Here is a 70,816-nt window from a genome sequence, read left to right as displayed (position 1 = left end):
ATAGCAGCTTTAATCTGTACTGTATCTAGAAACAAGTGTCTTAGCTAGTAAAGACTTCAGTCTGCTTAATGTAGCTGTGGCACTATTAGCTTTTACAGAGGCTAACTTCAAAACATCTTTGAATCATATGGTGACATATATCAGAGTTAGTAGTATTAATGCATCATGTGATATAACCATTAGAGAGGATTTTTATCAAATGTAAAGCAGACGTTCATTGAAATTAACCTTGAAACTGGATCATATTTTATGGAGAAAATGTGTTTCCTCCAATGTCCTCCAGCTGCTCTGCCTTGACTCTCTGTGATTTACAGAGTTTCCTGAAGGCAAGCAGCACTGCCAGGGAATGCTGCAGTTTACACGGGCTACGGTACTGGGCTCAGCAGCCTCTACGGACATCAAGACGGTGGCGTAGGCACCGTAGACGAAGCTAACCCAGGAATTCCACTGGTCGCACGTACGTAGCAGAACGGATCCAATACGGTTTTGCTCCGTGCTCCGTTGTCCGTCAACCCCCACCAGCTGCGTTTTGAGGGAGTTGCAAGACCGAGGTGTCCCTGCAATAATTAAGTAAAGGGGTAAGAAAAGGCAAAATGACGAGCAAGAGGCAAGAGACAAGTTCGCTAAATAAAAGGCTGCCGCTGAGCTGGACTGTTACTAAATATGAAACCCTTGTGCTAACTCCACATTTAACATTATATTACATCAGACAAATTGTTAAAGAAACCTGGGGTTTGTTATTTACGACAGATGTGTTGCAACGAGAAACAGTAGGGGGCGCTAAGTTGCACAAAATACAAATGACCACATAATGTTGCTTTAATAATGTGTTTAGTCATAACTCAGCTGAGTTTGAACTGACAAGGCGCTGCTGCTACTAGCTACAGCACACATGTAAACCCAGAGGTGCTCTGAGGTCGTGTTCAAAGACTGTCAGAGGAGGAGGTATTCAGACTGTGACTTGTGCATGAAACCGCTATCGGAAGAGGAATCATTCGCTCAGTTAACCTACAATAACAATCAGTTATTATAAACAGATTGTGTGTTTACAGATGTTCCATTTGTTAAATTGACGACTAATATCCGAATGGATGTCAGAGTACAAATTTGCATGTAAACAAACTAAAAGAGCGGGAGAGCCAGACAGAGCAGACAGCACGTCTGTCAGCAGCCTGATGAAAATAATAAGTCATCTACCTCTTCAGGTTCATAAACAACTTCCCATTATTAAAGACGGCTGTGACTCACTGAGGACTGCGGTCTACAGCTCGGCTCAGCCAAGTGTTTCATGCATGCGTTCTGCTGAAAAGATTTGTGTGGCATAGTTTCCAGCATCGTGGGCCAAACATCTGTCAATTCATCTTACACTTCCTAATGAACTTTTAGGCCACGTCTCTTTCATCATCCGGTGGTTGTGCCTCGCCCTGGACACTGCTGGCTCAATACTGGGCATGGATCCTACTTTTAAGCCATAACTATGCTTCATGTGATCATCGTGTTACATAATGTCGCAGACCGTCGTTCAGGGAGACGTGTGGCTTAGGTTTCTTCTTTGATGCACTCTGCTACTCTATGCAAATATGGGTGGTGGTATACTACCACTGGGGAGCGAGGGGCATTAAAACATTTCCAGATTTTACACATAGTGGCTTCAAAGGGGAATTCCAGTATTTTTAAACCTGGGCCCTATAATTACATGGTTCGGAGTGCAAATGACTCATACTTAACAAAAGTTTTGGTATCCGTCCAGTAGATTGCCAGGCTGGCAGCGGCGACGCAGCTGTAATGGTTGCAACATAATCCTTTGAGACAACTCTGACCAGCGAAGTTACGTTCACTAGAAGTGCTTGTTTTTGCCACTGAGGTTGTTATTCTAAGTATCTGAGATCATTATGGAAAGGATTCCCCTAAGATTTGTCAAATAATGAGATCCTTTTTGCAACCAGAGTCGCAAGTCTTGTTCAAGGACAAGTCTCGCTCGAGAGGGGAGTCGTCCTAGGAAGATGACACTGGAGACTTGAGTCAGAGTTGGAGAGAGGAGTTTGCAAAGTCATGACTGAATATTTAACTGTTTTTGACAGTCTAGATGAGGTAAAAAAAGAACAACTCAACTCCAGCATCACAAGACTGATTTCAAGCTTTCGGTGCACGGCAGACAAAGCAAGAGGAAACAACGAAATGAGACGGAAACAGACGGAGAAAAGGCGTGTAGTGACAAAGGCAGCGACATGGATGGAAGTGAACCGGGCAGCGCTGCCAACGACAATGGAGCAGATTCTGAGAGACATTCCCCACCCATGACCTTATTTCAGACCTCAGTTCAGTCTTTACTGTCCAACCAGAAATGTTCAGTGGACTTTCTTTTTGCAGAGGATGAGAAGAGGTGTTTGCTTTTTTACACTAGCATCGTAGCTAAGTTAATGTTCATTATTGTCAGTATTTTGTTTTTTAGTTTATTCGAAGGTTTAATATGCAACACAATGTATAGACTTGTATAAACATTTAAATCCGAACGTATGACCCACTACAGGTGTGTGGTTGTGACTGTATCTGCAGAGATCCTGCAACCCTTTGCCTGGATTTTCTTATTTTCTCAGTTGGTCAACTGTTTTACTGTTACTTGAGTAAAAAAGTTGGATCAGTACTTCTACTTGTACCATCTTTTTTTGCAGTATCTAAAGCATCTGTTCTTCTATTTGATTGAAGAATGTGTGTATTATACCCACCTCTGACCACACATCTTTGTAATTGTAAGAGCTGCTGTGCCTCTAGCTTAAGTCACGTAAGGTAAACCCTTGATCGAGTCTCTGTCAGAGGTGCTGAGCTTTCAAACTACTTGTGAACTCGCCTTTGTCAGAGGCAGCACGACAACTGAGTGACACTTTTTGTCTGAGTCTGCCGCAGAGAGGAAGTGATGCAGCGTCGGGTCTGGAGATTCAAAAACAACTCTGAGCAGGAAATCAAAGAGGACAGGCGTTTGCTCAAACAAGCTGTCCTGCCTCGCTGACAGACAAGGTGCTTCAGTGAACGAGCCGTGGAAAAGTCTCTGGGTTTGATGTCACTTCTCTGGTGTCACTCACACACACACACACACACATTTAGATATGCTTCAAAATGGCGTCAGTGTTGATATCTTCGTGTGCAGGAGCCAAAGCTTCTGGGCGAATGTGAACAAGCTCCCCAGCTGCCTGCCTACGTCAGTGGCTGTGTGTGGTGGATTTGCATTTTATGACTCAAACATAAATTATAGATAGAGATTACAAAATGTCACATCATTCAAGTTCGGATGAGTAAAACGCAGCTCAAAACACGTGTTACCACAGATCGACCCAGCAGCATCCAGTGTTGGAACATAAGTTTATGAATATTTTCGCTCTCTAGAGGTCTGTTTTTGTTTCTCAGCCGGGACAAGACAGCTGGCCGCCGATGCTGTGCCCTACATCAGATCCCCTTATTACAGAGAATCCCAGCAGTAATGGAAATAACCTGTCGTCCTGGGCCAGGTAGCTCGACAGGCCCATAAATCAAACCAGTGTTTGGGGAGGCGGGGGTGCAGCGGGGAGAGAAAAAGTAGGGTAAAGAGAAGCAGGGAGGAGTTTCCTGTGCTTGTTGACAGGCTCAAACGAGGCTTGAGCAAACAGGCTCTTCAAGGTGTGATGAGTTCAGACAGACAAGTGGGTAGACAGGTAGGTCGGTAGACAGGTTAGAAGCGGCTAGGTGAAAATGAAAAAATACCCCAGCAACAGCACCATGTCAGTAATGGATGACTTTTTTATTCCTTCCTCCTTCTGTATTTATTCGTTTTATTTTATTAGATGCCGCCCGTCTAATAAAATAATGGTTTACCTCATCAAGGTGGCTCTGGTGGTGGGATGGGAAGAGGAGGGCTGCTCGCATAAAATAGAAATTATTGCAAAGCGACCACAAACACCGTCGTAAATGTCCCGACTTATCGTCAAAAATATCAGTTTTCTGTCACCACAAACACGACTGCATGCTATCAATTGCTAATTAGCACTAAATACAGTGAACAGCTGAGTGGCCTGATGGTTCTGAATGAAAAGTCAGAGGATCAACAAACTTTTTACAAGTCATCTGAATGCCAAAATGCCGCAGTAAGTCATCCGATGGTTGTTGAGATATTTCAGTCTGGACAGACAAACTGACATTGTGGCTGAAAAGTTAAACGTGTCTCTGTGAAAGCAAAACAAAAAAAGTATCCCAGTCTAATCTGTATAACATGCAGTGCACCACACTAGATCACTAACCTCAGAGCTTTTTGCAAATTGTTTGGTTGCTCATAATTAGCATACACACATGTTCTCCTCAGTGGTTTGCTTTGAATCAATTTGTCAAAGAGCGTCTTGTGGCGTCACAATAATCAAAAGCCAATCTGGGATTTGTTTTACTTTGTCGGGATTTTGGTGATTTGTCTCTGTGAAGGGGTTAAATTCCTTGTGGTGTTGTTGCTGAACAATCCTGCCACTGTTTCTCCTCCTGAGTTATGGCTGATTAGGAGTTTAATTATGATCTTGTGAACTGGAGGAGGGTGGAATCTCTTTGATCGCTATGGTTTATGTTGATTAACCATTATGATCTTTCATCGCTGTGTAGCAGAGTCAGGGAACAAAATGTTAAGTTAAAACCTGCGATGGAAAGATCTGCAACATCTTCCGCCTGGTTTGTTGTGTTTTATGATCAACTGAGGCAACGGCAACACACATCTCATGTTTCTTAGTAAGTAACATTACATCAGCGTGTCACTGCCATGCCAGAAAAAAGAAGAACTGATCAGCAAAATAACTGTTTTTGTACATTTCAAGGCAATACTGCCAATACTGGACCCTTCTGTAGTTGGCACAAGAAGCCTCAGTGTGTGATTTTGGACAGCACGCCGGTGATCTCGTCCTCCGTCTCCTGCATTTGCACACATTTTCCATTCGCTCTTCTTGTTTTTTTGAGTTAGCTGCTAACTGCTGCTGGCATTTTGAAATCTCCCACTTTTGTGACACAAAACATAATGTCAAAATGTCACAACCGATATCCCATGACAGATTCAACACTGTTACTGCCTCCACTGCAGGCCCAGAGACGCAAGACAAGACACTTGAGAGGTCACTGAAAGTATCTCAAAAGTGTTTTACTTGAAGCCATTAACAACAAAACATGAACTATAGCAACTAATATCAAAGCACTAGATATGTATAAATAATTGTTCTTGTTAATAATTAGTCTTGGCTGTGGTTTGGCGGCGGTTGTGTTTGCACGGATGAATCTAATCCAACTGTGAGGATGATCTGGCAGCGATGTGGTGTGTGAGAGAGTAAAGCCATTTAGAGAGGCGTATTCATCACTCCCATTAGTAAAAACCGCCGAGCAAAACACAGGTGAGCGCCGAGCACAATGGTGCGATTGTTTTTCTTCTCTAGGGGAGGATAATATCAAGCGATTTTAATATTCACATATATCTGTTACCAGTTTAGATTGCAGGCTTTTCCTCCTTTCCAGGAGGGCTTTATCAGCGCAGAGCCCTGGGGGGAACAGGTGGATTTTAGGTGCGTCCTCTCGCTGCGTCTGCACAAACCCACACACACCAGGAGACAACAGCACAGAATGGATGGCATAGTTCAAATGTTTTTAATTAGCTGGTAATAGTGCCTTTGTGTCCTAGATCTGCGTCATTAGCATAACTCATGAGTCGGAAAAGGGCGATTATGTTCCATCATGCCACCCATGGATGTTTTCTTTGGGCATGCGATGCTATGTGCACTTGGCAGGGGTGCCAGTCTCCGCATTTCAACACAAAGTGTTTTGTTTTAGTGCTAATTATACGGCAGGCGAAGGCAGATGGGCCCTGTTTCCTCCTCCCCTCTGCGGGTGACAGTTATTGACAATCGGCCCTGTCTAGCCATAATACGCCTGAGGCACTCGATAAAACCACTTCCAACGTAAACATCGCAGCGAGAGGAGTTTCAAATGGGGCCGATTTTTTACCTTGACAACTGTAACTATGTTCAACAAATTAGTCCCAGAATCCCCTGGTGTTTACACTCCTTGAAATGAAAGAGATTGCCTTTCCTCTGACTGACAGTAGGGATCCTTCAGACTTTTTGTGTTTTTATTTTCACTGCCGCGGTTGTGAATGGGCACAGCCGATGACACCCACTCCAACATGGCAGTCGGATTTTTGTTTAGATCTGAAGTGTGTGATTTGCCAGAGGGTTACGTTGTATTTGCAAATGGTTCTTGGCGTTTGTCGTGGCCTGTATCGCCTTCCAGATTTACTACAGAGCAAATCTGAACGTTAGAACTGGTGTCACTTGCTGCCAGTAACAGTTTATTTTTAAACTATTTTCTCATGAGCGTTTTATCTTCTGTCACTCATCCTACAATATTCCCAGCCTGTCTTATGTGTGTGTGTTAATGTTTGTGAAGTCTGGATCAAAGATCAGCGGCGCAGGTCTACCTCCGTCCGAAGATTTAGTCTTTCCCCGCCGAGTGAGTCTCCATCGTGTGTGACACTGGTTGGAAGGGTCAGCGCCTGCGAGTGACCCTCCGCCATCTCCTCGCTCCTCTTGATTGTCCCACGTCCGCATCAAACACTGAGTCACAGCGGCTTCAAAGGAAGGAGGCCCGTCACAGCCCGCACATCAAAGACACACTGTCAACATCCATGTCGGTCAAAACTGTACAAGTGAGGGGATCTTTGTAAAAGGAGCCTCAGATGTCACGTCCTGCCAAATGAACCAGATGTGACGGTGACGATGTTGAGCCGGTCCTAGTCCCAGTGGGACTTAAAACAGCACCTGTCCTGCTACGAATGAACAATTTTATTTTTGTTTTGAAGATTGTTTGGAGGGCATTTTATGGTATTATTAGAGACTCGACAGTTAACAGATGACAGAAAAAAGAGGGGAAAGAGATGCAGGGAATGGCATGCAGTGAATATATCCAGACAGATTTGTACAGCAGGACATTGAGGTCCCCTCCTCATCAGTGTCCTTTATACCCTTAGCCCAGCAGGGACCCCACAAACCAGCAATTTTCATGTTGGTTTGATATATTTGTTCAGTGAAGTAACATTTTGACGCCTCAAGTATGGCATCACTGTTTTTTGGAGCCAGAAGGGACGTCTTTCCGACTAAGAACTCAACGACACGTCAATCACATGGTAGCCACTCCCTAAAGGATACCCTGCTTTATTGTATCTTTATCTTAGTCTAAATAGGACCATAATTTACTAAATGAACATCATGCTGTGTTGAAGAAGACTTGAAACTAGCGATTGAGACCATAAGCTCATCAGGAAACTGTTCACTGGGGTCATACATCTACTGAGAAGAAGGCTCGAGAAGAACTATCCATTCATTCGTCCATTCAGGTGTGTAAATTAAGAGGAATTTGGGCTTGCAGGTCTACATTTGAATAGAGCACACACACACACACACACTGATTTTGTCATGTCATCACGTGTCCAAATGTTTCCTGCTGCAAGAGGACACTGATCACCACAATTTACAGTAAACAAGGCCTTACTGCAACAATGACAGCTCACATACTGTAATGCTTCAGGTGATAGAAAGTAAAGGAAGAACCGGGAGAAACTGGAAGTGATAATGCTGACTGTGCACTGAAACAGTGGCGGACTCGGGATGTTTGAGGGTCAGGGGCAAAAAAATAAAGGGCACCAGGTGGTCATGAGACGTTAGAGGGCCCTCTATAATGTTTTATCTACCATAAGGGTGTCAAAGAGGACCCTTTCGAAGCAATTCTCAAATATGGGGGCAGGGATTGTCTTAATAATGTTTTTTGTTGTCCTTTATGAAACTTTTTTTTTTCCCGTTTAGTTAATTTTTTCCCCCTCATATCGTTGTTTCTCACCACAGTGCCTGTCGCACCTCACCTCCATAAATCACCATTATTAACACCGTAAAGCAGCTAACACAAAGTATCTTCTATTGTAAGATAACACCAACATGATATGATGTGTTCATATTACTTAAGAAACTTGGCAGACATTCATGCAATAAATCATTCTGCTTTTTAAATCTATCTGAGGACTTTCAGCTTTCTCTTAAAACCCTTTATCTTCTCTCTAATCTGTCCCATAAACCCAAAAACGCAAATCTTAAATTGCTAAAAAGAAAAAAATAAAGGGAGGCGAAGACACTCGGAGGAGGGAAGAACCAGCGTCTCGCCACAATTAAAGCATTGACAGCTTCCAATAGATTCATCTTCCAGTGACAGCAGCTTTAAACCCTCTGAATCCCTCGAGGCTGAGACACACACATGTACACCCAAACACACTGGAGGTGTCAGACTGTCAGAGCAGCACTGTGAGCTGTTTTTTTGGCCTCAGATCTCACGCTTTAGTGAAACGCCGGGTTTTCTGTCCTGCGCTCTCTGGAGTTTGGAAGTTGCTCACATGAGCTGAAGTGCAGGTGGTCCAATATTCTGCCAAAGTGATCTGAATCTGAATCTGTGTAAATTACAGCGTCTGAAAAACCTCACTTTCATGACATGTTGAGACGAGGCTCTCGGTCGCAGATCTTTCTCTCTCCCTCTCCCTCTCTTTGTCTGTATGCAAATCTTTTCTTTGTTTCCCTCCTTTTTTCTTTCTCTTTTTGCTGTGACCCACTCTTTCTGTCCTTTCTCTTGGCCCCACGCTATTGTTATATTTTTCTTTAATTAGTCTTCTCCTTTTGTCAGTACTCCAAAGTCATACAAACCGATCCAATACAAAAAGTTGAGATTAGTTTTTTGCCACCTTCAGCTAAAATAAAATGTGATGTTATATATTTTTTGTATGTGTATAGAAAGTGGGCAGTTTTAAACCAAAGCAGGTCGGGACTGTACGTGTATAAAACATGTTTTTAATGCAAAGACAAGCCTGTACAGAATGTTTTGTCATTTCTTTATCGCTATTGTATTTGGAAATATCATAATTTCCCAAAATTTGGATGAAAACCCATATTATATCTTTTATTTATTTTCCATTCCCTCTATCTTGCTTACTCTGTTCATTGAAACGTGACGTCCGGTTACACTTTTTGAAATAAGGCTGACAAACATTGTCAGAAGGTTGTGGTTTGGTTAGGTGTAGGCACAAGATCATACTTTGGGTTGAAAATAGCTGTGTAAGTGACATACATCACTGCAAACAGGACTCAAACTCCGGTCTCTGGTGAGAAAGTCCACTGTTTGACCCGTCCAACAACTCCAGCCAACCTCCAATACAGATTTTTGAAGTGATGCTAGAAGAGTGACTACAGCCAAGTCTGTCCATCAATTATACAAACAACCTTCATTCAATCAGGTAATCTTATTGAGATCAAGATCTCTTTTGCTAAAGAGGCCTGAGTACAGCAGATAGAAGGAAAAACACTCATTCAATTCAGGTTTTTTTCCTTTTATTTGACCCTGTCTGCTTTCTTCAACAGAGCAAAATTAAGTTGAAAACAATGAATATAATAATGTCTCTTTTGTTTTGGTGTAAAATCTTCCTTTGGATCTGTGGAAGTTTTAATTGTATGGCAGAAACCTGGACATGCACTTCTGTATGGTGATATTAAGTGCCGTAGAAAAGAAAGTGCGAACAGAAATAGTCATTCCTCGTCAGAAAGTTTCTCTTTTCCAACCTTTTTCTGTTCCCAAGTCAAATTTTGGACCTTCTTATTGCTCTAACCTCCTTTTGTAATGTCTGTTGTTTATTCGTGGATTCATTTTTACTCCCAGAGGTAATTACAGACACATATTGTCTTAATTTCTTTACACGTGTTCTGAATTGGTTCTTTGTGGGAACATTGAGCAGCCAGTTTTTTCAGGTTTGTGGGACTGTCGCTCGTTCTCACCCTGCTCTCTGGATGTACAAACAAACTGAGCGCTGTGCGCAGATGGGGACAAAAGGCAGGCTTATGGGCGAGGCGAGGAGGAGTCAGGTGGATCAAGGAGCGATGTGGGAAAGGTGGAATCTCCCCGAGATCCTCCTGGGACCACCACCAGGAAGAGAAATGTCAGATTTACTGGATTCAGCGTTCGCCTGGGAAACAAGGAGGCTTTGACGCACTCACGCTCAGCACACATTTTCACACACGTTTAATGGGAAAAATGGAATAACCAATAGTCGGCAGATGCTTTTACACGTTGTACCATTCATGAGAAAAGAAGCTGATGGATTTCACACACATGCAAACTTGTACAGTCACACAGTTGCTCGAAGAATCTGGCTGGAATAGCTGACACGCTGTCGGCATGTGATAATACAAAAACACACATTCACACAAATTTCCGAATAATGTCAGATTACAGGATTCGCCCGTTGATGGGAAACGGTAACAGACTCACACGTGTGCACACAAACATGCCTTAAATGTAAAATGTAATAACACTTTCTCATGTGAACATTTGAATTTTTCATCATGTTTTCTTGGGCTCACATGAAGCATGTTTTACATACAATGCAAATCTTTTTCAATGCCTTTGCCAAAAACGTGACAGAGATGGAAATGTAATTTTTGCATTGAAAATGGAAAATACTTTTGCCAGTGTTCCCATATGGAAACAGAAAGATGTATGTAGGATTTCTGCATTAAAATGTATAAAAAAGAACAGACCTTTGTTGTATATTTAGGAAATTAGCAACTTTGTTCAAGGTAACAATTAATTTGGTTGCCTGTCGCTATATCTTTTCAATGTATCCTCATGTCTTAAAAACTGAAAAGGTCGATTGGCAGTCACTCCTAAAACAACATAGATGACCTCTGGAGTGTACCAGTGACAAGCGGACCAGACCTTTCGACGTAAACTAAGCTTGGTTAGGTTTAGGAAAACATCATAGACTTCCTCCTTTGCTGCCGTAATAATTGCCACGGCCACTAGGGGTCGCCACCTAGCAAGACATGTAAATATGGGCCTTAATAAGCTGCTCACACAGACAACTTTTTTTTGCTTTTTTCTGATGAGCACTGGCTGAACCTCCAGGAGACAGTCAGAGAGTGAGGACGTCTGCAAACAAGATAAAAAATTGACGCAAATAAAACTTTGAAACGTTACCTCGTCTATAAACTTCTTTTTACCCTCCAGCTCCAGTCAACAGTCAACATTACAGAACATAAACACCGGACAAAGGAGGTCACCTCCGCACATCACTGCTGCAGTCAGGTTGATAAACAGGAATGAAGATAAATCTATCTAAATCTAAATATTACACACTGCATTTAAGTATCTGGTTCCCTTCTTATTTTAAATGTAATTTATTTCTCACACATATCAGTAAAAACTGATGTATAAACTTTGATTTTTTTGATTTTTTTCTGACAAAATAAAAGACAATATCCAGAAAAAGAAGAAAAACCAGAGTCTAAAAAGCACATTTAAGGTTTGATGTGTTTCCAAACTCATTACATGAAGATTCATCATCAGTCTTCCCTGAAATACACAGTAGATTATGGTTTAAAGCACAATAATTATGTTTTATGGGTTTCCCACTTGAACAAAAAAAAACATACACACCTTTCAAGAGCGCCTGTATTTTCCAAAGTGAAAATACAGGCTGTCATGTTTTCCAAATGGCTTTGGGAGAAATATGAGTGTGAGGACGGCAGGTCTGTGGGACCCCGGCCTGAAGTAAGACGAGAGATTAGAGAGATTACAGTTAAAGAGCATCTCGTCCTGTGGAGCCCCTCCTAAACACCAGCTCCCATCAGATGGGCCTGGACTGATGGAGGAAACAGTAGAGATTATACCCGTTTAACAGTAATCCCCCTCCTCTGGAGCAACGCCAGCACCGAGCACAAGACCACCACTCGACAAGAGAGACGCAGACTGAGGTGGTGAGTCCTCGTTTTTAATGAGATTCAAACTTTCACATCATTTAATGACGGTTTCTGTTGTTACAGCGTTTAAATGGAGCACTTGGCAACTTTATTGGCAGCTCCAAAAATAAAGATTAGATCACTGAAAGCCAGAACATACCAGAGAAATCATTCACATTTGTTGTTCTGTTCAAATCAAGAGCATCATAACACCGCTTTAATTTCAATCCCAATACACTTCCTGCCTCTACCAAAACATCTGGTCGCATCTGTTTATGTGAAAGGCACCTGGGTTCATTTCCAGCCGTTTTCGTGGTGTTATTATCTATTTTCATGGGAAGTTGGACCATCTCCATCCATGATTGGGCTGACCAAAACGGATATTCAAGGGTCGAACTGTGATGTAATCCTAACCCTAACCAAGTGGCTTTGGTTTGTAAAACTAACCAGAGTTTAAGCACAGCATTGTGACGAGAGAAAAATGGGAAAAATCAACCTAAACAAACATTTATCCTGGTGCTTGTGTTGCCAGAGTCTTTGTTCAAAGTGAAAGTCACAAAGCTCAGTGAAAACTATGTCCTGGTTGTGATTTGTGCCTTTTTTATTAAATGTAATGAGTGTCTTCACCTGCAGCATGAATAAAACACTGATGTTCAGGTGAAGCTTTAGACCAATAGCAGCAGCTGAGAGTTCAGGTTCACCTGTAAGATCTTACTGAAGGAGACACAACAGTACTACAAAGTCACAGCCTGCAGCTGTATTGTGTCTCTTTTAGTTTGGGTGTATTGCTCCTTTTTTTTTTTTTTTTTTACATGTCTGTGCCCAGAGGCCCACTGTTTCACAATCAGTGCAGATTGTGCCCCATGTGCTCATTGGATGTGTGGATACAAGCTCCAAATTTAATCTGGGTCCATGTCAGTAAATCAAGTGTCAGTCAGCCAAAAGTATAACTATGATTGAAGTCTATAATATCCCTGTTGATTAAAAATTCAAGGTCATTTTTGAGACTACACATGTAGTTTATGATGTCTTCAATGCAAAATCACGCTGAGTTTGTTTTGGTGTTGGTGAAGGTTTATTTACTGCCCCTGGTTTTATGGTAAATGCATTATTTTGAGTGGGTTGGTGTCTGTCAGGATGATTTTGGAGACTTTTCAACACATCACCTAAATTTGTGTTTATGTGTGACTGATTCAGCGGTGACTCACCGACTTCTTTATATCACAGTGACACATAAAAGTGAGTCATGTTCAGTTGAGTAACATGTAGAACAGCCCGATCTGAATATGTTTGAACAGTTAAGTTGTGGGTACTTCTGCATATATATCATTGCCTTTTATTTGTGTTTTCTTGTTGTGATATTGAAATATTAAATCAACTGTTTAAAACATCAGAAACTAGCAGCGATGGAAGGTAACTAAGTATTTTAAGTCAACTCCTGTGCTGAATTTACTTTTACTTGTACTTTTAATACTTTATCACGAGATTACTTTGATACTTAAGTACATTTAATATCAGACACTTAAAGTACTATTCGTATGGGTGACTTTCACTTTTACCAAAGTAATATTTGAAGGTGATATCTTTACTTTCATTATAACAAGGAGGGCGCAGGGGAGGCTAAATAAATGACGTCAAATTGTAATTGTAATTTGCATTGAGACAATTTTGAGAAAATGAAAAAAAATAAGATGCATGATGCCATGTCACTTTTAATGCTTCCACTGGGCGATGTCACAGTGAAGTTGCAGCCCTTTATTAATTACAGACGACTTTCAAAATAAATTGTATAGTAGTTTGCAAGAAAAGGACGTGTACATATCGTCAGGGGCTTTAAAACATTGCTATCTACAAAAGGGGAGCCCTGCAGCCCTGCAGACTTGGTCACCGACCAGTTCTAGGCCTTGTATTAAAAGACCTGTCAGTGTGGAACTGTTGCATCTAATGTCTATTGCTTTAAAATGCACAAAGATAATAGTTATTAAAAAAAAAAAAAAAAACTGGAACAGGCTGAGACACGGAGAGATCAAGGACATAAACAGAGAGACAAACTGACTGAATAATGAAAAGACAGACAAACCGAATGATTGATTGACGGATAGAGAGCCTGCCAGACAGACTGACAGGCCTCGCTGACTCAGTGTCTGAGAATGAAAGTCAGAGGCTGGAATGAGCGAGCGAGGGAGGAGAGACATAGAGAAAGAGAGAGAGAGAGAGAGAGAGAGAGAGAGAGAGAGTAATGAAACATTTAGAGAACATAAAGTGGAAAATGACTCTGTTAACTCACCTCTGATAACTGGTTCGGTGCCAGACCACACACACGGATGAACAGATATGGATGACTGCACAGGTGCACACACATGAACACGTGTAACACACACACGCACGCACACTTGCATACCTGGCTGGGTGGGCTCAGTTGCTCCAGGCCACAGTCGCAGTAGTAACTCATCTCCGTGGCAACAACAACAACGCTCAGGTGCCAATCAAAAGTCTGACAGAGCAATCATAGGAAACAGGACATTTTTTACATTAGATATGTGAATATTAGCTGTGCATGTGTAAAAACATATGACAAACTTGTTACTTAAAATCTAAAAAAGAACATTTTTTACATTTTTAAAGCAAATTTCTGCAGCTTAATTAACTCCTCATTATCTCGGTGGATACAGATGTTTTTGTCAGTTTGAACCTGTAATTTCTGACTATTATCTTCTTCCCTAACTTGTAATTGTGAGCGTGTGAGTCACGACTTAATTGGCGAGGAGTTTGGAAAATGTTATAAAGAGATAGCACGTATTATTTCCCCCTTCTTTACAGTAATGCGACCGCATGATCAGTGTAAGGTCAAACCCCTGAGAGATTAGGGGAGGAAGCGCTTAGTAAGCGTTTGTGCAACTTTAATTTTCATAATCGGCCTATTTCTGACTAAAGAGACATAATGATACTAAATTGGCCTTTCAATCAATAGACTGTAACACTTTGACAACATGACAGGACGTTTGTTTGACATTCACTCACTTAACTTTAATGGCTTCAACTCAGCAAAACACTCAGTATTTAGGTGAAATGTTACATGTTGAGGTAGCAGGTACACTTTTTCATTAACACTGATGAGCTTGTTTGTTTTGTTTTTCTGTAATATTCACATTTTCTAGCAGTACTTGTTTGTACCTGCAGAGGACAGTGCAGCTCCACAATTAGAAAGTGTCAGACCTGCTCTGCTTCATGTCTCTGTGTCGTAAAAACAGACTTTACAGCTTCATTTGACACAATATACTGCAGGCTAATCTACCAAAGACATAAAAACCACTCAACTGAACAGAATACCATAAATTATCTGTTGTCTGGCTGACATACGATACAAAAGTGATGTCTGCAGTGCTTTATTTTACAGGGAGTAAAATAATAGAGGCGACCTGGAAAGAACTACGTGATTTGTTAATAATTTTACGGAAAACACAGCGTTCAAACTGGTCCAATTATAGTATAATATAGAGGTCTGTTAGCCAATACACAGCAGGTCAACTGACAATGCACAGACTTTGAATTTGTCACCAAAAAGAGAAACAATTCAACATTTATTAAACATTTTATTTACTCGGTTTACTCGTTTATATATTTAAACAGGTAACTGCTTAAAAATTCAGCAAATAACCCTCTTTTTTCTTATAAAACTATATATTTTGTTCAGTAAATCTATTTTTATACTGAACCTTATACAAAATTGAACTAAAATTAGGGATCCATAAAATTAAGTGTAACCATGATGTTTTGTTTCAGATATTATTTCAATATGTGAAACAATCAATCAAACGTATATTTTATTGCAGTTTTGTTTTTTGTTATTTTTACAAGACTAAAATGTAATCATACTGAAATACATCTTGTGTTTGTGCTGACTTGTGGAAAAGTTACAGCAGCATAAGAAGACATTCAGCTTCCTGTAATAGAGGAGTAAAGAAACCAGAAAATATTCACATTTAAGAAGCAGGAATTAGAGAATTTGGTGGCAAATTTTAGTAATAATTTAACAGCTGGCAACGAATCACTGCAACAAACTCTGAAAACTCCAATCAAAATGTCATTTATGACAGACGATGCTCTCGTACGGTCCGACGGTGCAGCAGCTAAACTTTTTGACTTGGCACATTTGTTCTTCTGCACAAGAAAGCTTTCGATTACACGACGGTCTCCAAACCCACCAGGAACTCAGAGTCTAAAAATATTGTGTATGGTGCGAGTGTTCGTGTAATTTCTCATGCTTAATTATTGATGTGGGCCGTACAGCTACAACATGGATTGTAGTACAAAGCAACACAGAGGCTTCTTCATGTATCTATAACCCTGTCCATAAAAAAACACTTCTGGAACAAGCTGCACAATGTGGTGGCACTTAAAAAGAAGTAGATCAAGATTGACAAGAGCACCAATATTCAGTAATCACGCGGTGCAGCAGACCTTTTGCTGAAATAAACCAACACTGGATGAAATATTTGAGTTGTAAATCTCCTGGAAGACCTCTCTTCCCCTGCGCTGCACCTCCTCCCCAAATACAATCAGCCAAACAGAAGATTTCCCAGACCGAGGGCAATATTTCTTCACAAGTTCACAACAGGATTATTCTGTCCAAACAGCAGCCGAGGAGCCAAGGAGGTTCAGTTAAACAAACATTTCTCAGAGCCGCTCTGGAAGCAGAGAAAAAAAAAAAAAAACTGTTTGTCTGGACAAGTAACATCAAACTGGTGCCAAGTTAAAAGACAAAAGGTAAAGACAGGTGGAAGTAAGGGTGTAATATTTAATTCAAGACATAGAGGGAATTGTTCACGACACTACAATTATAGTCTTTACCGCTGTGAGCACTTAGACGCTGCGTATAAAACCCCTGGGCAAGTGACATCCTGACCTGAACTGTGTTTTTGAGAAGGAGACATGTTGGCAGTTGTGTTTCAACCGAGTTGCATCATCTTTGATTCAGAGAATAATTAGAAAAAGTTGCGAAATTTGGTTAAGACATGTCAGCATCATGAGGAAGAAATAAGTTTGATATGAATCCGTGTGTTTCTTCAGAGAGAAAGATGAGGTTCCCTCTCTGGGTGTTTTGCGGGGTTCCTTTTGTAATAAGTTTTCAATCTTTTGTCACCTTTCTAATGAAGCCTGGAGGGGGTAACGTCTGCTGTCTGGTTCTGTTCATGTCTGGGCCTTTTTTCTCTTTATCAGAAGGTGCTGAAGACAGGGAGGAATTCCTTTACATCAGCTACAGTATCTACCGCTGCTGCACTGGCCCAATGTGTTGTAATAGATGAAGAAGTTATGTCATGTTTTTGAGGAGTGAAACAGACCTTAGTACGACTGGCCTGGACCAGACAGACTTCCAACATTTGCTTTAATTTAATGTCACATGGATTCTTTAATAGAGATCATATGTGTCTTGCAATGCACTTTGCAAAAAATAGAAATAGGAACATTGAGGTAAAATTTTCTATATAGGATTTACATTTTCTGTGAAATTAAAACAAATACATGCCGAATAATCTGTCGTCTCTCTTCTTCACACTCTGACAGGATTGTTTTTTTTGGACCCTCACCAGTTTGCATTCAGAAGTTAAAAGGCCCACAGAGGATGCCATATCCACTGCCCTCCACTCAGTCTTCACACACATTGAAAATAATAACATAATGTAACAAACAATACAAGTAACAGTGTTATCGTTGGTGCAATATTTTTATGACCTACTGAAATTGCAAAGTGTGTCGAGTGTCCTTATTGTTCATGGTTGGCTGGGTTTCATGTTATCCTGCTGGATTTACGGGAAGAAAAGAAGACGTCCTCGCCCTGTGAGTGTTTTGTTTAAGTGCACAAGGTCGGCAGGGGGGTCATCTAAATCTCAGCATTATGTAACATGAAATTACATCATTAGACGACTCAAAAAGGGAAAGTTTCTGCACCCTTTCCCCAGCTTTCAATACATGTAAACACTTTATAATTAAACGTATGTGTCTGTTGTGAAGAAATGTGTGTACATTTCTTCTTTATAACTTCAAAGTTAGCAAGAAGAATAATCGTCAGCTAATTTATAGACGTAAGAGAAAGTAGTAGAAGTGAACATGTTGTTTGGGTGTTCTGTTTTTCGTCCCAGGAAACGGGGAGCAGGAGGACTGCCAGACTCCCCCTCGTGTCTTGCACCATATCTACTTGATTTATGTTTCCTTTCTTTCAAGTGGGAGCCTTTATAACACCACAGTCGGTTTTGGTTTTTGTTAAACCAGCATCATGGTTGCAGAGAGAGATGTTCTGGTGGCGGCTGCTGTTTTTGTTTTTGCCCTCGTTTCGCACAGTGAGTTCATGATTCATCATTTTAGATTTCACTTCTTAGTCATTCGTGTGCATTGATTTAGATTTTTGTGTATGTATCATGTATTTTTCTGCAAATCTTTGCTCATGCTATTCTAAAAATGTTACCTTATGCTGTGTTATTTGCTAATTATTCTGTTTTTAATCACTTAGCTGGTTGAACTTAACAATAAGTTTAGAAAGTCTAAGTTTCCTTGACATGATTTGTTAATTTTCCCATTTTAGCACACATTTTTTAGCGTGACTTTGTACCTTGCACTAGTCGACATTGCTCTTTGTGTGTATGCTACTGTATACAACCAGAAATGTTAATGTAAGCGTATTCTTCACTGTGGTCGTGTGTTCTGATCGTACCTAGGCGAGGGTATAATCGGTGGCAGAGAGGCAGCGGCACACTCTCGGCCCTACATGGCCTCCATCCAGCTGCCAGAAGGAGAGAATATGAAACATGAGTGTGGAGGGTTTGTGATTGCAGATCAGTGGGTGATGACTGCAGTGCACTGTCTGCCAACAGGGTGAGGCGACCTTCTTCTGATCAATATGAACGTAGTTTTGTGGGGAAAATGTCATTAAAATAAGATTTTGTTTGTGGGTTTTATTGGCAATAATATCATATTTATTTATCCTGTGTTTATGAATGATTTAGCTGATTAATTATTTTCTGTATCAGTTGGTATTTAATAGAAAATGGAGATGTGTGTTACGATACATTTTGTAGATTATTCAATGCTACAATGTTATTGTGATTTTTCTTCACAGGCCAAATGGAAGGAAAGTGGTGCTGGGTGTTCATTCTCTGAGCGAACCTGAAGAGACGAAGCAGACGTTTGATATTTTGGAGCTTCACAATCACCCAGACTTCAGCCACATTAACTATGATAATGACATCGCTTTAATTAAGGTAATTGTATATTTTGTGTAAATGTTATGTAGCAGGAACAACCCAACAACAGAAGCCTAAGATCTAGAGACGGAGTCAAAGTAATGTGTGATTTATTTGTTTATTGTGCAGCTGGATCGTCCATTCAACGCCTCTGAAGCTGTTACAGTTGTGGAGTACCTGCGAACAGGTGGCACAAACCCCGGCACAGATGCAGAGGTGGAAACGGCCGGCTGGGGATCCCTCGATAACCTGGGGTCCAGACCCGACAAGCTCAAGGAGGTGAACTTGGAGATCGTCAGCTGGCAACGGTGCAGACGTGCTGACTACTTTGGCAGAAAGTTCACCAATAACATGATGTGTGCACATAAAGTATGCCCAGACCCCTGCACTAAACCACATAAGAAAGAAGACACCTGTGATGTAAGTTTAAGTTCCTTCTCTTCTACTGATTTATAAATGGGATAGACAACATCAAGTTATGATGACCACAAGCTAAGTACATTTTTAAATTTACAACCAGTCTTAAATGGGGTTTTCTTCTGTTTTCTGTGCTTAAAAACTTCAGATACTTTATGACAAAACCAGATAATGTTTCTATTTGCTGGACATAAACTACCTATTCTTAACAAAGGTTGTTTTTTGTGATAACAGTTAAATGTATCTTTGGAATAAATGTATTAAATGTGTATTATCTCTGGAAAACAGATACTGAATTAATTTTTCATGAGAAAACACACTGCTCTGTAAGGCAGTTTGGGGTAACTTTTTATAAACTTCTGCCATTTGTTGCAAGTTTTTCTTGCAAACTTGAAACTTCTTGAAACTAATTTACTGAAACCAAGACATTAAACATCATTGTGAGCATCTTAGCTCGCTGAAGTAGCTCTGCTGCAGAGCCTCACGGAGCTGCTAGCCCGGCTGAAGATCCTGCGATGTGATATCCAGGTGTTTACAGTTTTAATTGTCAGTCACCGCAGTGACCTTTCACTGTCATTCGGTGCTTCCTGCCAACTGGAGTCACCACTGCACTTTATCAGATGCAGGTCTAAGCAGGTTACTGTTACTTCCTGTTCAGCTTGTCCTTCTGTCGTCTCTCAGGGTGACTCTGGCGGTCCTCTGCTCTACAACGGCATCGTAGTGGGCATCACTTCCAACGGAGGAAGAAAGTGTGGTCAGTTAAAAAAGCCTGGAATTTACACCGTCATCTCCCACTACACCGAGTGGATTGACGGCATCGTGGGCCCACAGCCCACTGCGGCACAGGAACCAAGCAGTTAAATAAAGGAGAGCGGGCATTAAAGTTGTTTTTACCTGCAGCCATGTTTCTGCCAGACTCCTGCTTCAAGACCGACTGACTCGTTACTCCACTTGTATATTAAACTGAAGTGTTTACAGTTTATGTTCTGTTTAACCTGTACATATTATCCATAATAACACATTTCACATCATTTTATCTAATCACTTTATAAAGGATTCAATAAAATGCAGTCGATCACATTCAGATGTCATGTTTGTCTTTAGCATGTTGCACAATAAACATCAGAAACAAGAGCGAAGATTAATCTGCAGGGATGAAACATCAACACTAAATGTTCCCTAAAAAAGAGTACAAAGATAAACAGTCATGGACCTAAAAACTGAGTCACACATGGAGAGTAAGAGTGAGAGTTACACAATATCTGCTAGAATGAAATCTAAACAAAGCTGTGCATCAGTCTTGTTTTTAGGCAGTTGTAGTTGGCAGCAGAGTCCATCTGAAGGATGGTGTTTAAGGACGCAACTGTTAGGCAGAGATCAGCACGTATATCTCATGAACTTGTCAGATAAGATCTCGAAGCAAACGTCCAAAAGTAAATAAAAATCTGCAGCTGTACTTCTTCTTTTCCTCCCCTCTCTGCTACACAGATAAACACACATGAATAATCCCCGATGTCGTCTGCTCCTCTGTTCCACTGGGAAATTCCCCAAAACCAACCGCTGATTTTTTTTTTTATTCACAAATTTAAGAACCATTTCTTTTGCCACATAAAGTAAAGTTAAATTTCAACATTTATTCTGGTGATTGGTTTGTAAAAAATATATAAAACTAACAAATCCGGTGCAAGAACTGTCCATATACGGTACATCGTAGTTGTTTTAACAAAATAAACTAATGATATTAATTGCAGGCATGTTGTGTTTGATATTATTACATGGTACAGGTGTTGCATTTATTGTAGTCACCCCCTGCCTGTGAGTATAGAAATCAAGCATCCCTTAATAAGTAGTTCCCTTCTAAAGCCCCCTCCTTCCCCTCCTCTATCATCTTCTTCCTGTCCTGCAGCTCCTTCACAGAAAACCTCCTCACTGAGAGGGAGCGGCCTCCGTGTGAAGCTACCAGTTTGTTTATTCCAGAGAGCAGGTCTTTCACCTGAGGGTAGCTCAGAGCATTCTGGGACTTTGTAACATTCAGCTCATAATAACGGCTCCCACACTTCTGGATGAGACCCTGCAGGGTTGCATGTGCTCCGGCCACGTAGTCGTCGATCCTCTGAGGCCTGTGCTGGTTGCAGTCGAAGCGAACGAAGAGGACGATGGCATGCTCTGCAAAGTCTCGTCCGAAGATCTTCTGCAGGTGCACGAGCATCTCGCACTCGCCCTGGGTGAAGCGCCCCAGTTGGAGCACCAGCAGGAAGACGTGAGGTCCAGGAGAGGACAGAGCCAAGCAGTCCTTGACCTGCTCCAGATTCTCCACCCCGTCCTCGTCCCACAGCTCGGGGGTGTCCACCAGGATGAGTGGCTTCCCTGCTGCAAACACCTCCTTTCTCTCACAAGACAAGGTGGGCTGAGGGGGTTCAGGATCAGAGCCACTGATGGAGTATTGATTACCTGCTCTGTCTAGAATTAGATTTAGAGCAGAAGTCTTCCCGCTGCCGGAGAGACCCAACAGGATGATGGACATCTTCTTTGTGTCGTCATCTTAAAGCAAGAAAAGGAGAGGAAACTGGCTGTTAGAAGCACTTTCAGACAGATTTCCTGTGTCTTGGTTGTAGAAAAATAAAAATACCCACACTTGTAAACCCATATCTGGACATCTCTAATACAGTTTTATTTAATGTATAACCTTTAATGCATCATTTGCCTTGTTTGGGTTAAAAGATGAGTATTTTTTACCGTTTTCCATGACATGTAAGAGATATTAGATACTGTATGCTGTAGATCAGGGCTGCCCAAAGTGGGGCCTGTGGGTCAAAGTTGGCCTGACATCAGGTTTGATTTGCCCTGCCAGATGTTTCTTGCACAAAAAATAAAAAATAAAAACAAATTGAGAGATAAAATGCTCTTTTCTCTTTTGGTGATCTGAGCACAGCAGCCAGCGTTCAAATTTGTGCATGAAAAAAATAAGGAACTTTTTCTCACCTGTTTTTACATCATAAACACAGCAGAGAAAACAATGTTGATTAGACTTTAAAAGGATTGCCAGACAACAGCTGCCTTGCCCATGGTCCACTATTTACCTTCAGTTTTGGCCCTCAAAAGTAAAAACTTGAGGCAGCCCTGCTGTGGACGACCCACACTGGTATGTAACTCTATCACCCTCTAGTGGGAGAAGTTGCTGCATCTGAATGTCTCAAAATGCAGTTAACTAACTCTCGTCAGACATTTTCTAAATAAAATCTTTTTCTAAAGTATCCCACATGAAATAAAAGTTGATCTGGATTATCTCATAGTCCATTTTTAGTAACCATTGTACTGTAGATGGATCTGTGTTTGTCTTTATCTTAACTAACTCTGATTTAAAACAGAAAAAAAACATCTTACCTTCAGTGGCTCTCATGTGGAGCTGCGACATGGCTCTGTGGCTTATCACAGCTTCCTCCAGACTCTCTCTTTTTGCCTCATATTGCTTGTTTTCAGCTGCCTCCTTCTTTCTTTCCTCAGCATGTTTCTTACTCAACTCCTTGATCTCTTTAGCTCTCCTCTCCTCGTTCTCCTGCACCAGCTGCTTGAAGGCCTGCTCCTTCTCCTCGGCCTCTTGCATCTTCTGTTTCAGCATCATCATGGCCGAGTCTTCTGTGCTCCTCTTCTTCGCTTCAGTCAGCATGGCGTCCGTGTAGCCCGCTGCACCGTTTTCAGTCAGCATGTAGTCGACCATCTCAAACAGAGCTTGAAGTTTGTCTGTTGCTTTGGATGATGTGATGCGGCAGTATCTCCCATTGCACATGTTTATTAGCTCCAGGAGGGCGTCGTCCAGTGTGTCAGCAACCTCTCCGTCTTCCAAAGAGAGCACCACCAGGTATTTTAAGGCTTCAGCTCCAAAGTGAGCCTGCAGAGTCTCTACCATTCTTCTTTGCCTCTTTGTGTAATGTCCACCTTGGATCAGCAGCAGAAATGTAATGATCCCACCTGTGCAAGATTTAAAGCAGCCATCTATTGCCTGGCTGATGCCCTCCTCCGTCATGTCCTCCTTTAAATCTGCATAGTGCAAGCTGATCGAGTGACCGTCTATCGCCAAGTCACAGACTTGACTTGATCCCAGACTAAACTGGACTTTCTTTCCAGAGGTGTCCTGCAGCAGAGACTTGAAAGAGAGCCATTCCTCCACTGTGGATATGACCACCATCATCTGACTCGTGTTAGTTGTGCCTTCTGCCAGACAACAACAACAACAACAACAACAACACAAATTAATTCACATTTCATAGCAGTAAATAAGTCTGAAAGTACACATTTTAGAAAAACAATTACTCACTGTGCGACATGTCTTTGCAGGTGCTCTCACAGGTCTGAGATGCTTGTCACTTCCAGATAACCTGAAACTGGATTCTCTGGCTCCTCAACAAACAAGATAATGGGCAGAAAAAAAGAAAAGGCTTCCTGCTCACAACATTTCTCGTGTCACCTGCAGTTTTGTCGACGAGGAAGTGCATTCCACAGCACAGCTTGGAATGACCCTGCCACTCGTCCTGTGCATCTTTTTGTGCTTCTGTCACGCTTAAATGAACTTCCTCCCCTCACACGCATTGCTTTACTGACAAATAAGCAACACTTCTTACTTATACCTTTATGCACTTTGAACCAAGGTTCTCTCTCTATCCTTTTTGTCATGCAAACACTCACATAAAGTTGGTTTAGTGACTCATTTCAATATCTTACTTCATTCCCCTGAGACTAACCCTGACATAAGCCACAACCACTGCAGGCCTAACCCCAAGCCTACCTCTCACCTCAAGCAAAAACCACATTCACCTTAATGGTTACCAGCTGTTTGCCCTCAAATACAGAAAGTGAATCCCCACAATGTTACTGTGTGAAGCGAATCATGTCTCCACAATGCAGGCCTAAGTAAGTGCTAAGTTGCAAGCTCCTAATCAGCTGGCCTAGTTCAACTTCCTTTTCCCACCTGACTCTATCAAGCAGCTGCCCTCTGCACAATAAGGTTAGTGGGAGAAGCATCTTGTGATTGTTTCTTGTTTGCACTTATTGCTGAATCAGCCACACTGCAGATATTTAGCCAAAACAGGAAAAGTAGTGCCATGGCATGCAAGATAACATGTGGGCTATTGACCAGGTGAGCGTGCACGTCAACACTGATGACCCAAAAGGAGAATAAAAACATATATCATTACATGCATTGCTTTCTTTATCTTCTTGCCACATTTGATGGAGTCACAGAGGGACATTATGTTTTAAATCAACATAAAACATGCATTTATCACTGGTAGCACACAGATGTATTGTGATAGTTGTTGCACAGTGTAGCTACAGTACATGAGGAGTTCCCCCTGCACACACAACAGCTGAGATTACTGAGGGATTGCACCATCTCCCTGTGCTGCTGTCAAATGGCCCACAACAAGGCAGGACTACAGCGAAAAATGGGGGGAAACCGTCTGGAAAAATTGAGATACATTCACATTTATTAATCGTTTAATTAGGCTAACACGTAATATGATGCTATTAATACGGAATTCTTTAGAAATATTAATAATTTGTCGTGTATATATTGGATTATTCCCGTAAAATATCGTACTGATATTCTGGACTCCCCTAAATATCAAATGGTTCGCTCCATTGCGTTGCTATCGTTCTGTGGACATTCTCCAGGGTGATGGAGGAGATGTAGCTATCCAGCCTGAAAATACATCGGTTAAAAACGTGAATTGTGTGAACTGTGACAACAATTACAATGGCCGGTATAAGGAGAGTGAACGGGAAATTATCGGGAGTCAACCCGGCTGTCAGGTAAAGCTAACATCGAGTTGTGTTTACAGCAAACGGCTGAGCGAAGCCGTTAAGCTAACATGGCTAACGTTAGCCGGAGCCGTTGTCTGTTATTTGTCGATTTGTGATCGACAGTTAATGTTAACGGTTCCTAAAAAACACTAATGCTAATGCTAGGAAAATGCCTAACAAGCTACAGGTCACATTAATTAGCTGGTTAAGCTACATAGTAATTTACCTCATAGCACCCATACCGAGGAATTCCCCGTTATTTGTTGTTGTCAAAACCTCAAACATGCTATGTTAATGTGTAGCTAATGGATTGTGTAGGATCTGTTACAGCATTCCCACAAACACACACACACAATAAATGAATATGCAACGCTAATAATAATTGACATAGCTCATAATTACATACGCATCATTATCTCATAATCAATTGAGAGAGTATTTCTAGTTATGAGAAAAACTGTGGTAGTCATAAGATGTTAACTCGTGACTGGGAGTTAGTTTGGGGTATTGATGCTAGCTATCATGGTTTTCTCATAAATTATTAAAATATGCATTGAATAGATTCACTTCTACTGGTAAACTTCACCTTAAGTATGACAAAGGAATTAAATATAAGGTCCAAGCTACTGGCTTTTTACAGAGAGGAAGGAAGAGTTCACTTCTCCTCAGATGGTTTGTTGTTATCAAATAGTCTCCTGACCTCCAAAGGACTTTATAACACTTGTCACATTCATCTATCCACACACACATTCATACACTAATGACAGACGCTGACATTCAGGGTGCCAACCTGCTCATCAGGGGCAATTTGAGGTTCAGTATCTTGCTCAAGGGTACTTTGACATAAACCTTACGATTATTGGACGACCCGTTCTACCTCCTGAACTTCTGCTGTTATGACTAACTTGTTATTTCTGTTTTCATTTTCTAGTTGCTGTCGTCTGCGTCAGGTCCAGTCGCTGCTCTGCGAGGGTGGCACTGCCACACCAGATGGCATCCTGTGCTCTCTCGGTATGTCAAGTTGCAAAGTTGTTATCTTTAAGCTTGGTTGTGTATGTTTTACTCGAGGAAGTTATTTTGTAGTACAGATGCTGAATAAAACAATTTATGGTCATCCCAAAACAATTTTTTTTTGTGTTTTGTAGGAATTGACAGCAGATATAATGAGGGATGCACTGAGCTGGCGAAATACCTGTTCTATGGACTGTATGGGAGAAACCAGTTAAATCTGGAACATGTCCTCGAGGAATTTCCTGAAGAAATGCTGGATGGTGAGTTTTCCCAAGTGTTGTGCACTAGATTTTGAATCATGTATTTGTACCTGCTTTATTTCTTAACTACTGTACTCACAGTACTAACTACTGACACATCACTTGTCTGCTTTCTAGATGTAATCTTGCTGATCAAGGCAGAGTGTGTCCATCTGTACTGCAACCCGATGAACTACAGTTACCTGTTGCCCTACGTGTCCCACTGGAGGAACCTGCATCTCTACTGCATGACTGAGGCAGAGGTTAAAAAGATCTCCTCCTCCCCTACAGGCCTATCGTTCATGTTAATTACGCTTCCTGAATGCATTAGATAGGAGTAGGAGCCTTATCAAGATTATTTAGGCATGTTGAATGTCCACCTACAGGTTTAACCCCTGCAGGCTATTTCATCAAGCAGAGCTGTTAGTTGCCTCACATTGCTCTGAAAACTCACATATCAAAGTAATGACCAACCAGTTTCATGGCTGAAAATTGTAAATATGACCTTTTTGCAGCAGTGTTTATAATCATAATGTTGCCTTATATTAAGTCCTTTTCTAAGTTCCTGTCGTTTTTCCACCTACTCACAGTATGAAGATGAGGAGGCAGCAGAGGAATTCAAAATCTCCAGTTTTGTCACAATGGTGCAAGACTGCTACCGTATCGGAGTACCTAACAGCTCCCAAGGTACGTATCATCACATTTTAATCTCCACATTCATTCGCTGCACGTGTGTGAAAGAGATAGTGAAGTGTGTCCCACGCACTAACATGACATTACATCTCAGTAAACCAGAACACAATGTCATTTTTTCTAGTTTCACCTTCTCGGCAGTATGTACTTACTGGATAATTACACCAACAACAGCAGTAATTATACCTGTCCTGCTGTTACTTTTAGGACACATCCAGAGGTTTGATATGTTTATGGTGGAAAAGTGGCCCCTGATTCAAGCATTTGCCCTGGAAGGCATCGGTGGAGGAAGCTTTTTTACCATGAAATACAAGGTACCTGGTAGAGTGCAGAAATAATAATTTTTTAAAAAGTATCTGTACTACTATGTTGTACTTACCTATTGCTTTTCTAGCTTATGGACATGAGTGAGAAGCTGTGGCAGGTCTACAACAGACTCGACCCAGTGTCCCTGGATACAGTCTTCACAGAGGTAACACTGAGCTCCTATTTTCATCAGCTGTTGCATTAATGACCTATTCAACATGACAATTCAGTATGATATGTACTCTTAACCTGATGTTGTGTGTTGTGTTTAAGGACCTGGTGAACTTTGAGAAGCAGTGGAGCGGCTTTTTCTCCAGCATGGACCTGGAGAGCCATCTCTCCATCTTGGAGCTGTCTGAAGCGCAGGCAGGAGAGGTACATAAAGTGTTAGTATTCATTATATGAAGAGAAGATTGATAACATTGAACAAACAGCCAGCTCTAGTTGTGAGTTGTGCTGTTTCTTGTCACAAAAACAAAACACACAATATTATTTTCATATTTTCCCTTTTTTGGGTGAAAAGTAACAATATATTTTATGTGGTTTAAAACAACTGTGGGAGTACAGTACAGCATTGGAAGAGTGAATAAATTATTATGTCTTAAGTTTGAGCAAAGTCATGCATAAATTAGTATAATGCTTCCTTCATCCACCTGCACTTCATTCATTAGTAGTGGCCATAAGCCAGCATCGATGCACCCTCATTAGAAAGTCTTACAGTCCACTTCCTCTTCCTGCACATTGAACGTGCAAACGGAGATGAAGGAGTGGAGGGGGCGGGGGGGGGGGAGGTGTAGTGACTGGAAGGAGATTAAGTCAATATCTGCTTTAATGACTACCGTTGCATTTGTTGTAAATATCATGTAGTTTACAAGAAACACAAAGACTATTTCCCGATGTCAGTGTTCAATGTCTGGATTGTATAAAGTTTGTTTTCATGAATCCACAGGCTTTCCGTACTTACTACTCTCATGGACTGATCTCAAGCAACATCACAGATAAAAGGTACTGATCATATTCCACAATATATATACCTGTCGTGTTGTAGTTTGTAGAACAAATAAATACTATTTGCTCAATCGAATGTTTCTTTATTTCAGTAAAAGTCAGCAGCCATTTGTGTTGTTCGGGAAGCATTCCTCCTCAGAGGATTTGGAGAGCTACTCGTTCAACTTTCCCTCAGAGAGTCATCAGGTCCGCAGCACAGGGCCTCGAGGCTCTGCAGCCAAACACATGGTGAGAATATGAAATAATAACCAGTATGTTGTAATAAAAAAAACAAAGCTAACTCTGCAAACTACTCACATTACTGTTGGGTCCCTATTAATGGCTCGACACTTGCCAAAGTGGTTAGTAGAGTAGGATTTGATCTTTTTTTTTCATTATGTGTACTAAATGTGTCATAAAACACACTGCTGAAGTTAAAGAGCAGAGGTGACCTGCAGCACCACCTGGTGAGGTACTTTGGTACAACTGGTGGTGAGTGATGTGCAGAGCAGTGTTTGATAAATCATGTTGAACAACTGGTGCCAACAAACAAGTGATTACTGATCATATGTCTCCTGCTAGTTGAGATTCTTTTGACTTTGTGAAGTGGGGACATGTCATTGATGTAACCTTTTTGTCCATTAGATTCTGCAGTGTGTGGCTCCAAAAGGACCTCTATCCTGCTCTCGAACATATTTCTTTGGGAGCACCCACACTCCATACCTTGGTGAGGTTTTACTCAATGACTTTTTTAAAAATTGAGCTATGCTAGTGTGAAATGTTGCTTAGTGTGAAGTTAAATGCAGGGCCCAGAAGGAGCTTCACTGGCTGGCTTTTAAGTGTAATATAAAAAGCCCTTATTTGTAGCGTCAGTGTGTAATTTGTTTACACTTTGCTGTATTTCACCCACAGGAAATCAAAACACAGAGCAAAAGAAAACAGAAGTCTTGTAAGTGATTTAATTTTGGATCTTGTGTTTTTTTTTTCTTCTCTGAAACTAATTGGTTGACCATTAAATGTTCAACTATGCCTGAATGAATTGTACCTTTTTCAGACTTCTGTCACAGATTTATTCAGCTGCTGTTCAAGGAGTCCTTTCAGGAATCAAATGCTACTCCTGTACCACCAGCGCTACCAAGGTAAGAAGAGCACTCAACTTAAACTTAATCTTTCATGATGTTCTGTAGCCTGCACAGCTGCTGAATGCAAAATGTTTGTTACTGTAGGCTAAGGATGTGGCAGAGAACACCTTTCTACTGGCTTTGGACTCGATGAATTTAAGTCAGTACCGCAGTTCTCTCAGGTACAGATTGATCTCAAATTTTCACTGTTGTCCAGTATATGAGGCTTTCAGCCAAGCATGAAATGAAATGTATTGTTTGAATTGGTTTGATTCTGTGTTTTCTCTCCTCAGGTCCAAATGTGAATTCAACATTCAAGCAGTGAATAAGGAAGGAAGGTGTGTGATAACGAGTGCTCGTTGGTCATCTGCAAGCATTTTTTATTTCCCGACACAGCTCCTTGACACTTAATTAATGTTTTGTAAATATGTGGTTTTCAAACTAAAGAGCCTGTTTTTTATTTTATCAGGGTTATTCCTCTGACTGATGAAGAGAGCCGTTATGTCATAAAGACGGTATGTTAGAGAAGCATTTTTTTTGTTTTTGCTTGATTAGAAAGCTTCTTGCTTTTTTCATTTTAACTAATTATCCTTTTTTTCTAAGGCCTCCATGACTGTCCATGACATCCCAGACCTGCAGCGGGAGGGCGGGGACCTGGGCTCTGTGGTCTTCTCTGAATCCTTCTTGGAGTCCAGCATCAACATTCAACAGAAAGGTACTATATTGATTAGATTAAGGCTAATTAGAATGGATTACGGATATACTATACAGACTATATATTAAGCGGGACAATCCCCCACAGGTCAAAAAGGCAAAAGTCATTTTGTAACAACAGAGCAGTAGCAAAAAAAAAACCTATATCCTTCCCTGAGCTGTGATTCATCTTGTGCCATTCTTTGTCTTATTTGCTTGTGTTTTCTTCTCCTGCAGATGGCACTGTGTCCTCAGACAGCTGCTACACCATCCTGACTACAACTGTGCCTCGCTATGCATGCTGGCTGGTGTGTGAGATCAATGTGATAATTCTTAGTTTCAGGAGTAAACAATGTATTTATTCCAACATTGTTTTCAAAATTCTTATGTCCATGTTGTTTCTAGATGGAATCTGATGTCAAGCAGTCTGAGCAAGCCCAACATCTTGCTAAGGTAAGTTAAGCAGCTTTTGTGTATCCACTGTGCAGGAATACATGCTTATGTATGAGCCTCATCACTTACAGTATGTTTCTCCAACAGAAAGAGGACGCCACTTGTTTGGGAACTGCTCTGACTGTAGCAGATGCTGCGTATGTGTTCTCCGGCAGCCAGCTCTCCACACACGAAGAAGGTGACATTTTCTACTAATATTAGCATATATTCTATGTAATTGATATTCATTTACAGTAAATTACAGTTGGTGTAACTGGTGTATAATCATTGATTCGTAGATTTGTAATTCTTTCTCTAATTCTCATCTTAGGGAAAATCATTTTCTTCTCTGAGGGTCTGCTGTTTATCCATTCTCAATATGGAAGCATTACCCTGTCCAAGGATCACATCAGCAACATCAAGTTCTACGATCCGGTAATATTTATAGTTACCGTGCAGTTAACAGACAGTTCTTTGCTTGTTCCTTACAAAACCATGATAAATCATTTAATATGAATCCAAATGTAGTTGAATTTCTGGTACCAACTTGTGTATGACCTCAGTGTCCTCTTATTACCAGGACTCCAGCGCTGTGGCGTCTCTTTTCGTGGAGTATGACAGCAGCCTGCTGCCCCACCTCCCATTCCCTCTCCACAGCTCGGACCAGTGTCTGGTCTTTGCTCTTCAGCCCAGGTCAAAGAGCCACAGGACCTTTTATTCCAAGGTATGACCTCTGAAAGATACACATGGACCTTCTGAATTTGGCTGATTCTCTTATCATGCCTATATAACATTAATCTATGGATTTATAATAGTTATTACAGCATTACAACCTTAGGCATATTTCAGTTTTCAGAATAATAAAAAAATATATATATTTGTCTTGCTTTATCCAATGTTTTACTCCAATAAAATGCTGTTCAGTTTCTAAAAATATATGTTGTGGGACTGTATATATTTGTTTTGAAGGATAGAATGTAGTTTTTTGTTGATTCATGGATGATCCATTACTATCAGCAAAATAAAAACCTTCGTAGCCTACTTCCTCATCGTCTTTATTTTATGCTAAAGATGCAGCTTCAGTTGAATAAATCTTTTGGTCTCTTGGTTTCAGGTTTTGTCAGTTTGGCAAAACACTGAATCTGGACTCACTCTGCAATTGGTGGATAAAGAGCACCTGACCTGGAACCAGAAAAACATGTAAGATGTCTTTATCTCCTTTGCAACTAAACATCAGTTTTATTCAACATTACAGTTGAATCTTTTATCTCTGAGACATATTATTACAACTTGTTAAGACAGTCTGTGATTTGTCTGACTCTGACATTTTTCTCTCAGGCACAGCAGACTGCAGAAGCTGCACGACAGCCAGGAGCCACCGGTGGCCAAACGCAGAGGCAGCCTGAAGACTTCATACTCCCAGCTGCCAGGGCAGGACATGTTAGTATACACTCAGGTCACTCAGTAGAGTGTTCCAGAGTTGGACTGAACAAGTAATAAAACTCGATGCTAGGTATTGCTTAATCAAGAAGCATGTCCTCCCAGAATAGCATTAAGCCCGCATCCAAACTTGGTAGGTCTTTTCAGCTTAAAGAAAGAATATAACATAACATAACTTCATTATCTAGGCCAAAATAAACACATTTCTTTCCCGCCCCTGAACCTAAAACAAAGAAGAATGCATGAAAGGATAACTCGGCACCTTCGGCAGATTCATGTTCCTCCCAAATCCGTCCTAAATCTGTCACCTGGTATAAATAGACATCGGGCTGTTTTAAGGAAATACAGTACAGTGCTTCTAAAAAGTAATCGCTCTCTTTTGCACAAGTTTTTGCATTATCAGTCTCATTTTTAATTGCTCCGTTCCCAGGCACATGATTGATGGCTTTAAGCTTTTATGTAAATATCTACAGCAAAAATGTAAGCAAAGATGTGGCTGGTGCAAGGACTTTGTAAAATTGTAGCACTTATTTTGATAATTTTCCTTACAAATACAAGCTAATTCCCTACATACATTTTTTATCTAGTTATGCGAGTGAGTCATGACCCAATTTCTGCTAACTGTTTGTTTAATTGTGGACTCTGCCAGGTTTCTTCAGCACTTTGCTTTGAGTAGTATTGGTCAGGAGCCAATTCTGTATGACCACCTGGGGGTGCTCTTCCCCTCTGCAGAGCTGAGGAATCCAGCCAACAGTCAAGGAGACAAGGTGAGCACTTTGAATAAGGTGAAGCTGATGCTCCTCATCTCATGTAGACAAGAATTAAAAAAAACAAAAACACGTGGTTCCTTTAAATATGTTGTTACCTTTGTCAAGTACAGCTGAGACTGTTCAAATCTGATGTCGTCTTTTTAATGTGTGAAAAGGTTGTGATTACCGTCATCACTGGATTGCCAGGAAGCCATAAGAAGAGACTCTGCGACTTCCTGGTCCAGTTAAACAAAGAATGTGGAAGGTGAGAGAGATTAATTTAAGAGATTTTTAATTAATCTGACATATGTTGTACTTATTTAACATTAAGAATAATAAAGATGAAAAGAACAACACCGACAAAAATAATTTGCCATCTGTAGGTGGGTGGTGTACGAGCCTGGCCCAGACAGCTGTGACAGCTTCTCAGCCTCTCACCTGCAGCAGTACTTGTCCAGCTTCCTGGAGAGCCAGAGAGGCCCGGGAGGCAAACCCCGTCTGTTGGTGCTCTCACCTGGGTAAGAAAGCCCGCTGATCAGCCTGATACAGCTGGGAACTGAGAAGGCAGGACTCAGCCAGTAGAGCAGAGCTGAGTTTCAGAGGCGTTTCAGTCTAAGAATACAACAATGTGAGAATAATGTTATCTGACATGTCATCATTCAGTGCCACAGATCATTGCCTTTGTATCTTTAGAGAACAATATCAAACAGTATTTAAATACATTAGAAAAAGAAAAGACTGAATTACTTTACTGTTCTTTGTCAGTGATGACTTATTCAGTTGTATGTGTTCTGACTTGTACAGATACACAGATGTTCTAGATGTGGTCCAAGCTGTGCTTTTCCACCCTGACCCAGTTGTCCAAGCGTGCTTCACCATCGGTGCTGTAACTGCTTGTGTGGACCCCCTCACTTCCTGTATGGAGCACAGGTGAGTTTTTGTGTCTCGAGTAAGTTTGGACAAGCTTCAACTGGCCTTAAAGAAACGTATAGCAGATTAATTCATGTCCATTAACATTAATCTTCTCCTGTTTCTGAGTTGGCATATAAACAAAATCCCAAAATGTCTAACTGAAGTAGACTGATTGGATTTCCAGATGGGTAAAACAGGCTTTTCATACGCTTGAAACTATGTGAAGTGTGATGGATTGAGACCCAACAAAGATGTCAGTTACTTTGTATATGCGGAAGAAAGGGTTTCAAAGTTGTGTTGTTTGCTTTGTTAAAATAAAGAATGTAAGGGTGAAATGAAAAGACCCGTAAGTATATATTGTTCTGATTCAGTATTGACTCAGTTGCAAACTTAACACTTCAGTCCTCAGGCTCTGCTTCCTGCTTTGTGCCAATGTTTATATCAGGTTCCCAATAACTAGAAAGCTTGTACTATGAAGAAACTATATATATCAAGTTTGTATTAACGGCATCTGAAAGATTTCTTCTCCGAAAATCTATCCAATGTGTAGAAAAATATTCACCACTTGTAGGTGTGAAATGTGACACAGAAAAGTTTGCAGCTTGCTCCAGAGAACGGCAGTTCAGTCAACCAGGATTCACAGCAGATACAATAGATTCAGTGACCCAGTTTCACAACAAAAAATTACTCAAATCACTCCTGGAGCACAATCTGCTATTCTGCTATCCGTCTGTGTGCTCGGTATGTTCCAAAAAAACTTATATTTTCACCAAAAATAGCTTCCATTTGGTTGTAGCACAGTTAGCTTCTTACATTTTTGGTCTAAAATCATTCCCTGTAAATGTTGCAGTTTTTCAAGCAACATATGGACAGAGCAGATGATGACAGACAGCGCCGGATGTTGATAAATTGTTGATGCACTCGAGGTTTCCAGGACGAGGTCGAGGCAGGGTCCCTTTTACAGAGAGGATCAGGCCTACATTTAATCTCACTCTCCTTTTGTTACAGGCTTTAGATGTAGCTTACAGAGCTTCTCGCTGCCGTAGATTGACTGAGCTGCTCCACACAATATGACATACCACTCCGGTTAATAGGCTGTTTTCCACTGCAGAGCCAAGCTGGGTTGGCCAGTGATACTTACATACAGATGAAGTCAATCAAGAGGGTCCAGTTTTTACAACAATAGTGCTGCCATCTTTCTATACCGGACATTTAATTAGAAAAGTGTTCTAACAGATGCCCTGGTCACTGTTCTGCACAGTAACATGTGTATATAATAGACCATATATGCAGGATTACTCCCAGAGTCGTTCAGACAAGATGCTTGTCTAGTGAGCCGAACTTTAATAATACATTTTTAAATGTGTTTTGGATCCTGAGCTATAAACATGCTGTGATGACCCTCCAGTCAAAGTCTGACAAGCCTCATTGGCTCAGCAGTGGAAAAATGTGTAATAAGAGGTTTAGTTCGCAAATTGGTTAGCACTGACTTTTCCATTTGAGGCTTCTTCAACAAGCCCCCTATCACTGTCTGTTGCCATAGATTGTGTGGAGGTCTGCAAAGGCCCACTATGGCGCTAATTGGGTGTGGTTAGCCCAGCTTAGGTCTGACCTGCCTGTCAACCCCCTCAGCATAGCCCTCTAATCCCCCCAGGTCCACATGCGCGACCAACACACCCTCCTCAGTGAAGCTCATCAGTCAGTCATGATCCATTCTTTGTGATGAATGTAGACAGTTCATTACATCAGGACAGGAAAGATAAATGCCTTTCAGATTGCTGATGCCCCAGCCTGCAGGCTCCCTAAGAGTCTGTGGTGGCTGGAGGGGTGGGTGGTGGGGGGCGGACTTGGCTCAGAGAAGTTGTGTATAACACTGATCGATTTGAAAACTCAGGATAAATTATGTTAAGATTAAATGAGATTACAGAAAGCTTTTACATTGGTCAGTTGCCAGTCATAGTCATGATGTCATCTGATGAAAAAAGCCTCACGATTGATAACCGGATCGCTCGCCAGGGGCCATAACATGGAATTAGCCTGTTTATTGCTGTACAACGTTGGCAAGCACCCATTAGTCATAAATAGAGTTATTGTTTGTGATGATATTGTGGGAAAAGACATGGGTTAAAATAAACAGGACTGCTGATTTTACAGATTAAAACACAGCTATCGTATGTGTTTCACTTAGGTACAAAAATCCCACAATGCATCAGTCACAATCTGAGTCAAACTAAATTTGCATTTGACTGATGGCTGACAGTCAAACTGTACTCAAGCATACTGTATATTTTAATTTAATTTGATGTCCTGCTGTCTCTCGTCTTATCAGGTTTGCTTTCCCTAAGCTGTTGGAGCAATGCAGTCAAGGTAGGTCCCGTCTCTGTCGCACTCTTCAACCTTCCAACAACAAAATACGTCAAGGATAAACTTGCTTTATGTATTACTGAGGAAACCCCACATTTATATTCATTGGTATTGATTTTTTACATAAGTGTAATGCTCTTTTGGAAGCCGTTCAACATAGCCATTTCAAACATACGTCATGCTGTCAGGTTGAACGATATAACCATTAAGGGTCAAGAGGAGGAGTTCTGCATGTACATCCACTGATAACAGAAGCAAATTAGAGATCCAACACAAGCACGTAGTGAAGGAATGAATTCATGTGCAGCGATGCTTTATGGTTAGCGTTTGTGATTCACACTCCAGCAGAACAATCCTCCATCTTTGAAAAAGGCCAAAACAAATATGGAGGTCATGTGTGCTATGGCGCAGTGAAAGGCTTAGTACACCCTGTAATATCACACTTTCCAAGAAAATTAACATTTTGAGATTGAGTTTCCCACAGAGAACTTGCTGTCATGGTGTTCAGACCATCAGCCATTATGCAGCTGTTCTCCACCTGCAGGTCCTTTAAAAAGTTTAATTGGACATCCCACGAAAGGCTCAGGACACCCTTTGCCCCAACCATTCCTTCATGTTTGAGAGCACACAGTCTGTCTTGTAATTCTGAAGTGACAGTTTGACGATTTTATTGCCATTATCCACGCTGTCTTTTCTTACTGGAATCAGAAAAATCCCAATTTGGGCAGCAGGGAGAAAGTCGGGCTTGGCGGAGCTGAGGAGCAAACAGCACAGTTTAATCTGTCACAGAATTATTTATTATGCGTTTTATCCAGCCAATCGTTTTGAAGGAATCAAAATGTCAGTTTCCCTAAAAAATTCAACCTGCAGGTGGAGCGCAGCAGCAGTAAATTGAACCCTGTGTAAAATAAGCTATTTCTGCAGTGGCATTACAGATTTGGTTCTGTATTTTCAGGAAAGTGAGCCGGTTTTTCTTGGAATTCATATTCCCTTTCTGTGCCTCGTTTTATGTCAGGTATTGTGAGTACAGTGGTGTTCACTGGGCTGACAGCAGAGCAGAAGCACCCTCTCATGCAGCATGTTCAGCAGTTGGTACGCTCTGCCAACCCCACCGCAGCCTTCATACTGGCAGAGAGAGGAGCTGTCACCAGGTAGGCGCCCACAGAATTGTGATCAATGCAGCAAACAGTCACTTAACTGCTCTTATCTTTGCCTAAAATATTCACTTCAGGCTACATTTTATTCTGCTTTTTGAGTCTCTGTCTGAATATGTTAGGTCAGAGCACTGCTCAGTTAGCACAGTGATGTGTCATGAGCATTTCCCAGTGCAGTCTGTACTTAAAGAATATTTATTTTTAGTAATTAAAAGTAGGACATTTCCTGAAGCAGTTTCATGTCATATGTGCGCACATTTAATACACATATTTATGTAATCTAAGTCTTACGTATTCATACTGTAATGTTTTTTGTTTTTTTTAACTAGGAATGAAGATGTGAATCTGATACTGTCTGATAGCAGCTTCAATGAGCCGCAGATGTTGAGAGCCCGTTATGTCCTCTACCCTGGATGGTAAGAACCTCATTCTACGTTCCTCTCTACTGCTTGTGACCCCCGTGTGTCCTCCTGTGTCCACACTCAACCTTTTGGCCGTTGAGCGACAGATTGGCTTTGATTCCTGCCTCTGCGTTTCTCCGTCCTGCCTCTCCTCCCTCCCTGCGGTTTAATTGCCACTCGGCTGCAGTGGTGGGGGTATCGGCTGCTGATTGCTGTAAAGCCCCTCAGGGCATCTTGTGTTCTATCACCAGCTGCCTCCTGGCAGCACAGTAACAAGCTGTTGGCCATACAGTTGCCATGTACACAGAGGGGTTCTCCTTCCCTTTGGACCTTGTCCAGTCAGCCTTCATGCCACAGTGGTCAGCCTAATATGAACCTCTGCTAAATCCTCCAGTCAGATCATACACTGCATATCTGGCCACAGTCTGGCCCTTTCGACTGACTCATCTTCAAGCTTTATTTTACGTCTGATGCTTTTTATACTTTTTTAAATATTTGTCCATGGCCTAAATCTTTTTCACCTGCTAAAGGAGTATCAGCATTAACAGATTTATCTTCCACATGCACATTGATACCAGCAAATCACACACACTGGCCTCTTTCCTGTGGGCAGCTGGTAGAGTAAACAACTTTCCAGCCAAAGACAAAATGTAGCACAAACACTTGGCTTGCTCCAGACTTAACTTTCTCACCATTTGTGTAATGTGCACGTGTTATGTGTTTCAGGTGCAAAGGCCGCTTCTTCACCGGTTCTGGTTCTCTGGTCTTCACCCAGCACCGCCTGGCTTTCAGCCGCCCCCTAGAGAGGCCTCTATTTGTCACCCGCTGCAAAGGTGAGATGGAAAAGAATTCTCCCCCCTTTTTTTTGACTGTTACACGTGACTGAAGCTCCAGATATGAGCTGGCAGGGTTCGGGGATGATTGCATAAGCTGCCTCTCCCTCCAAATATGGAGACAACTGAGGTCTCGGAGTAATTGTCTGCGGTTGCTGTGCAATAATCTGTTTTCCCAAAAGATGCACTTATGACATCTTGCCAACAGCGATGCTTTTCAGGAACATTTAAATTAATATTGTTAAATCCTATAATTTGTGCTTAAACTCTAATACATTTTCTGCAGCACTCAAGTCATCACTGAGGCTCAGCCCCTTCCGAGGAAATGTGTACAATGTCTGGGGAAAAGTCCGATTTTCTGGTAGGAATGACATGTTTTTATTTTACTTTCTCAGATCAGATTTTGAATTCCTGACAACTTGCTTTTGTCCAGCATTACTAAACACATGTGACTTCTTTCCTTGGTAAATATTTTAACCTGCATTTGCATTTCCCAGTTTTGGGAATAATTAAAGAAAAGGTTGCCCTCAAGGCGGGCAAGAAGCTCCTGACGGTAGGAATGTTGCTCGGTTGTTGCTCTGGTGTCTGGTGTTTAGAATTCAGCTCATAGTCCACTGCTTTGGTTTCCTTCGCATAGTTTTCTCACTCTTTTTTCATTTGGAGACTGTGTAGAGTTGTTGCATGAGGAGAGAGTGCAGGTGCCTGTGAGGAGATGTGCAGAGAGCGTGCAGATATTTGTAGAGAGCTGTGAAGATAGAGGAGTGTGGAACGAGTGTGGAGACTCTACTGTATGATCCTATTCTAATACTCACATTCCTTAAGTGTGTTTTCCAGTCTGTCTGTAGAGCAGTGTATCATTTACATCGCTTTATATTTAGTTATTTTACTTCATTTTAATTTTAGCTGTTGCACTCTCAGTATTACTTTTTACATTAAGTAAGGACATATTTGAGATGTTTAATCTTATTTTTTTTGCCACGCACGTGAGTTCTGTGAGCCATTTTGGGAACAGAGGGGTTGTATGTATGTTAAAACATTAACACCCCCACCAACACCATGCTGTTACCATATGAAGCTGCCGTAGCAGGCGTTACACAAGGTGTAAAGTGTATGTGCGACTTGGGTGTGAGCTCCTTTATCTCTGGAACCTCCAGACTCAGACCAACTGATGGAGGTGAACTACAACACGGTGAGCGGGAGCCTGAGCGTGGTCCCAGAGCAGACCGGTGACCCTCTGACCTCGGGCCCCAAAGGGACCAACACGTCCTTCTTCCTCATCGTTGATGGTGTCGGCCTCACTGACGACGGACTTAAGGACTGGCTCAGACTGTGCGCTAAGCAGGTTGGCATTGAAGTGTCCCTGCTGTTTTTGATGACAACACACACTGAGACTCGTCTGTAGTATCAGTCAAGTACTGTGTAAGAAAATAAACAGCTTAAAGGCCGTTTTTTCTGTTTGATGTTTTCAGAGGCAGACAAAGAAGCCGAGGAAGACTAAAAATACCCTTTCACCACAAGAAATCAAGCGCATACATGTGAGTGTGTTTATTTTTATAATTATATAATTACGTGTAATATAACTTTATATTTACCAGAGGTGGAATATGTGAAGACAAAAGTACATTAAAGCCCCCCTGTGGTGTCGACTAGGAGCAATGTTTTTATGGGCTGGCACCTGCTTTGTTGTGCCTATATTGAGTTACTGGCATGTATGCACGCAATGCACATTTGCACTTCCCTGTTTATAGTATCGTGCTCGGTGGTGGTAAGAACTTTAGCAGCGTGAAGAAGAAAACGTGGATGTAAATAATGCAGCTTTCAAAACACTTCCTGATAATGTGCTTTGTAAATGTGTGACATTACATGCATCCAACACGGTTCCCCCAGGGATACACCGACGTGTTTCGTGACAGCCAATGAATGTAAACGCAACTGTGTTTGTTTGGAAGAAAACCCAACAAACTATTTTTAGGTTTATTGTCAATAAATGCCCCAGCAAGAGCAAACGTGGTGTGAAATCTTTGATGTTAGATACAAGCCTCAGCAGAATGTTCTCCTGGTGGTCCGATGCTTTTTCTGTTTGTTTGTCTGTTTGTTTGGAGGCTTTCCTTATCTTCTAAGAGAGCTCGGCTCAGGGTCAGGAACTGATATTGATGCGGGCCTTCTCAGTCGATAACCTTGACTGAACTTGATATTATGCGTTTCTCTTCAGATCACCAGGCACTTGGATCCACTACCACCAGGCTACTTCTACAACGGTTACCAGTATGTGGACATTTTTGGAGGAAAAATGAACCTCCACCCCAGTATCCTTCTCAGTGGTTATTGCCAAGGGTTGGGGTTAGAGTAAGGTTCAAGTTTAGAACTTCAACTATATCTAATTTTACACCTGTAATACTGTACTGGAGGTTTTTTTTATGTCACAGAGGCTAACAAAAAGAAACAGTTACTCTTTGGATGTTTTGGACCAAAGAAAGCAGCGATCGTGACTCATTCTGCAGATATTCTCGCAACTGCATTGTTCTTTGTGGTCATTGTGCTGCTGTTTCCCTTAACATTGCTGTTTCCGCAGACATGGAAGAGTTCATTAAGGAGTACATCGCCGAGGCCAACAAAGAGATCGAGCTGTTCAACCGTCAGCTGGAGCTGCAGAGACAGCCCGACCTGTTTGATCCGTGATAGAATCTGTCTGTACGTCCACTGCCTCCATCGGTCTTATTTAACTCAGTGGGAGGGACAGGGAGGGAACAGGGGGTTTATGTACTGAACGCTCCACTAGCATGGTCAATGTGTGTTCACACCACACGCATCTGCAGAAACCGCTGCAGTCCATTCATTATCTATCCACTATGTCACTTTGTTAGCATGGAAAGGTTGAGTGCAGGTGAGATTTTAAACAGTGACATCACCCACCATGATACGCCAGTTATGTCACGTAGCCTCCCTGCAACACTACCATCTGTACACTTAGCACTTTGCCGAGTAAGATATCATATTTATCAGATAAAAATTAAGTGGCAAACTGATGCGGTCACTGGTGTCATTGCAAATTAAAAGAGCAAGAAATGAGAGTCGCTCACAACTGCAGACAAATCTGAAACATAGCGCAACACAAGACTCCGATGTGATTACGACACTAAGCCTGAGAGCTATGAGACGTTTCACAATTGAAGGGAATTTCCAACCCCACGCTCCTACAGCTTGTGCGTTTCTGTTTATCACAGTTGGCAAATTAATGCCTCTATTTCTGGATAGGCATGGATAGCCGTGTGATTCTGGTGGGCTCCCTGGTGGGGTTTCTCAAGAATCGCTCCTCCTCTGTTGTCACCCAATCCGTGGCCCACCTGTTATCTTGTCTGCGTGCCACGCTGCAGCAGAGGGAGCGCTTGGCCATAGAGCTGTAAACATTGGACAGCCTGTTGGCTGCAGACAACTGATGAATGATGCCATTAATCACATAGCTAAACGCCGTCCCAGTGCTTTATTTTAAGACTCCTAAAGTGAATCTAATGAAAGTGCAATAAAGCAGACTTCAGTCCCTGCAGCAAAGTGTCGTAGTTATAAAACAGCTGAGGCCGACACACATTAAATCACTTCTCGAGGTTACGTGTCCACCAGAAACTGTATTCTGTTCATTTGAATGCTGCTAGTTAACAGAAAGCAGGTGGACACAGAAAGTTAAGCTAAAGCTCACAGCAGCAGGTGTGGATCACACATTTCACCATTTTGGTCCAAAAGTTTGTTTGTTGTTATTAATGTGAACATTCCTTTTTTTCTTTTGGGGAGGAAAAGGGAGAAAATGATAAAATCCGGGAAAACCTGGATTCAGTTCAGTGTTTGGTGGTTCGGTGTGGGTAAACACGAGTAGAGCCTTTGGTGAAAGGTCGAAGGCTTTGTATTAGTGGTGTGATGTTGCAGAGAATCAGACTTCATGTCCTGCTTAAATGGGTAGTTATGCTCCTGTTTGCTCTGCGATCGTGTGTCACACTAATGTTCTATGCATGTCTTCCTCTAACCAGGGTTCCTACACAGGGTTTGAAATGTTCTAACTTAAAAGAAAAATGTGTTTGATACGCTCTTAGTAATATTTGTGAAATGGCACGTTACGTTGTCATATGGCTGCATATTTGGGTAGTATTAAACCCACCTAACCAAATAAGAATTTCAAAGTAAAAGCGTGCTAAATAAGTGCGCTTGAAGCTGTAAAATGTGTAGGAACCCTGCTACAATCTCTGGAGATGTAATGGCTTTCATTCTTTATGGGGTCAGCAGTGTGCTATACAGACTTAATACCAGTCTTTGGGTCAATGTGTTGAATTGATACTTCAAAAGGAACATTTAAATGCACATAAAGGTGCGTGCATACTGCTGCTGCTACAATGGGACGATATATTACATTAGCCCTTTGAACTCTGTACCCAAAAAAAAGCGCCTGTACTCGATGTTGAGTACTATGAGATTTTTTACCATTTCAGATCAGAGAGGAAGGGTGTTTCTGCTCAGAGAATATTTTAAGTCCCTAATCTTATTCCTTAGCAGAGAGGGGGTGGGGGGATGTTTGCTAGTATTCACTGTTGTTTGATGCAGATATTTTTAGATCAGTGGGACCATGTCTGCCTGTCAGCGCTGTCAACAGCCAGTAAGATTGAGAGAATCAGTAACTTTGTTTTCAGCTGGCGGACAAACCGAGAGTGAGAACATCGTTAGCGAGTTATTTTCCCCATCAGATCGATCGTTGATTCAAATGATCCTGCCACTGCTGGCCCCATCCGTCCACTTTGATCCGAACAAGCCATACCATCTTATGCTAGATGTGCCACTGTCTTTTTAGATGATTAATACAATTGCATAGAATAGCACATAACATAGCAATGACGTACGCCTCTGACATGTATTACCTTGGCATGTTCCAGCCAGCAAAAGAGGGGGAGAGGAGGAGGAGGCAGCTCACCCCAAGTTACTCATTCCATTAGCTCCTCTCTAACAGTCCTTCTCTTTTACTCGATGAAAGAAGTGCAATTGTACCTTGTGGTTTTTTATATAGTCTACTTACAGTATCCTCAAAGAGCTCTTTAAGGACAAACGCCGCGCAAACAAACGAGCCGCTAAAATTCTCAGTCTCTCACAGCTTTTGTTCTGTCGTCTGTTCACGCAACACGGTAACGAGTCTTAACAACAGGCGGAGGGGTTTTGTTGCAAAAAGAGATGCCACCGGGAACAAAAACAAAAAAAAAAGCCTTGCCTCCACTTACAGATGGCTGATAGAACAAAATGCAAACAGATTACAGTGCTCTTTTTTTTGAAAGCGAAGCAGGATAATATGTAACATAAATCCCTTGTTGACAAAATCATAACTCTTGTTTAAGCTGGATCCCCTGTTTAGTGTTTCAGAGATGCACTCTCAAAGCCGTCTTTTTTTTTTTTTCTGAGCAACAGTTGCTGTCGTTCTGGAGTTACGTAATACTGCAGAGAGTTACCTTGATTGACAGTGAAACAGTCTGAGGCTGATGTACGGGAGACTGAAAGTGCCACAACCTGCTCCACATGTCAAAGAGCAGAAGAATCTGAACCCATAATTGGCCCAAGAGATCAGAAGAAGTCCTTAAAGAGTGGAGGGTTATGTAAGATGTTTGTGATATATAAATCAAATTAACACTAACACATATACACACACATATACACGACTACTACTACTCAGTACGTCTACACTATTTTGCATGTGTTGCGATGTCATGTGAATATGATGCCACATATATTCTGACAGAAATTGCCTTTCACCAAACTGGTACAACAAAGAGAAAAATAATCACATTTATTTTACATATCTGCGAAGAAATTTGAATTACCTCGAAGCGACAAATAGTATTTTTGTAAAGAGAATTGAACACTCAAGGTGCAAGCAAATCGTCTCCTCTCGCACAAGCTACAAAAAAAACGGCAAAAGCAGATGCAATTTTTTTTTTTTGCAAAAAAGAGAATCTGATCGGTTGTGAGATGTCAGGTTTCTCTGATCCAGCAGTGCCTTGGCTACGGCTAAGAAGAGCAGAGATTAAAGCTGCATTCAGAGCTCCATCCCTCCCCCCGTCACAGGGGGAGGAGGTGTTGTCAGGCAAGGATCCGTCCTTCAACAGTGTTGGTGAAAGGAATCCATGGAGTTGTTCTTTAAAGCAATGTGTTTTTACTAAGCCAGAGGGTAAAGTAGGCGACGTCACGCAGGGGGGGCGGTCACTGGAGGGCTCAGGGACGATTCAGGTATTCTTGCAAACTAATCAAAAAAGATGTTGGGAGACGGGCTGGGCTGAAACAGCGAGGGCTGAAACCAGAACAGTTCTGAGGCTGTAAATTAATTTATGTTCACAGCGGTATGTTTATTGGTTACATTCAGTTGATTTCTTTATTGAAAATGGACAAACGCTAGAAGCAAAGCTGCATTTTTGTACAGGTTCCTTTACAATCAGCAGATGATTACTTAGAAACGCTTATATTTATTTTTTATGCCCAGCCCTAGTATGGATACAAAACCTTTAAGTTTTTGTATGGATAAAAAGAAAAATGCAGATTGAGTTTGTGACTAAAGTTGGGTGACCCCTACTTATTGCACATTGGGGGCCCAAAGAGCCCTCCACGAGCCTCTCAGCGCGACCGCTACGCAACTCTCTGGCCGATCGAGCACCCTGGTGTCTTCATCCTGTACGTGGAGGCTAGCCGTTTTTGTAGCTGAAGTTATAGGACAAAAACAAAGTTTGGTGTTAATTGGTTTTTATATATGAAGGGGTTGAAATGTGACGTTTCTTGCGCTGCAGCGTGATAACGCAGTGCGAGAAAGTTTTTGTTCTTTTCTAGTTTTGCAGATTGGCTCCGATGTTCGAAAAGGGCCAACCGGTGGGGAATGTATGCACTTCTTGAAGAAGTGGATATTTTTATGGTATTTTTGTGCTTATTGGAGGAAGGCGGCTCGGAAATGGATTTTTAACTGTCCAAATTTTGCTCAGGCCTCAGGGGACCGCTGATACTAATTGTTTGGGCCGCTCTGTCCTATCGAGGTTAAAAGGGAATCACGGGCTCTTCACCCCACCGTCCTCACAGACAGCGAGAGGAATTTGCTCAGGTCTACTTATTATTTCCAAACCTGAGATTACATATTTGTCCCATCAATCTCGAGTGTTGCAGAAGAAGATGGGGGTGAAATTGTGGTTAATATCTTCTGTCTGTAGCCGCGATGCAGCTGTCGAGGAACACTAACGATTCAAGTTGGGAGGTGTTCGATGTCACGATGGCAGAATTAGATCTGAGGGGGGAAAAAAGCAAAGGGCTCATTTCTTCTCTGCCATCTACAGGCCGTCCAAAGTAAAAAAGAAAAAAATAACTTATAAAATAATTTATTGTCTCTATTGTGATGAGAAGCAAAAACTTCAAAAGTGCCAAACTGACCTCCGCATTTAGTTTTGAGGGTGTTAACACGCTGTGAGCGTGTGAAGTCAAACTGAATTGCATTTGCACAAAACTACTGTAACTTCTGTTTTTTTCCTGTGACTGATGCTTTTATAATCTAACTGTTGTTTTTATTGCACCACGTAATCCATTAAATATTTATATGGTTGATCAATCCCTGTCCTTTTTTCTTTATTTCTTAAAGAAGTCTCCGTTCTGTTGCTGTGCGATTGTGAAATAACAGTTTTGCTCTCAGATGTCAGCGGCCTCACATGCAGCCAGTTTGACATAGTAGTGGATTTGACACTTGGTGAGGCGACACGGATTCACTGTGTGCATCCAAACCCCCGTATCAGCACCGACTGAGGCGGTGAGCTCTCTGTTGTTGGGACCGGGAGAGCTAGACTAAACATAAAACAGTCTGCTGAGAGTGTGTGTAAAAAGCTTGTGTGTGTGTTTAGTGGTTCGGCTATTAACACACTTCGTTAAAGAGAGATGGCAGCTGAAACGGTGCTGAGGGAATGTGAGGAATCCTGCCCCACATAACACACTTTTAGCCCTTCATTTCCTCGTGCATGTGTGTGCGTGTTTCTGGGTGTTTCAAAGAAAGGAAGATCGACTTTGTGTGTGTGTGTGTGTGTGTGTGTGTGTCCTTGTATTGTTGCCAGGCAGATACAGCCCTCCACATGGCTAACCTCTGACATCAGCGTTTCCTCGCCCTGCTCCTGCCACCACTGAGCCGCCAGTTTCTCCCCAGCGACTCAAGGCAAACCCCCCCCCTCCGCCCAGATACACTTAAAACACGCTCTTACTGTATCTTTTCCACCGTTAGCCGCCCTTTTTCTCCTCCCCGCCCCACTATTGTTGTATTTTTACTGAGGCAGCGAGCCCAGGCTATTTGTGGGCTATTATGACAGCCACATGTAAACACTCATCACTCTCACTGGCGTCTGCCAAAGCCTGCCGAGTGGGCCCAGGTCACTGCAACAATAGTGCACTGTACAGTGCTGGATTTGTTCACTCTTACTGAGTGGGATTGTGGGGGAGTTTCTTTCAAACTGAAGCTGTTCAAGCTTGCCAGCCTTGATCCCAAACTTTAACTGTCCCCTGGGTTTGACTGTTTTCCGGCTGTAAAGGACAAAGAAGAGCCTGAATTCATGTTGTTAACCGTGACACACGCTCAGCTGCCAGGTTATTACTGAAACTAATGCGGTCTAACACCACAATCCTGCACTAAATCCTCCATTCATGATGGTTTTAATGTTTAGTTTTTGTTGGAAATGTGTTGATTCAACTTTTGTGTGCACTTTTAAAGCTGAAGTGTGTGTAGCTGGTAGATTTTATTGCAGTATTCTGACTTATTTTGTCCACCGCATTTATATGAGGGAAGGTTAAGTGACAGAAACACCTCTGCAAAAAAGTTATTATCTTTACTTTTGATCAGTTGTAGATGGTTTGGGGACAACTCCAGAAAGATCTTCTGAAACTAAAAAACTGTGTTAAATCTGAAGAAGTCTTTTTGTTTGAGTTTGAGTGACGGCGGGTTTCCAAGTTCACAGATGGTTTGACATCCGTTGGCGTCTCGCATCACTTTCTATTTGCACAAAGCAGAAAACTATGTTGATTTAGGGAGAACTAACTGCAAAAATAGAGTTACATGATGATTTGCATGTGTAGTAAACCCGATAATCCAAATGATCTGCCTGGATATGTTCATTAAAGGGGCTCTATGTAACAATTTGTAGCAATTTACATGTTTTAATCTCTTTTTTTATTGGACATTTGTGAGCGGATTGTAGCAGGACCTCGTCTACACAAGCCTGTGGACAATTTCTTTAAAATAAGTAAAATATATAACAATATTCTCGTCATTTTACACATTTTTGAAGCGGAAGTTGTACATATTATATCTTTAAAATCTCTGATATGCCTGTGACATGATGAGAAAATAAAGAGTCCCTCAGATTTCGGTATTTTCACAGTATATTTTTTATTTCTTTTGCCAACCATCATTTCATATTGCAGATTTACTTCACATAACATAATAGCAATGCACTAATGCACTCTTGATCAGTGCAATATCACCGCTAAGCACCATAGCTGAGCACCACTGTCGATCTCGTAAAGATCTTTTTGTACTGGAGACGACCTGGATCAAAGAAGGGCTTTCAAAAAAAAAACTGCCAGGTAAGTCAGGCAATGCATTTTTATCACTTCATTGCTACAAAGTTCACACATTCACAGGATCATATTTCAAATTCAATTTAATACACCTTAAAAAATGACTGGCAATAACCTGACTCCATCTGTAATATGATGATGCAGTTCAACCCTGAAGGATTACGGATCACAGTTTGAATTATTTGCAGAAATGTTCGACACCATTCTGATTTTCATCAGTCCATATCAATAACATCATAAGGCAGTTAACAGCTATATTCAGACAACTATCCATCTGCTCTCCGCCGGCCCTCGAGTTTTCACACTTCTTTGTCCAACTGCTTGACGTCAAAGGTCATCAAGACGGCCATGTCGCTGGACTCCCCCGAGGCGGCGGCCAGTTTCAGTTGTTGGACACCGTTTCCAGTGGAAACGTCGCCCTCCCAGACTCTGCTCTTGTTCAGTTTCAGATCAGTTCTCGTCTCTCCCACCACGCTCACCCTCTGGGCCCCGGGGACCCTCACCCTGAAGCGGACCCACGAGAGGGGCTCCAGCAGGCCCACGCGAGGCTCAAAGAGCACGCAGCCTTTCCTCCAGGCTGCGTAGACGCAGGGGAACGGAGGCCCCGGCTGATCGCAGCTGTTCCTCAGAACAAAGTCACACATGGGGTTGAAATCTCCATCAGGGGCGAGCTTAGCATACAGGCCCAGCCGATACACCCCGGCATCGGGTAGGCTGACGCTCACCGTCACCTTGCTGTCTGTGTACGTGCAGAAGAGGTAGCGTGAAAGTGGGATGGCTGCCATTTTGTTCTCCTCTCTGCTGAGCACAGTGTGGAGCTCCAGGTCCTGCTGGTTGTGGAAGGTGATGTTACACTTGCCTTGCTGGGTGCTCACCAGCGCTGTCGTGTGGCTGAACTTGGACAGTCCCGCCTCTGTCGTGCGGGTTCCGGGCCCACAAGCAGAACCGAGGTTGGGAGGGAAGAGCTGATCCGGACTGGCCACCTTCCCTTTGCAGTGCAACAGGAAGTTGGCAGCATTCTGGAACTTGACCTCTGTTTTCTCGTAGTCCCGCACGAACACCGACAGCCGGTAGAAGCCTCGCAGTGGGCAGAGGACGTGGCAGGTCAGGACGTTGGGTTGAATCTGAGTGACCAGGCACCGCTTAGCCACAGCAGCTTCCAGCTGGGGGTGCACCAGCTCACACAGCACCATCAGAGGCCTGGATGTCTTCAACGCCATTTCAAAGACGCCGTCTTCCACCTCGGCAACCTTGCTGCCCTGGCTGCTGCCCGCGACGCCCAGAGATCCTGCAGTGGGCTGCAGCCCCCATGACAAGTAGGGGTTCTCTGGGATCTCCTCCATGGCCCTGGGGGTCGGACACTCGACCGTGAAGGAGCAGACCCAGATCAGAGACGTGGTGGCCGTTTCAGGTCTGGCGAAGACCTTCACGTCATACACGCCGCTCGCAGGCGGCAGGAGCTGCAGCTTCATGTTCCGATGAGAGACCGTCAGGAGGCCGTGGGAGGAGTCGCCGGACTCTCGCTGCTCTGAAGATCCACAGTGGAGAAGATCCTGGTGCTGTGTGATCTCGTGGGTGAAAGTCGTCGGCCTGGAGAAGCCGAGGGACACGTTTGCCTCGCCATCATCTGGGGAGGGAATCAGAAGTGGATTTTTAAGGAGGAGATTGCCTGGGTTCGTTTTGAAGAAGCAAAAACAAAGAAAAATAATAAGCAATTAATCTCATTTTCAATCGTTTCAACAGACCTGTGACGATGTAACAGTGATGAGGCTGAATCAGCCTGAGCCCCAGGGTGAAGAAGGCTGAGGTCTTGAAGACCCTCCTCTCAAACTCCTCCAGGCTGATGGGCACGTCCAGGAGCTGCCATTTCTCCTCATCGGGGAAGTGCGAATCTATGAACTCCTCTGGGTCCGTTAGGAAATAGAAATCATCGAACCTTGGAGGCAACAGATGGAGACAGCAGACTGGTTTGAGACCCAACTCGCTGCTGGTTTTCGGGTGTATGAAAATAAACAAAAGAGCAAAACTGCGCTCTGGTGATTTCATGGAGTAAAAAACAAAACGCTCAGATTCAGCTTGTTAATGTATAGTTTTGATCGAAAACGTTTTCAAACCTTTTGACGAAACTTTCGTGCTCCATATCCACTCGTCCTGCTCCCCAACAGGCGTCCAATAGGAACCACTGTCCTCCCAGAAGCACAGCGTTCCACAGGTGATCCGATTTCACATTCTTGAGGCTCTGGCCCTGACGGTACCCGACGCCCTTACTGTGGCCTGGCACCTCTTGACACTCGATGCCCACCTCTCTGTCGACAGAAACCAAACAGAAAACACTCACTGCCTTTTGTTTCGTGTCCCACGTCCTGAAACTCAAGTTCAAGGTTGTTGTTTGTGTTGTCCGTCTTTCATTGAAGTGACTCAGTGTACAAAGTTTATACTGGAAATGTCTGGCTTGAACTCAGAAGGGATCAAGGATGCAGAATAAAGCACAATGCTGAATAAAATAATTGAAAGAACACTCCGGTGTGAGTGTATATCGACATATAGAAGAATGAAAGTTATACTTTTCAGCAGAATGGAGTCTTTCTGAGTTTCATCAACCTTATTTCAACCGTAGTTTGTTGTTTTGAGCAAAAAAAGGTCTCATAAATCCACTGAGCAGGTCCAGCACCAAACAGCAGGCAGGTCAGGAACTAGCTGGTAGACAAAGTGACACATTTAACTTGAGCATGTAGCAGCTTAAAGGTTAAGTTCACCCCAAAATGAAATTTCAGTCATTATCTGCTCATCCTTGTGCCGTGCAGTCCACAAAACATTTCTGAAGCTTCAAAGCAAAACAGGGTTTTGACATCATTCTCCTAAACAAACGATCCATTCAGCTCGTCCATCATAATCAAATTTTCTAGAAGCTCCGAAGTCCAAATTTATTTGAAAAAACGCTATTTACACCCTCGATGTGCGGTCCAGCTCAGAGAGTGTGCAAACAGTTTTGCTCCGTGTCATCTGGATTTATAAGAAAAAAACACAAAACACATCAGCCGTAACAGCTTTATGAGGTGATATTATGTCAGTGTCTGGTTTACAGCTTGCCCCGTTGCCCCCAAGTGGCCAAAAAAACAATTAATGTAGCTTTAATCAGTTTGAAACTTCATTGCAAAGTTAAATCACCCTGTTGGTGTAAAATAGGCTGTGACAGCGCTGTTTACTGGTGTCACATTCACTTAAAGACTTTAGTTTGGGCGTGTTTACCTGCACATCTCTGTGCAGAGGCTGGAGTAGCCGCAGCAGACACCTCGACCGGCTGCTATCACCTCCTCTGGAGAGCTCAGCTTCTCCGAGTGTCCGAGGTATCCGCCCACATCGTACTCTACGAAGACAACAATCCTTTTATTCCAAAATGAGATATGAATATAATAATTGCCCCTAGATTACTTATCCTAAAATGCATAATGTGATCTATTATCAAAGAACCCACCAATATTGTGGCACAGCCAGACCCAGATGGCACGAAGCCTCTCCAGCTCATTCCTCGCTCCTTGTGTGATGCTCTGCACGATCAGCTTTACATCATAAACACGATTTTCCTTCAGCTGCAACACAAACAAACAAACACACACAAAAGACTGTCACAGATTTTTCTTTTCATTACAAAATGCGGTCCGCATTCAGCCGGCATCCAAAACTTTCATTTCAACCATCGCCAGTTTTTTCCAACATTCATCTTACAGCATCATTCTGTTTGGCTGCATCTCTCAGTGTCATTCAGTGTACTGAACGAACCGGGTTACCCTCCTCGCTCAAGGATGCGAGTGCTGCCTGAGAGCTGCGGTATTTATTATGGTTTTATTGCAGCAGATGAGGAGATGTTATCATCCTTCAGTGCTCTTCCCTGCAGAGCTCAGGAGCACAAAGAGCGAGAGTTTCTTTTGTGGCTTTGTTTTTTGTTGCTCTTTGTTCACCTTGGTTCTGTTTTATCCTGCTGCAAATGTGTGTAGTTCTGTGTAGCTGAACAGGTGATGCGTGAGCTGTTAGTCATTTTTTGTGATTCAGTTATCAGTAAAAGTGTCAGCACTTCCCGTGTTGTTTTATGAGGATGTACTGTACGTGTGTCGTCACCTCTGCTCCGGTCCTGATGACGTGTGAATCCACCCTGTGGAAGACCTCGGAGTTGGTGAAGAGGTCCTTTCGACGCCTCCTCTTCCCTGCTGCTCCAGCGCACAGTGACACCCTCTGTCCCATGAATGATTTTGGTTTCAGGTGCCTCTGCTCCTCGGCCTCCTTCCTCACCGCGCTCTTCTTCACCACCGTGATGGTCCTGGCTGCACTCTCGGAGGACAGCTGTCTCTTCGCAGCGGGACGCTGGTCTTCGCTTTCAACCGCCAGTTTCTCAAACACACTCTGCCTGGAGAGCACGGCGCTCTGGGAGGCTTCGGCACAGACCAGGACATGGGCAGCTGCAAAGTTTTCCCCTTTAGGAGGAGGCTTTGGACTGTCATGGGCCTGGTTCTCCTGATGCACCAGAGCTCCTATAACTGCAACAGGGCTGCTTAAGATGGTCTTCTCCTGAAGATTGTGAAGGGCTAGGGCCTTCACCTGAACGCATCCCGTCTGGGTCACCTCGCCTTGCTGAGGAAGGCGTGCAGCACAGGAGAAGGGGAAGGAGAACTTCTGAGATGCAACTGTAGCTGACATTATGCTGGAAGCATGGCGTCCTAACCAGAGAGAAGGTAGATAAAAGACAGAAGTCATTCTCTTTGAGCTATTTTTAGCTGATGTTCTTAATCCTGAGAGCAGGTAGAGCTTCAGTGCCTCGTTCGATAGCTTAAAATGAGACACGACTGCTGCGGGAACTCGCCACACGAAGATCCATACACACTTCTACATGTGCTGCACAGAGGGAAGCAGAGGTATACTCTGTACATCAGTACATTCTGTGTAAGACAGTGATGAATTGGCAATTATATCATGTCTATTCATGACCAGAAATTAACGCAAAGGTTGGACTCATTAGTCAGTGTCACAGCGAACAGCGCGAAGAGTCAAAGTCTTCACCAGAATAGTTTGACCTTATAACGTCCTGCATGTGATGAACCTGCAGATTGATGCTCGCATGCAACACTTTTGAACATATTTTGACTGAAACATGATAATCTGCGGTAAAATCCTCAGAATGGACAATTAACCGTCCTTTATCCAGATGACCCGGGCCGAAGCCTCCATGCTGGCAAGGTTCTGCCCGGCTCAAGTGTCCTTCAGCTCTGTGGGCACTGTCCTGCAGCTGACCCTGACCTCTAACCTTCCTGGAGTGCGTCGCAGAGGATATCGTGCCGTATCACCCCTCACGTTGGAGTAAATCCAACAAGTTCAAATAAAATCATGATCTTTTCTCAGAACACTACTTACGTCTTCAAGCATTTAAGTATCACTGATACTTCCTTCAACGTTCCCTGATAACTCTTGAAAATGTCAGATTTATGTCAGATTCACCAAAGTAGACACAGTCGAGGCAGGTTTAACTGTCGCTACACCCCTAAAAAGTCACAGAGGCTTTTACTCACCCTGAGAGGATTTAAAATGCCTGCTGGATGTTTTGCTGGAGTGTCGCGCGGAGATGTTTCCACTGTGTGTTCTCAGTGGTCCCCACTTGCAGGGGGAGGCTTATATACTCTCCCAGTGGCCTGCCAGGACAGGCCCCAGAATAACAGGCCTAAAAATACTACAAAGCAGTTAAGACCAGCCAATAGAGTAAGCCCCAACTCAGGAGTGTGACGTCTGTGCGTGTGTGTGTGTGACTGTGTGGTGTGCAGATGTATGTTCTGATGTGCGTGTGTGTGCTAATCAGTGCGTACACAATGCAGCATATCTGAGCTGCACGAGTGAGTGTGAGGTTGTGTGGGTCGTTGTGTGCGCGTGTATGGATTGCGAGCGTTTGTGCGAAGGCTGGCGCGTGAGCACGTGTTGGGTGCGATTGGAGGGGTCGGATTCAGCGAAGAGTTGTGTGTTCACAGAAAAGGGGCTGAAGGGTTCATGAAGGGCCACAACAACGGCTCAACACACACAAGAGTGCACGATTGTATTTGTTTTAGTTGCATTTTTGCAAGGCACCAGTCTGAATCTATGCTGATCACTGAGATTAGAGACGGACAAAGATGAAGAAAGAAGTCAATTTTATTTGTATAGCCTGAAATCACAATGCGTAAAGCGGCTCTACAACCTGGAGAGCGTGTGGTACACTCCTCATGTTCGTGGCGACATGAATCTCTACTTGCATGACACACCTGAACCTCCAACCAAACTGTCTTCACTTGAGTTGCATCGTGGGTAACGTATGCTAAGGGGTGCGATGCTAAACTAGCGTATTGTTGGTTTATCAGCGCTTCGTCTTCGCTACAAACAGCTGCAGTCAAAATCTACACTGAGACCAATTAGAATTAATGAAAACAGTAAATCTGTGGGCTGGAAAACAAAACCAATGAGCTGAAACATGCTTAAAAAAAAACCCTGCAGAGCTGAAGGGAACTGCAGAGCTGCAGTGACCCTTTCACCTTTCCTCTTGTCATTTGGGCTGTTGTTATTATTACTGCATATTGATTACAGGCACTTTCAGTAAAAAATAATGAGGTTGATCAGAGTAAGATCTCCTTCTTCAGCTACTTTACACACCGTCTACACATAAGTGGTGAAAAACCCAACAGGAAATACAGGACAAACTTTGAATATGGTTAAAAATGTGAAACAGGGTAAATTGAGCAAAATAAAGATGTGCAGCAGAACCGATATATGCTCAGGGACACAGTCCAAAATGTAATTTAATCACAGCACAGTCCAGGGAATCATCTTTTATGTTCATCGCGTGCGCTATGAGCTTTTGAAGCTCGACCAAGTCTGTGGTTTTCTCACCTTCATCTATAAAACTCTACCTGTCACCACCAGCACTTCTGTGCACACTGCAGACAGGAAATCAGTACCTGAACCCAGTTTTTGTCAAACTCAGCCACCACAGAATTGAACAGAACTTGTTGGTTGATCACCGTAACGCACCACCCCACAGATACAGTATTACATAACGCCGCCATATGTTAGTGTTGATGTTGACTCGTGGGCACGGCGGAGGGGACAGCCACCTCCGCCGGTGGTGGATCCTGAGCCAGCTGACTGTGAAACCGTGGAGTAATAATGCCATCTGGAACAGCTGTCAGCCAAGGAATCTCGCTCTGGCTTATTAGGGAAAGCAGAGGAGCAGGAGGGGGATTCTCTCCAGCTCAAAGAGAGGTGAAACACATGGAGGGGAGATGTGAAGCGTCGATATGGCAGAGAAATGAAAAGGAAATCACTGCAGGCAGAGAAAATGTTAATCCGCTTCCAGGCGCTGGTGAATTTCTTACAGTGAGAAAAAAATATGGATTTCAGTCCCTGTGGAGTTCAGGAGCTTCAGATGTCAGAATTTAGGTTTATTTTCCTGGTTTATCCTAAAATTCAGCAACCACTCGCACTATTAAACCATCAGACAGATGAATCAGTGTCGAGATGTTTGCTTAATTCTATCAGGAGCGTTTATTTTATCTGAATTAACAGACTTTGTGTTTTTTCTGCAAAGTTGTCACTAATCATACACTAAAACACGGGTCACAGAAACAGTGACAGTATTTTTCCACATGTGAAACGAAGCTGATTCCTCACGTTGACATATTCATTCATACTGTATGTGAAAAAAGCCAATCGCTTGTCAAAGGGCAGTTAACATGTGACATTATTTTATTTTCACAGGTTAAAATTATTTGTTCACATGTGAAAATGCAAATCTTGTGAAAAAATGTTGCTGAAGCTGGTGCAGGTCTGCCTTCAGTCCCTGGAGTCAAAGCTAAACATGGAGAAGCAGCGCTCAGTTATTATGAACCACACATCTGGAACAAACTCCCTGAAAACTGCAGGTCTGCTCCAACTCTCACTGCTTTTAAATCAAGGCTGGAGACCTTTCTGTTTGCTCTGCCGTTCACTGGAGCAATTTCAAGACTTTGAACTGCACTGTGACTTTTATTCTTTAGTCTCGTCTCTTTTAAATATATTATTTTTTAGCTTATTTTCCTATTTCTTAGCTTGTTTTAATGTTTTGTTTCTTGATGTCTTCCTACTTGTTTTTCATGTCTTTTAATGTAATTTACGCCCCTGTAAAGTACTTTGAGTTGCCTTGCGGTCTGAATTGTGCTATACAGATAAACTTACCAAGACTCTCGATGTTGGCGAAACATTGAAACCACGTGACGCCAACATCGTTATGCTATTGGCTCACAAACCTTGTGAGAAGCTGGAACCAACTGGCTGAATTCTTTCACGGATATAACCAAAACAATCATTTTGGACTCAACAAAACTTTTAAAATTACAGATTTACAATCATAATAATGTCTTTGAGGAAAAGCGACACTTTTATTCTGAACCTTTCTACAGTACAAGCGCTGTAGATGTATTATTTTTTATTTGGTACCTAAAAATGTTTTCAATACGTCCTTTAAAACTCCATCTGGCGAGATGAGTTTGAGTTAAGATTTCTCTTGTTTCCTCCAAGTCAGGAATTCACTTTCACACTAAACTTATCAATTTATGTTCAAGCAGATTTAAAATACAGCAGAAGGTGCTACATGAAGCCTACAAGACACATTTAAAGGTGTTTTAATCGTTCTGATCGTTTGAAATGTGGACTTGAAAGTGTCTCCAGTCGAGGTGCATCATCAGGTGGTCCTGGGTGTGTACAGCACAGTGTCTGCATGCATCTCCACCGTGTTTGCTCATGACCGGAGGCACAAAACCTGTTTCCTTCAGATCTGAGGGACCAACCGGGTTTATACTCCTCAAACATATCAGAAGCATGTTTTGGCCTTTGGCTGTTGTGTGATTTATAAACCAGCAGACGAACTTTGAAACCTATTCTATTGCAAACTCAGAGCCGGTGTAATGTGCTCAGCTGCTCTCGTTATTGCAGCAGCAGCGGTGGAAATGTGTTGCAGTTGTTCTGAGAAGAGAAGATCAAGAACAAGAGCGCATTGCGCCCCGCTGGAGATGAAGGCGAGAATCAGTTTCTCTTAAATCTCACGTGGACACGAGATCTGTGATTCTTCCTATTTGTGGATGATAAAAAACCCTGATTGAATCATTAGTATGCCAGTTCAGTGTTGATGCTGCAGCTGGAGCCACAATCTGACTCCACTAAAACAAAAAAGACTTTTTCTAACTTGGACTTTAGTTTTAGCAAAAGTAAGAAGGAATGAGGTGCAGCGTGCAGTCTGACTGCTATGATCAAAGGTTGGACTCCCACCTACAGATACAAATAAAAGCTTTATAAGACGAGCTTTAAGCTTTATAGTTTCTGGGATGCAACCTTTGCGGTGTATAAAGCACATCTACCTGAGGGCGCTGGGCATGAAATAATTAACAGCCGAGAAACTCCCAGAACTCCTGCAGCTGATAACAGCTCTCTCTGCTTGCAACGGCTCTTTAATGTGTCTGAAAAACAGCTTTATCTGGACATCTTGCCTCTATAAAAATGTAATTAAATAATGAATAGATTGTGCATTGTAATTTAGATATTTTAAATACAGCAGCAACAGTAAGCATACTGTACCCCGGGGTGATAATACCTGTACCCAACCAAAGCTGTTGGTACGACTTTATTAGTTGTATCCAGCGTATAGCAGCAAGAGCTAAAGTGCAAGGTGCAAAAGGGGGTTGGTAATAATATACTTTTACTTTGAAATGTAGATCTGTGTTACAGGTTGTCTTTTATGTGGTTAAGGCAACTGATCCCAACTGGAGGTCAGGACCCACAGGAGGGGTCGCGAGACGAATCAAACAGGCCACGAGACGCTAAAAAAGGAAAGAAAGCGCACAAGAAACGACTTCTATTACACCAAATTAATTCATCTTTGAAATCACTTTCTTTCCTTTCTTCTTTTCAACGGCGAACAAAGGGACAGAGTTGTTTGGAGCCAGCGGTTGTTTTGATATTGTTGTTTTCTGACTGACCTGAATCCAGTCCTGTTGACATGAACTGTGAGAATATGACGTGATGCATGAATTTCATTCGAGGCAAAGCAGCCGTGTTTTACAAAACACATTTCATACGGAGGGAAACTTCAAAGTCGTTCATTCACTGACAAAGCAGAGGGAGATCATCACCTACAGATCCTGTTTACGATGCAGATCATCGGCATCAGGCGAGCGAGATGATAATCTAGTACACATGCAAAACGATATTGGTGGATTTCAACGTTTGAATCTGATCCAGATCTTCCCCCGTCATCATCCTGGTGAATATTTTAAGGATAAACCTGCTAACGGCCGCCCACTTCACAAAAAGGAACAATGAGCCATTATTCTGAACGACTCTCTGAGAGGATTGGAGCCATCAGCTGTAATATTGCCTCTAAAATGATTCAAATATTGAACATGTGCAACCAGTCAGGAGGGTTTGCAAGCAGACATTTTGCCTCGGCCACAAGTAAAACTAGAATGGTACTGAGGAGAGCGTATACCTCTGCCAAGTCCCAACAATCCACTTTTATCCAATAGCACATAAAACATATTTGATAATCTGCTAGATACAGATTTTTATTTGCATCTGCATCAAATTGTACTCATGTAACATCCATCATTATTCCCTGAGAAATCATCATTTAAAAGAGTAAAAGAATGAAAAAAAAAACTCTTTATGAATCAAAACTTTTGTTTGTGACCTCCAGTTTCTTCCACAGCAGTCAGTCGTTCAAGTTTCCTGTTTTTCGGCAGATTTTTTTGCATTTACCATCGATAAACTTCAACAATGTTGCTGTCAAATCTATTTTTTTTATATCACAGTGTGGAAATACTCACTTTTTGCTTATGTTGTCTGCAAAATAAAGACACAAAGTAACTCCTGTATGTTTCTAGACAAAGGACACATAATAAAGACAAAAAAACATTTATTTTAAATTGAGCTTTTGAAGTCCCAGCAGCCCCTCAGGTGGACTGACAGACAGCAGGTGTCCATCATGTGTTTTGATGATGGCTGCTGCACCTTTACCTCCATCAGACCCGCTCAGCCTGCTGTCACTCTGACTGTCTCGTGCCTGCAGAGCGCGGTGGGCGTGGTCGCAGCTGCGGGCACTCGGCGGGGCGCGTGCTGCCATCAACACCTGGTGACGCCGGTGATTACTTCATGATACTCGCGTTACTTTTTTTTTTTACTAAATGTAGCGACCGGGGACAGAAGAAGGTCGACACCTGCCTGTAGTTTCACCTGCTTCCTGTGGACAACTGAAGACAACGCGGGTGTTAGGAGACATTTCGACGTCTTCCGGAGACCGAGGACATTATGAGAGCTGTGAAAGACGATGGAGAGTCGACCGGGGTGTCGGTTAATCGATTTACAAGAGGTAAGGTGCATTTCAGCTACTTGCTAAAGGCTTTAAATGCTTTTAAACTGTCGTGATATTCAAGGTTTAACAGTGTTTTGTCCTTAACGGACATATTGAGAGACTTAATTAGGCGTCTTAATTAAATGAGACACACAAAGTGCACCAGAGGAGGGATGATTAGCTGAAGAGGTAAAAGTAGGCAGTGTAGAAACAGACTCCATCCTGTAGTTTCACTTCTGTAGCAGTGTTTGGGTCATTATTTCTTATTTGTAACAGAAGGAAGCCTGGGAAGTAGGAGTCGACTGATATGTTTTTATAGGGCCGATAATGATTATTAGAAATCAAGGAGACTGAAAACCGATATTTGGGTCCGATACTCATTTGCAGTAAAAATGAAACTCTCTCCGAACAGTTTTCAGGTACTTTTACTCGAGTATTTCCATTTTCTGCTGCTTTATACTTCCTCTGCACCACTTTTGTAGTTTCTCGTTACTCTGCAGATTATTCAGTGTACGCAGGCTCTTAATTGTGACGTGTTACCATGTGTGAGACGAAGTAGCACATTTTTAAATTAGTTTATCTCGTCGGAAATCTGACAGAGAAATCACAGATAACTGAATAATACTGAATATCTGCCCCTTTTTGTAATCAGGGGATCGATAACCGATAATAAGAACTGGAACTGACTTGTCTTTTTGTACTTTCTGATCTTTTTGTAACAAAATACTTCTATCATACTAGTATCTGGTGTTTTACGGTGACATATTTCATGAGCAAGTATTTGTAATATGTAAGTAGACACTTTAATGTCTCTCATTGTCAGTTCATACATTTTAAACCAGTTAAATTCTTGCCAGCGGTTAAACAATTAATCATTAATCAATAACATCCCTAAATCAGATGGTGTAGTGGACGTGAGTGAGTGAGACCACAGACAAATAACAGATGCTGCATCAGAGCATTTTTAAATGAAATTACTTTATTGGCAATCGGACACCTAAAAAAAAAAACACTGAATATCGTCCATGGTGATGATCAGACTTTATCTTATCTTCACAGACATGTTATGTTGTGCGAGGGGAAATGTGAAGAATACAGCAGTAACTCATTATGTATGGATAGAGGAAATGCTGCACACACAAGAACAGTAAACAGTATCACTGGTGCCAAAAACACATGTAAACACGCCGCTTTAAATCCAACAAACAGTGAAATGTGGCATCTTGAAGGCGTCACGGTTTCCAGTGTTTGCCTCGGCCCAAAGCCCCACATTTACATTTTAGAGCCTCTAGAAATCTGTGAATCAGTGAAACAAGATCGTCGGTATTTAAGACCAAAAAGGTGCAATCCAGTGACAATTTTGAAGAAGTAATGTACAATTAAATAGGATATAAGTAGGAGGAAAGGGTCGCCATGGGTCAAACAGTCCAAAGAGGTAGATACAGAGCAGCAGGCGGACCATACACCTCTATCTATATCTATAACATTCAGTACATTAATGTGATTAAACCAAACCAATCAAATTGTGAGAGAAGTGGCTGAAAAATAGCCGGATAAGCTTTTTGGAGCGTGGTGAGGCCTCGCGAAATGACTCGTTTCACTATCAGAACTCGATCCATTCAGTCCAGTAACGTTCGGGAAAGTCTAGAAGACGCTCTGTGAAGCTGCACAATACGGAAGCTGTGCAGCAGAGTCGAAAAAGTCCAACTTTTTGAGCTTCATGCGCCACTGAGCAGCGCCAGATAAGAATGAATGGGCCTCGGCATCCGACGCTGCATCCAGCCTTTCCCCTTATCGGATCCGTGAGGAGATCTGGGCGAGATAGCCATCGATACAAACTATACAATAGTGTTGAGAAGTTGAACTTTATATATATATATTGATGTATCACCGAGCCCCTAATAGAAACCATATGAACTGTTATTAATTTGATTTGATATAAAAGAGTCAGTTCTTTCATCACTTGCAGAATATAGATTTTTTTTCGTATCTACATCAAAATGAAATCAAGGTGCTCGTAATTTGAACACTCGACAGAAAGACATTAACCTTTTGAACCTCCCTTTCGTCTTATCTTGTTTTTTTAATTGGTTGTACTGAAGCTTTAAAGTCCTGAATCCTCACAAAGTTCAAAGCCAGAACAAAATCTGCACTCCTGTGACCTTTAATTTCCCCAAAACAAGCACTTTTTTTTTTTTGTTTTTGTTGCACATCATCCAGTGTGTATTGTGTAACTGTCTTAACCAGGATTATACCTCTGTTTTTTATTTTTTTTATATGCCATTTGGCTGGCACTTTCATCCTGAGCTCCTTATGGACTTGAGAGTGCATACATGTTTGTTTTGATCCGGTGGGAGTCGAGCCTCTATCTCTGACGCTGTTAACACCGTGTTCTGCATGTTCGACCCACTCAGGAGAATAGACCCATAACCCTGTCGGTACAGTACAGTACACATTAAGAAAAAATAAAACACAGTCTAGAGGTCAAACCATATGTGTAGGACGCAGCACACAACAGTATCTTGAAATCTAACAATTATTACAATATAACCCGTATATAACTTTTACTTTCTATTCTTCTACTTGTGTGCAGATGCTCTGACTTGTTTGTCCTGTTCAGTGTGAATTTGTGTCTTTCTCTGGTTCAGTGTAAACCAAAGTATTAAATTACTGCAGAAAACTCATTAAATTACAGTACGACTTTGTCTTTTCTGTTTCACCCTGACAGCTTTGGCACTTTGGGACAGTTGTGTCTTGTATAGTGTCATCTGTGTTCATCATACAGTCACGTTACGAGAACGTTAATGATAGGGGTGTGACAAAAATGAATCGAAATCAGTCTACGTGGCGAATTTGCGCGTGCAAAGTGGAAAAAATACATTTCAAAAACACTGGCACAGCTAGCTTACCAGTAGCCTGCAGCTGCATTTCCAGACACGTATCCTTGAAGGAGGACAAGCAACTGGCAGCATCAGGGACGTTTGAGAAACGGTTGATTTACTCGTGGAGAAGGTCCAGTGTGTTGCAGCCTAGTCGAACTCGGGCATTGTTAGAGAAACATACAGTTCCCTGAGTTATAACAAACCTTGTTGAAAGGTTTTTCAAGCTGAGATAATTAGGTTTCACAAAAAAATCAGCATGTTTTTTGTGTGGTATTAGTCAGCAGCTAACTCAAGGTCCAAATACATTCAGAAATGAATAATGTGTCCTCATTGATATAAAGCGACAAATATGATATAAGGATTTTCAGAGCGCTTCTTTTGTGATTTTTCTGTGAACCACGAGTTGAGCTCACCTTCACAGCTTCCTCTGTCGGTCTTAAATAACGGTGTCGATGGTCTGTTCGCGGACGTGTGGGGATTTGGTTCACAGAGTTAATTGTTTGTTAAGTGTCATTCATTAACTGCTGTCTGGTGGGACTGCGCTGGAATCAAGTAGCTACTGGTGAAGACATTAATCAATCAGCGACTCACTTAGCTTCCAGCTCCCTCAGTCCCACTTTATTCGCCGAGTTAAACGGGTACAACATCGGGTCCGGGTTAAAAATGTCGTGTAAGCGTCGTCAAAAGGTTAAACTTAAGACATATTTGCAGTACAGTATGATATGATGACAGATGCTCATGATATAAGGGCTTAAATGCTAAATCTAAAATGTTTAAAATGTCACAAATCATGAATGAATCATGAATGAAGCCTTGTTTAGCTTCAGCTTGTTTGTCTGAGCAGTTATCCAAAATTGCAAATGTAATAAGGCGACCATCAACTCACACCATGTGTGTCTTTCTACTATTTCAGAGGGTCATATAAATATATTGTTCCACTGTGTCAAGCCATTTTATGTTCAGAATCAGAGCATGGTGTGCACGTGTCACGTGTTGGACTGGTAACACAACATACTGACAAACAACAACAGGCGCAGCGGGATCCCACACACAGAGAAAACATACAGCTGATAGCAGGCGTTAAAAAAATAACTGAACAGCGACACCGAAGGTCACCTCGGTCTGAACGTCAGCCTCTTAATAAAAATCATTCACTAGAGAAGTTACCTTCAAATCTGTCTATACTTTATCAGCAGTGACGTCTGCAAATCCTTGTGTGAGAAATAGATTTATGATTTCTATCTGTTGACAGCGCTGCAGTATAAACTTAAGTGTGGCGTGACGAGTCAGTGCAGGAGGAACTCATTCTTCAGTCACGTTACACTTTGGTCCTTTCAAGGATTCGTCGCTTCGGGAGTGAGATGCAGGATTTCAGCAGTTATCCTGCAGCATGCGGTCGGACATGCCTCGCGTTGTCTTTTGAAACAATGAGCTGAAGCAACAAGTCAATCAAACAATCAATACGCCGACAGAACAAACAAACATTTGCTGGTTCCAGCTGCTCAAACGAGCAGATTTGCTGTTTTTTGCTCTATTTGTATCTTTGTAAACTGTTTATCTTTGCTTTTTTTGGACTCATGTTTGGATAAAAAAAGACATCTGAAGACATCAGCCTGCACTCTGGGGGTCAGGGATGGACATTTGTCTCTATTCTCTGACATTTTATGACACTTGGCAGAATAATCAATGAGAATCATTGTTAGTTTGCAGCCTTAGATGGTGTGTGACCAAAGCCCACCATGCTTTACTGCCTATAACATGAATTTGGGAAGATATAGTTTGATTTATGTTGAGAAGTATTTCATTAGCATAAAAACTAATGCATAGAAAATCAAGACGCTCATATTGCTTTACAGTACCGGCAGACTGATAAATCATGTGGGCCCGTATTCAGAGTGCGTGCGTGTGAGCGAGGGCATCCATTTTGTTTGAATTAGTCTGCGTGTGTTTATGTGCGCTTTCATGGCAGCCGCTTTTTGTATATTCTGCTTGCCAAGCGGCACTTGGCCAGCATCTTAAAAAAAAAAAAACGGACAATGCAAGGCAGGAGCCGGTCGTGAGGAGAGGAAGTCCCACCCAGTTGTTTGTCCACGGACTGTGTCTTTGCTGTCTTCCTGCCTGGAGCACAACACAAACAAGGTGTCCTTTGCCAGTTTTATTGCAGCGTTTTTGCGTAGCTGCACTCGCATTTTAAAGCTTTTCCGCAGTGACATTATTTTTTTCTTTAGAGGCAGTTCTCTACAAGCAAAAGGGGGGCAGGCTTCCTTTCAAAAACGAGGCAGCTTAATCTATTTTGATAATAGTGACATGCACTCTGGCAAAAATATTAATAGCACAAAGTAGGAGCCTGTATCCACCGGCTGATAAAATGAGAACACTTCTGCAGACTGGATCCTGAATGATGAATGTCAGGAAATTATAATTTTCTTACAAAAGAGATGGCGAGAGATTTCAAAATTAATTCCTTAAGCACTCATCAGATAAAGTAGAGTAGCACATGCAGTGTTATTGGATGTACCGGGATAATTAATCTACAGTAGTTTTGACATATTAAGGATAAAGTGAAATACGACCCACCCACAGATACTATTGTCCACAGCGCTCCTTATAGAAATCTGGTAACTTAATAAGAAGTTTGCCATAACAATGGTTGTTTAATTTCACAATTCTGCAAATGTGATGGTAAGTAGATGGTAATTACTGAATAACGTATGACATTTCTTTGAAATTATGCCCAAATTACCACAATAATTACACCCAAATGTATTGAAAATGACCTCAACAGTATTTATAGTAATAATCTGCTATTTTAGGAGTTAATCAATAGCTTGGAAATGGAAACTTCCAACTGGTTTTCCAGCTAACTTCTGCTGATTAAAGACGTTTTCATTTCCTGGCTAACATTTTGCTGATCATACATTTTAATTTCCAACTAGCTGGAATGAAAAAACTCTTAAAATTAGACAGAAATGAGTTGGAAATTAAAATGGCATGATCAGCAGAAGCTAGGCAGAAACCAGTTGGAAGTTTCCCGGAAATTTATTTAAAAAATTACCAGTTATTTATTAACTGCTTGTTGGAAAAGACAGAATTTTATTATTAAATCATTTGGTTTGAGGTGAAACCTTTCAAATACGTTTCCTGGTAATTACCACTGCCTTCTGGGCCTTTTAAAATGAAGTATTTCCAAATGTTACTGTCGTGTGTCGGTCTGGTTTTCCTGTGAGCGAGTGACCTCCAGCGAGGGCAGAGGAGGCAGGATGATCCACGCTGCTGATGTGACCGTTTCACTCACTCGCTTGAAGTTTAAAAGTGTCTGTGTCAGCATTGCTTCCCCATAAGGGCTTTTGGAAACGTAAAGACAACAAACATTTCCTGTGGAGTAATGTGTGTGTCTGTGTGTGTCTGTGCGTGGAGAGGGTATCACACTGAAGACGGAAAACCTGTAGGGGAAACCGGGGGTCAAAGGACACGGTCGCTGTCTTCAATTCACTGCTGCTTCCACACACGATCTGCTCATTTCTCTATCTGACAAACCCAGATGAGATCAGCCTCACTGAGATAACCGGTCTGTGCACTATACTGTACTGACTCACTATAATTATGAGCCTGTATAAATAGATGAACACCTAAATCTTCTACTCATTTTCAGACAATTTTCAACCCATTAGAACAAAAAAGCAGAAAATAAATAATATATTTTTTAGTATCTGACACTGGACCTGTTCTGAGCCCTCCAGCAGAGGGCAGTGTGTGTGTGTCTGTGCGTGTGTGTGTGTGTGTGTCACTGGACAACATCATTTATCCTGTTGAGTGTGCTTGTGATTATATTCAAAAATCTTATGTTTGGAAATCCTTAGTCATAGAGCGGGTTTAGCCTTCATTTGCATTGCTGTTGGTCGGTGGTTGTGCACATCCCGGTACCATCCTGGAGTGTTTTATGTAAAACCCTCTGCAGGCACATGCAGGACTGAGAATTATTGATCACATCTGCACATCTGTATGCCGTAAATCAGTCCGAGCAATTATCTAGAAACCTTACATTCGCATAAAGGAGACATTTATGCTAAAATGTCATTTTTTTATTCGTCGTTTATTACCTTTTTCTCCGCTGCTTACCTTGTTTCCCCTCGGGGAATAATAAAGTCCATCCTTATCACATTTTTTATTTGGACATTGTGTGAGGAATATTTATAAGGGGACGTCTGAGCCGAGAGGTTTTGAGAGAAGTATGCTTGTGACCAGAGGGTTTTCTGTTTCAGATCTGAGCGCCCGTGGGCAGAGCGAGGCAGGGAAAGTGAACAAGAAAACCGGTTACATGCCCTTGAGCAAAGCAAAGGCTGTTGCGTAGGACGAGCTTTTTGCATGTGAATGAATGAGCGCAGTGAGGAAGGGAGGTGCTGTGTGTGCTCAGTCAGCCTTCCCTGTTTAGATGAGGGCTGAAACTTCACCACTACGCTTGTTGCACTGGGATTCTCATTTTTACACCCACAGGCAGTTATATGTGATGCAGGTCTCCAGGACAGCTTACTCTAAGTGAGCAGGTGGGATTTACTGTGTGGCACTTTGCAGGGGCACATGGTTGTTATCGGACACATGTGAGGATTGATTCTGTCAAAATCCAGGTCACGCTGGCATCCATTATCTTAAAAAGTCCGCCAAAACAAAAGTAATTTAGGGTGAGATGCACCCAGACGTATGAAGTAAATATTCTTGTTGTCCTTGGTGACACAAACACACCATGGGAATTTCAAAATAAAGGAGCACCTTTTAAAGAAGAAGGATGTAAAATGCTGGATACATTTTAAATGACTAGTTTCACTATTAGAAAGTCTTAAAGAACCGCTATTAAATCGTTTTATTCCCTTTCACGTAAGCAGAGGGCTAAACCAGCAGTTAGGCGTGCGTTCGGCCTGGGAAGTCGAGCTTTTTGGCTTCGGCTCAACAGCTTTCACAAGAATGAACGGGCTTTCATCGATTCATCGTTGCTCTGCTGTGACATTGTCAGACTCATGGTGGACACTTAAAGTACTGTTTTATTTTTATATTTTTACATGCAAGCGTGTTATGCTAATAGTGGCTAATTTAGCCTGAGCAGAAAGATGAAGACTGGGGCTATGATGGTCTGTTAAGCTCACTATTATCTTACAGTTTATCAGGTCTCACACAGCTCCTTCTGCAGCCACACACGTCTTTATCCTTTTTTTTTTGCTGTTTTGAAAAATGATTTTAATCAGTGGATCAAGTGTGTAATCATTTTTGTGTTTCTGAGAGTAAAAACAGCAGAGTTCAGTTCTGTTGTTGAAGCAGGTTTGCCTCTCGATCCATGATCTCATAAGGAGCGAGTGAGTCAGTTTAGTGCTAAGATGGTCACAATCTGTCTGTTGGCAGGGTCCATTTGTGCTTAGCTGCAGCTAAAAACAGGGCGATAGGAAGTTGCCAATAATGATTCTGTTTTTTGACCAATCGAGCTGCTGCGTGAGCACATTTCCTGTTGTCTCAGCGTGCCGAAGCAGCCGACTTCAGGACAATGGAAGGTCAAAGATCACCAAAATATAAACCCCAAACACGCTGCAGATTCTGCCCCAAGGAGGACGTGACAGGGAGAGCTCATCCCATTATTAACTCACGGTGTAGTATTTCCCTCTCAAAGGTTGGAACATCCTCAAAGGTATTTTCATTATGAGGCTTCAAATGAACTGAAAATGACTTAACCTTTAACTACTTTTTTATAGCAAGCCAGTAAGCACGTGGAAAAATTGACATTGCAATATTTGCAACATTGCATTTAGTCAAACAACCGAAGTTGGCCCTGCTTTGTTCGATGCATTGATTGGGAATGATTGGTAGTTGCTGTGCATGCAGAGTCATGTTCTCCCATGTATCCCACAACCCTTAAATCTAAAAAAATTATGTAATATCAGAAAGACGTCTGGTGCAGATCAGTCATTGAAAATTGACTCGAATCCACAAGTCAAGAAAAAGTTGTAGCGGGACATGCTTGTGTTTACTTGTGCTGTCGTGTAGATCATAGTCATCTTCAGTGTCTGACAGATACTAGCAGTGTAATGCCACAAACATCGTTATGGGCTTAATGAATGAACAAATTAATCAAGTAAAATGCAGGCTAGAAATGGGCAATGTCGTCAAAGTAATAGGCCTGAGTCCTTGATGAAGAAAGTGTACACATGCCGCAGCCTCTCATATAACATTTCCTTATTTCTGTGCCATTCAGATGTCCCAAATCATAATAATTATCTACAGACTGTGTGGGCTACAATGCACAGGAAACATTGTTGTTCTTGTTAAGAATAATATAGAAAAACAATAATTAAAAGCAGTTTATATGATTGAAAATTGATTTAGAGCCCCCCCTAGCTGCACGGCAACTTTGTCCCACTGGTCGGCTTCTCCATATCCTCGAGATAAAGCCCTCCTTACTTTACAATACTAGTCCTGCACTGTGACTATTATGCATGCGCACAATGGGATGTCGATGCTGAAGTGATATATTGTTCAGCCCCTGGTACTTGTGCCACAAAGCAAACATTCGAAAAATGTTGATTTGATGGACACATTAGCATGACAGTGGAAGCATCTCCGCCCTTATGTGCCGCCAAGAAGTGAAAGACAAGTGCTTGCACAACAGCGTTTGAACGGCACTTAGTCCGTTACCGCAGTGCCACAAAAAAACAAGACCTAACTACCAGTGTGAAAGAGTCCTTAGAAATTCACCTCACATGCACGTATGTCGAGTTGTGTGTCCCTGCACTGATATGTGTGTGTGTGTGTTCACCTGTGTCGTCTCCGTTACATTTCCCTGAGCCAGTTTTGCCTGAGAGAACATAATCAAGTTGTTCTTCTCCAAATTAAATCTGTAGCTAGTTTGTGACCTGAAATATGCCCTCATCCCCTCGGCAATACTTACAGCTCTGTACTAAACGCTGCTGTGCACACACACACACACACACACACACACATACACACACACACACACACACACACACACGCCCATGCCCATACAGAGGGGAATTGCGGGAGGCTATATTCTGATAGCTCCTGCAGTGATATGTGGGGGCAGCAGAGTAACAAGAACCAGCTGCTCCCCTCATCCTCCTTCTCCTCTTCTTCATCATCTTCCTCCTCCTCCTCCTTCCTTCATCTCCATTTTCTCCTCTATTCCAGAGTATTATTATGATTATCACTCTGCCTCTCTCTCTCTCTCTCTCTCTCTCTCTCTCTCTTCCTGTGCCAGAGCAAAGCATAAACAACAACAACAACAACAAAGACAATGCTGAAGGAAGAAAAAAGACTTTTCCTATTGCACGCACGCACACACACACACATGAATACAGACACATGTACACAAAAACTGACAGGCACACGAGCTTATAGACATAGACACAAACACAAAGACAAAACAGACGCCTACACATAGACAGGAAGACAAGATAGACGCCTACACATGCAGACACCAGGGTGTAGTTAAAGCCCATGCACACACGTACAGTACACACACACACACACACACACACACACACACACACACACACACACACACACACACACACACACACACACACACACACACACACACAGTCGGCTGCTAATGAAGGTTGTTCCCAGTCAAAAGGAAGGAGCAGGATTCCCTCACTGATTGATGACTCATTGAGGCAATAGCTGTCGCTGTTTGTGCATCATTACTTGCTATGCTGTATTACCATTAATACTACACTGCTGCAGCTACCTCAGGAGCCCCACGGCTTCTCAAAAACGGGCTTTAAAAATTGCCAAGAAAAAGTCTGAACGCTGGTGCAGAGGCATGTTGGCATCCAAATGAGTTGTACACCCCATCCTGACATCTGGCACAAGGACAAAAGGACAGCACATACACTGCAGCAGCACCAGCCCCGCACAATACTAGACTACAAATCAGTTAAATCACATAATTTCAGCAGGCCTTTATGCAACCTGGCTGCTAACTGTCTACTCGAATAGGCAGCAGCTGGATCATATTTGCAAAAAAGGACCATCCACTCAAAGATGGCAACTTACAGCTCAGCATATTTTATATATATATCATTTTTAAGTTTGACATAGACGGTAATGGAAAATTACAGAGCCTGGCAGGAACAGGTCGAATAAAACTGAGCTAATTTATGTGCAACTCTGCTGACATATTATGTTTAAGATGTGTCAGATACAACTGCCGTTTGTCAGGCAGATAGATTGTATCCACGTAATTATCCAAAATCAAAACAGAACAACCTTCACTGTTCATCTCACTGCAGTTGCTGCATTATGCACCAAACCGTTAGCAGCCGAAGCTGA

The 70,816-nt window shown here is 42.1% G+C and overlaps 4 protein-coding genes across 5 annotated transcripts; 2 read left to right on the top strand and 2 right to left on the bottom strand.

The window, feature by feature from the left end:
* The first annotated feature begins 18,063 nt into the window (after positions 1-18,063).
* Positions 18,064-20,548, top strand: cfd (complement factor D (adipsin)). Its single transcript, XM_084380678.1, has 5 exons — positions 18,064-18,151; positions 18,527-18,683; positions 18,928-19,069; positions 19,181-19,471; positions 20,150-20,548. The coding sequence occupies exons 1-5, from the start codon at positions 18,088-18,090 to the stop codon at positions 20,327-20,329; spliced, it is 834 nt and encodes a 277-aa protein (XP_084236804.1). The 5' UTR covers positions 18,064-18,087; the 3' UTR covers positions 20,330-20,548.
* Positions 20,549-20,665: 117 nt separating this feature from the next.
* On the bottom strand, positions 20,666-26,211 carry LOC311273568 (GTPase IMAP family member 8-like). 2 transcript variants are annotated; one of them, XM_084380677.1, is made up of 4 exons: positions 26,122-26,211; positions 23,784-23,863; positions 22,853-23,680; positions 20,666-22,009 (listed from the first exon to the last, which is right to left on the bottom strand). In XM_084380677.1, exons 2-4 carry the CDS (start codon positions 23,791-23,793, stop codon positions 21,297-21,299), a joined length of 1,551 nt encoding a protein of 516 aa, XP_084236803.1. In that variant the 5' UTR covers positions 23,794-23,863; positions 26,122-26,211; the 3' UTR covers positions 20,666-21,296. The 2 variants fall into 2 exon arrangements, with proteins under 2 accessions (XP_084236803.1, XP_084236802.1); XM_084380676.1 differs by having other exon boundaries at positions 25,494-26,185.
* Positions 25,115-46,208, top strand: dnaaf9 (dynein axonemal assembly factor 9). Its single transcript, XM_084380674.1, has 37 exons — positions 25,115-25,276; positions 26,199-26,278; positions 26,413-26,538; positions 26,656-26,780; positions 27,108-27,204; positions 27,418-27,524; positions 27,605-27,682; positions 27,790-27,891; positions 28,466-28,521; positions 28,617-28,752; positions 29,149-29,230; positions 29,416-29,452; positions 29,558-29,642; positions 29,730-29,806; positions 29,918-29,962; positions 30,094-30,139; positions 30,228-30,339; positions 30,555-30,625; positions 30,723-30,770; positions 30,858-30,948; positions 31,081-31,184; positions 31,330-31,473; positions 31,864-31,949; positions 32,088-32,189; positions 32,839-32,956; positions 33,115-33,203; positions 33,322-33,456; positions 33,743-33,868; positions 36,180-36,217; positions 37,230-37,365; positions 37,698-37,784; positions 38,496-38,602; positions 38,889-38,963; positions 39,757-39,944; positions 40,072-40,137; positions 40,815-40,908; positions 41,175-46,208. The coding sequence occupies exons 1-37, from the start codon at positions 25,221-25,223 to the stop codon at positions 41,279-41,281; spliced, it is 3,459 nt and encodes a 1,152-aa protein (XP_084236800.1). The 5' UTR covers positions 25,115-25,220; the 3' UTR covers positions 41,282-46,208.
* Positions 46,209-48,002: 1,794 nt separating this feature from the next.
* Positions 48,003-53,822, bottom strand: ky (kyphoscoliosis peptidase). Its single transcript, XM_084380675.1, has 7 exons — positions 53,773-53,822; positions 52,331-52,926; positions 51,690-51,804; positions 51,464-51,581; positions 50,329-50,520; positions 49,960-50,150; positions 48,003-49,841 (listed from the first exon to the last, which is right to left on the bottom strand). The coding sequence occupies exons 2-7, from the start codon at positions 52,904-52,906 to the stop codon at positions 48,514-48,516; spliced, it is 2,520 nt and encodes an 839-aa protein (XP_084236801.1). The 5' UTR covers positions 52,907-52,926; positions 53,773-53,822; the 3' UTR covers positions 48,003-48,513.
* Between the last annotated feature and the right edge of the window lie 16,994 nt (positions 53,823-70,816).

This window comes from Pagrus pagrus (assembly GCF_965226575.1).
Source record: "Pagrus pagrus genome assembly, chromosome: 18".
NCBI lineage: Eukaryota > Metazoa > Chordata > Actinopteri > Spariformes > Sparidae > Pagrus > Pagrus pagrus.
The sequence above is the reverse complement of the archived record's forward strand: the minus strand, read 5'-3'. Positions and strand labels throughout refer to the sequence as shown.

Bases quoted from the DNA above. Each gene is read 5' to 3' on its own strand.
- cfd (XM_084380678.1), top strand. From the start codon at position 18,088: ATGGTTGCAGAGAGAGATGTTCTGGTGGCGGCTGCTGTTTTTGTTTTT. The intron at 18,152-18,526 runs GTGAGTTCATGA...GATCGTACCTAG, and splicing joins TTTTGCCCTCGTTTCGCACA to GCGAGGGTATAATCGGTGGC. The intron at 18,684-18,927 runs GTGAGGCGACCT...TTTTCTTCACAG, and splicing joins GTGCACTGTCTGCCAACAGG to GCCAAATGGAAGGAAAGTGG.
- LOC311273568 (XM_084380677.1), bottom strand. The intron at 22,010-22,852 runs GTAAGATGTTTT...TCTTGCTTTAAG, and splicing joins CCACATGAGAGCCACTGAAG to ATGACGACACAAAGAAGATG.
- dnaaf9 (XM_084380674.1), top strand. From the start codon at position 25,221: ATGGCCGGTATAAGGAGAGTGAACGGGAAATTATCGGGAGTCAACCCG. The intron at 26,279-26,412 runs GTATGTCAAGTT...TGTGTTTTGTAG, and splicing joins TGGCATCCTGTGCTCTCTCG to GAATTGACAGCAGATATAAT. The intron at 31,185-31,329 runs GTAATATTTATA...TCTTATTACCAG, and splicing joins ACATCAAGTTCTACGATCCG to GACTCCAGCGCTGTGGCGTC.
- ky (XM_084380675.1), bottom strand. From the start codon at position 52,906: ATGTCAGCTACAGTTGCATCTCAGAAGTTCTCCTTCCCCTTCTCCTGT. The intron at 51,805-52,330 runs GTGACGACACAC...TTTGTGTTGCAG, and splicing joins TCATCAGGACCGGAGCAGAG to CTGAAGGAAAATCGTGTTTA. The intron at 50,151-50,328 runs GTTTGAAAACGT...GTTGCCTCCAAG, and splicing joins CACGAAAGTTTCGTCAAAAG to GTTCGATGATTTCTATTTCC.